At 67.0% G+C, this 60,948-nt stretch overlaps 3 protein-coding genes across 3 annotated transcripts in view; 2 read left to right on the top strand and 1 right to left on the bottom strand.

The window, feature by feature from the left end:
* Nucleotides 1–676: 676 nt before the first annotated feature.
* Nucleotides 677–7,214, top strand: ATG9B (autophagy related 9B). The gene is made up of 14 exons (XM_056134838.1): nt 677–1,220; nt 1,293–1,336; nt 1,624–1,688; nt 1,828–1,980; nt 2,318–2,459; nt 3,515–4,269; nt 4,361–4,514; nt 5,611–5,790; nt 5,933–6,169; nt 6,246–6,379; nt 6,511–6,607; nt 6,696–6,813; nt 6,895–7,019; nt 7,124–7,214. The coding sequence occupies exons 1-13, from the start codon at nt 677–679 to the stop codon at nt 7,005–7,007; spliced, it is 2,736 nt and encodes a 911-aa protein (XP_055990813.1). The 3' UTR covers nt 7,008–7,019; nt 7,124–7,214.
* Nucleotides 7,215–7,805: 591 nt separating this feature from the next.
* Nucleotides 7,806–27,157, bottom strand: NOS3 (nitric oxide synthase 3). Its single transcript, XM_056134784.1, has 26 exons — nt 26,985–27,157; nt 26,063–26,165; nt 24,992–25,137; nt 24,396–24,558; nt 23,922–24,013; nt 23,511–23,652; nt 22,982–23,121; nt 22,463–22,637; nt 22,005–22,106; nt 21,575–21,769; nt 21,410–21,483; nt 20,189–20,333; nt 19,910–20,014; nt 16,926–16,993; nt 16,679–16,795; nt 16,410–16,584; nt 15,174–15,306; nt 15,011–15,089; nt 14,734–14,921; nt 12,843–13,015; nt 12,501–12,711; nt 12,312–12,399; nt 10,970–11,091; nt 9,986–10,134; nt 9,644–9,838; nt 7,806–8,372 (listed from the first exon to the last, which is right to left on the bottom strand). The coding sequence occupies exons 1-26, from the start codon at nt 27,155–27,157 to the stop codon at nt 8,214–8,216; spliced, it is 3,612 nt and encodes a 1,203-aa protein (XP_055990759.1). The 3' UTR covers nt 7,806–8,213.
* Nucleotides 27,158–40,414: 13,257 nt separating this feature from the next.
* Nucleotides 40,415–60,948, top strand: part of KCNH2 (potassium voltage-gated channel subfamily H member 2) — a gene marked incomplete at its 3' end in the record, with an annotated part of 20,944 nt that continues 410 nt past the window's right edge. The window contains 9 exon segments of the mRNA XM_056134783.1: nt 40,415–40,800; nt 43,372–43,602; nt 55,041–55,202; nt 55,350–55,414; nt 55,416–55,622; nt 55,624–55,704; nt 55,706–55,739; nt 56,529–56,740; nt 60,804–60,948. The exon segment at nt 60,804–60,948 is cut by the window's right edge and continues 410 nt beyond it. Coding sequence (XP_055990758.1) covers nt 40,725–40,800; nt 43,372–43,602; nt 55,041–55,202; nt 55,350–55,414; nt 55,416–55,622; nt 55,624–55,704; nt 55,706–55,739; nt 56,529–56,740; nt 60,804–60,948 — 1,213 coding nt within the window.

Genomic DNA, 60,948 nt, shown 5'->3' with positions numbered 1-60,948 from the left:
TCACACCCAGCGATGCACAGGGGTTACTCCTGGCTCTGCACTCAGGAGTTACTCCTGGCGGTGCTCAGGGAACCATATGGGATGCTGGGAATTGAACCCCGGTCGGCTGCATGCAAGGCCAACGCCCTACTCGCTGTGCTATCGCTCCAGCCCCAAATCACTCTTTACACCCCTCCTTTCCTCTCTTTCCCTCCTAAGTTCTACCCCCCACCCCTGCTGCCATGGCCAAAGGGACCCGCTTCCCTTCCAACTCCCAACAAACGTGCCAGCAGTTTCTTTCCTACTGGTCTTCCCATTCGGGGCCCTCAAACGCCTCCCTGGGGCCCCGGGAGAGGCGTGGGTTGGCCATCACAGCCCCATTAGCTGCTGCTCCCCGGGGAGCTGGCCGCCTCTGACCTCAGCGTCCCTGCCTCAGGGGTGCAGGTGTCTCCCCAAGGCTTCCTCCTGCGGGCGGGGGCGGGGCGCTCCCCGGAGGCGGGGCCGGGGCTGTGGCCGCAGGTTGCCCTGGCGGGAGGTGCCAGTGGTTGGGCAGGTGATGGGGCAGGGACGCGGAGGCCTGCGCCACTGAGTCACGGAGCAGTTGTTGTCATTGTCCCTGACGAGAGGCTCCGCGGCACAGACTTCAGGGCCCGCAGCTCCCGTCCTCCGAGCTTTGGGGAGAAACTGCCACGGGCAGATGGTGAGACGCATGGGTTGGGGGGGGAGCCGGGGGCGGCTGGGGCGCTGGGGAGACCCGGGCTCGGTGCCCCTGCTCCCCCTGCCTCTGCCCCCTCTCCCTCCTCCTCCCTGCCGGGGGCCTGGGGGCGGGAGGGTCTCCCTCTTCTCTCTGTCCCCCACTCCCCCCATGAGAAACACCTCTTCCTCCCAGCCCGCCCAGGCCCCAGGGCCTCCCTGCCCGGCCGGGCAGGCCCAGGGGGGCCCTCAGCCGCGCCCCAGTGTCCCCCCCTCTCCAGCCACGCCCCCCGGGCAGGGGAGACTGGTGATGTCCCCCATCTCTGCCGCCCCCTCCTGGGGCTCCCACTCTGCCCCTCCCCTGGCCTCGGTGACGCCCCCTCCCTCACGCCGGTGCCCCCAGGACCCCCCTGGGCTGCGGATAGGTCCACTGATCCCTGAGCAGGACTATGAGCGGCTGGGGGACTGTGACCCCGAGGGGTTCCAAGAGTCCCCCATCCACGGGGAGGAGCAGCAGCCTCTGCTTCATGTGCCCGAGGGGCTCCGAGGTGAGTGTGTGTGCGTGGCGGGGGGTCCCAGGGCCTCTCCCAGGCCACCACCAACACCCCCTCTCTTCCCAGGCTCCTGGCACCACATCCAGAACCTGGACACCTTCTTCACCAAGATATCCTTTGGGTGCGGGGGCGCTTGGGGGTCCCAGGAAGGCCCCTCCTGCCTCAGTCTCTTTCTTTTCCTTTTTTTTTTTTTTTTTTTTTTGCTTTTTGGGTCACACCCGGCAATGCACAGGGGTTACTCCTGGCCCATGCACTCAGGAATCACTCCTGGAGGTGCTCGGGGGACCCTATGGGATGCTGGGGATCGAACCCAGGTTGGCCACGTGCCAGGCCAACGCCCTACCCACTGTGCTATCGCTCCAGCCCCCACTTTGGTCTGTTTCTTGACGGTCTCCACATCTACAGCTACCACCAGAGGGACGGCTTTGCCTGCATCCTGCTGGAGGACCTCTTCCAGCTGGGGTGAGCCCCGCCGGACTCCGTCCCCGGCGCTCTCCTGGGTCCTGAACGGTCGCTCAGGGGTGGGGGATTGGTTGGAAGCGGGGTGCTGGCCCTGAGGCCGGAGCCCGCGATCCACGCCTGACTCCCCCTGCACCCGCAGACAGTTCGTGTTCATCGTCACCTTCACCACCTTCCTCCTGCGCTGCGTGGACTACAATGTCCTCTTTGCCAACCAGCAGCTGGCCAACCGCACGCGGCCCGGCAAGGTGACCATGAGGGATGTCATCCTGCCGTCGGCTCAGTGTGCCCAGCGGTGAGTGGCTGAGTGCAGAGGCAGCCTGGGAGCTGGTGTTTCGGGCCCCAGGGGAGAAGAAGCCCTGGAACACACATTCAGCCAGCCGCTGCCGCTGCCACCGCATGAGCTCACACAGCTTCTGGAACATTCCACTGCAGACTCCTGGCAATAGAAGGCCGAGCGTGGCAGCGGGTCCGAGAGAATGTCCAGGGGGCAGGGCGTGTGCCGGGCACACAGCTGGCCTGGAAGTTTTCCCGGCAGCCGCCAGGAGTGGGTCTGAGTGCAGGGCTGCCCCCGGCTCGGCTCCCCAGAGCTGGGCCCCCACTCTCCCACTGTGCCCCCCGCCCCCCCGCAGGATTCACGCCAGCCCGCTGCTGGTCCTCCTCCTCATCCTGGCCGCCGCCTTCTGGCTGGTGCAGCTGCTCCGCTCCGTCTCCAACCTCTTCAGCTTCTGGGACATCCGGGTGTTCTACAGGGAGGCCCTGAACATCCCCCCGGTGAGCCTGTGCGGCCGTGTGGGGACCCCACCGAGCCTCCCTGGGGTCCCCTCCTAAGGCCTGTGTTGGAGCGGGGTGATGTCTCGGACCCGGGGATGAAACCCAGAGCAACGGGCATGTGGGATCCGGGTTGATCGAGGAAGAATGGGCGCAGGGAGGCACTGCGACCCCCCGCCCCCGTACAGACAGGGGGTAGGGAGGAAGAAGGAGGGCTCAGAGGGGCCCCGAACCCTCACACAGTGCCCGCAGGGCTCTCGTGCTTTCCAGCTATTATAAGTATTTCTGCCTCTTCCTTGTTTTGCCGCGGTTGAGGTTTGGTGGGGGGGGGGGGGACAGTGGGACATGGGCTTGTCGCATTCAGGTCCCGTTGGGGGGCCCATCCCCTCTCTGGCCTCACCCCCTTTCTGTCCGCCGCTCCACCCCCCCCCCCAAACTCGGGGCAGCCGCTTTCCTTCCTCCCCTCAGGACTCCCCGAGCCTTCTGCCTGGCGGAGGGGACTTCTAGAGAGCACTGTTGAGCGGGCACTGCCCCTCACCAGGCTGCCCCCTCCTCTCCTATTCCTTCGGGGGAAGTGAGGGGCCCTGGCTGGGACTCGGGACTGCCTGGAAAGGGGGCATCTGGAGGCGGGGTGGTGGGGGAAGATGAGGTTTGCAGGTGAACCCCAGCCCAGGTGGGATCCAGGCTCACCTGGGGATGCCCGCCGCCCCATGCCCAAACCCACAGCAGAGAACTGTGGCGTGGTGGCGAGGTTCCTAGCCTGGGGGACTGCGCACCGCAGGACTCAAAGGTTTCCCTGAGCAGCCGCTCTGCTTGCCGGGGGCGGGGGAAGACCTGCCCTTAGGAGCTGAGGCCGGGCACCCACTGGCAGGGGGTGTGGCGGGCAGCACCTGACTCAGAGCATCAGAAGAGGAAGGAGGGAAGTAGGAAGCAGCCCGGACACGCGCCGGGGAGGGGAGACCGAGGCGGCACGGGCTAGGCGCCCCCGGGCGGCGGCTCGGCTCACCCGGTGGGTGCGCGCGCGCGCACGGGGCACTCACGGGGGTCCCCTCTCCTAGGAGGAGCTGAGCGCGGTGCCCTGGGCCGAGGTGCAGTCCCGCCTGCTGGCGCTGCAGAGGAGCGGCGGGCTGTGCGTGCAGCCGCGGCCGCTGACCGAGCTGGACGTCCACCACCGCATCCTGCGCTACACCAACTACCAGGTGGCGCTGGCCAACAAGGGCCTGCTGCCCGCGCGCTGCGCGCTGCCCTGGGGCGGCGGCGTGGCCTTCCTGAGCCGGGGCCTGGCGCTCAACGTGGACCTGCTGCTCTTCCGCGGGCCCTTCTCGCTCTTCCGCGGCGGCTGGGAGCTGCCCGACGCCTACAAGCGCAGCGACCAGCGGGCCGCGCTGGCCGCGCGCTGGCGGCGCCGCGTGCTGCTGCTGGCCGGCGTGAACCTGGCGCTGAGCCCGCTGGTGCTGGCCTGGCAGGTGCTGCGCGCCTTCTACAGCCACGCCGAGCTGCTGCGGCGCCAGCCCGGGGCGCTGGGCGCGCGTCGCTGGTCCCGCCTGGCGCGCCTGCAGCTGCGCCACTTCAACGAGCTGCCCCACGAGCTGCGCGCGCGCCTGGCCCGCGCCTACCGGCCGGCCAACGCCTTCCTGCGCGCCGCCGCGCCGCCCGCGCCCCTGCGCGCGCTGCTGGCCCGCCAGCTCGTCTTCTTCGCGGGCGCGCTCCTCGCCGCGCTGCTCGTGCTCACCGTCTACGACGAGGACGTGCTGGCCGTCGAGCACGTGCTCACGGCCATGACCGCGCTGGGCGTCACGGTCACCGTGGCCAGGTGCGGCGGCGGCGGCGGCGGTCGGGCGCGCCCCGCCGGCCCCTCTCTCCCCGCCGCCGCCGCCGCGCCTCACCGCCGTCCCGCCCCGCAGGTCCTTCGTCCCCGACGAGCAGTGCCAGGGCCGGTCCCCCGGGCTGCTGCTGCAGGCGGCCCTGGCGCACATGCACTACCTGCCCGAGGCGCCGGGCCCGGCCGGCCGCGACAGCGCCTACCGCCAGATGGCGCGCCTGCTGCAGTACCGCGCGGTAGGCCCGGCGCCCGGGACGCCCCCTCCCCAGGCCAGTGCGCCCCCGGCGCCCGTCCCGAGCCCCTCCCCAGGCCAGTGCGTCCCCAGCGCCCGTCCTGCCCCGTCTCAGGCCAGTGCGCCCCCGGCGCCCGTCCCGCCCCCGTCCCCGGCCAGTGCGCCCGCAACGCCCGTCCCGATCCCCTCGCCCACCAGTGCGTCCCCAGTGCCCGTCCTGCCCCGTCTCAGGCCAGTGCGCCCCTGGCGCCCGTCCCGCCCCCGTCCCCGGCCAGTGCGCCCGCAACGCCCGTCCCGATCCCCTCGCCCACCAGTGCGTCCCCAGTGCCCGTCCTGCCCCGTCTCAGGCCAGTGCGCCCCTGGCGCCCGTCCCGCCCCCGTCCCCGGCCAGTGCGCCCCGCAACGCCCGTCCCGATCCCCTCGCCCACCAGTGCGTCCCCAGCGTCCGTCCCGCCCCGTCCCAGGCCAGTGCGCCCGCGGTGCCCGTCTCGCCCCCCCCCCCCCCCCGGCCAGTGCGCCCCCGGCGCCCTTCCCGAGCCCCTTCCCGGCCAGTGCGCTCAGCAGTGCCCGTCCCGATCCCCTCGCCCACCAGTGAGTCCCCAGCGTCCGTCCCGCCCCCGTCCCCGACCAGTGCGCCCCGCAACGCCCGTCCGGATCCCCTCGCCCACCAGTGCGTCCCCAGCGCCCGTCCCGCCCCCTCTCCAGGCCAGTGCGCCCCCGGCGCCCGTCCCGAGCCCCTCCCCGGCCAGTGAGCCCCGCAGTGCCCGTCCCGATCCCCTCGCCCACCAGTGCGTCCCCAGCGCCCGTCCCGCCCTCTCTCCAGGCCAGTGCGCCCCCGGCGCCCGTCCCGAGCCCCTCCCCGGCCAGTGAGCCCCGCAGTGCCCGTCCCGATCCCCTCGCCCACCAGTGCGTCCCCAACGCTCGTCCCGCCCCGTCCCCGGCCAGTGCGCCCCCCGCGCCAGTCCCGCCCCCGTCCCCGGCCGGTGCACTCAGCAGCGCCCGTCCAGCCCCCCTACCTGGCCAGTGCGCCCCCAACGCCCGTCCCGCCCCGTCCCCGGCCAGCGCGCCCGCAGCACCGTCCCGCTCCCCTGTCCCCGCAGGTGGCGCTCCTGGAGGAGCTCCTGTCGCCGCTGCTCACCCCCTTGTTCCTGCTGTTCTGGCTGCGCCCGCGCGCCCTGGAAATCATCGACTTTTTCCACCACTTCACTGTGGACGTGGCGGGGGTCGGGGACATCTGCTCTTTCGCCCTCATGGACGTCAAGCGCCACGGCCACCCTCAGGTCAGAGTTTGCCGGCCTGGCTCCCCGGGGACCGCCCTGCCCTGGTCCCAGGACGCGGCGCCCGTTCGGTCCCTCCCTGAGGACGCGGCACTGGCTGCCCCGAGGAGGCTGCGCGGGCCTGACGCGCCGTTTCTTCCCCCAGTGGCTGTCTGCCGGCCAGACCGAGGCCTCGCTGGCCCAGCGGGCCGAGGACGGCAAGACGGAGCTGTCCTTGATGAGGTTCTCCCTGGCGCACCCCCAGTGGCGCCCCCCGGGGCACAGCTCCAAGTTCCTGGGGCACCTCCGGGGCCGTGTTCAGCAAGATGCCGCCGCCTGGGGGGCCACCTCCCTTCGAAGCCCGCCCACCCCCGGGGTGCTCAGCGACTCTTCCTCACCTCTGGTGAGTCCCAACCTTATGGGACCAGCCTCCTCCCGCCTCTCACGGTTCGATTCTGACCCACCCTCTCGACCCCCAGCCTGAGACCTTCCTGGCCAATCTCCTGGTCCACCCCCTCCTGCCCCCGAGGGACCTGAGCCCCACAACCCCTTGTCCTGCGGGAGCCACGGCCAGCCTCCTAGCCTCTATTTCCCGCATTTCGCAGGATCCGAGGTGAGGTGACGGGGGAGGGGGGACACGCAGGGGTCCTGGGGGGGGGGGCGGTGCCTGAGTTTGGAGTCTGGCCCCCGTCCGGGGCTGCGGGGAACAGCATATCTTTTCGGTGCCTGCCCTGTCTATTCCAGCTGTGTGTCCCCTGGCGGCTCAGGGGGCCAGAAGCTGGCCCAGCTCCCCGAACTGGCGTCGGCAGAGATGAGCCTGCACGCCATCTACCTGCACCAGGTGAGGGGGTGTGGGCGGGCTGCCCGGCCAACAGCAAGGGACAGAGGCGGCTGCGGGGGGGGCCCTCATCAGTCCCTCCCTCCGGCAGCTACACCAGCAGCAGCAGCAGGAGCTGTGGGGGGAGGCTTCGTCCCCCGCCCGGCCCTGGGCCAGCCCCACGCACACGCTCTCGCCCGATGAGGAGAAGCCGTCCTGGTCCAGCGACGGTGAGACTGTCTAGGGGGCATGGGCACCGGTGGGGGTTGAGTGTGTGGTGGCTGCAAGGCACTGGCCGGCTCTGTCTCCAGGCTCCAGCCCCGCGTCCAGCCCCCGGCAGCAATGGAGGGCCCAGAGAGCGCAGACCCTGTTCCCCGGGCCCGCAGACGCCCGGACTCCGGGCCCAGCCCCCAGCGCGGAGTGACACGGTCTCACGGTAGAGTTTTTCTGGCAAGGAGGAGGAAATGGGCTGGTGCCACGGGAATGGTGGTGGGAACTGGGGTAACGGGGACCGTCATCTCTGGTATCTGCTTCCCCCAGGCCTCCTGACTTGTCCAAACACAGACCAGACGAGGCCCCTCCCTGGGACCCTCCCGTGGAGTCTGCACCCAATGATGCTTTTATTGGGCAGGACTTGGGGGTGTGTGTGCTAGTGATGGACACAGCCCCAGAGTGCAAAGAAAGGGGAGGAAATGCCAAAGGCATCTGGAAATGAGTTTTAGCAGTGACCCCCACATGGCAGGGCCGAGGAAACCGGTGCTCCCACTCCTCAGCTAGCTGGCCTGGACCTGTTGCTCAGAAGGAAGTGGGGACAAGAATTGTCCGGGAGGGGGCAGGGCCCAGGCCAGAGTGAACGGGGCCTTCTGCTGCCAGGGCCTGGTGGCCTGGTGGTGGCCCGATGCATGGACATTCTGGTGCATTTGCAGCTCAGCGCTGGTCTGACTGAGGAAGCGGGTGGCTCCTCATCCCATCTGAACCCAGCAGCAAAAGGCCGCTCAGGGCTGTGCTCACAGTCATACGACCTTGGACTCCAGAACTTCCCGCTTTGGGGCACTGCTCTGGGAAACCCCGTCCCTAACCCCGTCCTAGCAGTCACGGGAGCAGGACAGGACTCCTGGGGTGCCTGGAACCCACTTCTGGAGAGTGGTGTGGGGATCTCCGTGTCGAGGAACCCCACCCGCGGCACCTGCTTCAATCACAAGACGAAGCTGTCATTGGTCTTTTTAATGGACTGGGCTGGGGCAGGCATCTCTCGCTCTAAAAACACGGGGACTAGTCTCTAACGGTAACTCTGCAATAATAAATATTCAGATGATTGAAAGGTTATGTTTCAAAAGAAGATCCTCTTGAGAGAGGTGAAAGGAATCTAAATTCGCCGAAGAACAGGCAAGAGGACAGTGAGCCTGGAACCCCACGGCTGGAGGGGCCTTCCCACGCGTCAGACCCCTGCACGGAGCCGGCCTACGTGGAAGGAAACATTGCTCCTTCCAGGGGAACCAGGAGCCTCTCTTTAGACCGGACAGCTGCTGACAGGCACCTCTGGAGAGGAGGGCGAGGTGGTCAGGCCAGGAGAGGGCAGCGCCTGGAGGGAACGACAGCCCCTCTCCGGGGTCCGGGTGGAAAAGGATCCTCAGGAGCCTGCAGTGTCTAGACCCGGGGGGTCAAAAGCCCAGGGCACTGCTCCCCGGCGTCGCTCCTGCAGGGAGAAGCTCTGGGTGCGAATGCGGCTTGTCACCTCCTGGGTGCGTAGGGTGAGCCCGAAAATGTCCTCGTGATAGCGTTGCTGATCCTATGGACACCGAGAGGCAGGGCTCATAAGGGTCTCCAAACCAGAGCCGGTCCCACCCCAGGCATGGCTCAGTTTAACATCTCCGCCTCAGTCCCGGTCCCCAGGGCTTTGTGCCCTATGGGGCTCCGCCCTGGAAAACCCCGCCCCTAGGCCCCCAGCCCTATGGGACACGGCCCTGGGAACGCCCACATCCTTGACAACCCCGCCCCCAGTCTCCCAGCCCTATAGGGCTTCGCCCTGTGAAACCACGCCCCTTCAAAACCCCGCCCCCAGGCTCCCAGCCCTATAGGACTTCGCCTTGGAAAACCATGCCCCTTAAAAACCCCGCCCCTAGGCCCCCAGCCCTATAGGGCTTCACCCTGGGAAACCACTCCCCTTCAAAACCCCGCCCCTAGGCTCCCAGCCCTATAGGGCTTCCCCTGGGAAACCACGCCCCTTGAAAAACCCCACCCATAGGCTCCCAGTCCTATAGGGCTTCGCCCTGGCAAGCCACGCCCCTTGAAAACCCCGCCCCTAGGCTCCCAGCCCTATAGGACTTCGCCTTGGGAAACCACGCCCCTTAAAAACCCCGCCCCTAGGCTCCCAGCCCTATAGGACTTCGCCTTGGGAAACCACTCCCCTTCAAAACCCCGCCCCTAGGCTCCCAGCCCTATAGGGCTTCCCCTGGGAAACCACGCCCCTTGAAAACCCCACCCATAGGCTCCCAGTCCTATAGGGCTTCGCCCTGGCAAGCCACGCCCCTTGAAAACCCCGCCCCTAGGCTCCCAGCCCTATAGGACTTCGCCCTGGGAAACCACGCCCCTTGAAAACCTTGCCCCCAGGCTCCCAGTCCTATAGGACTTCGCCTTGGGAAACCACTCCCCTTAAAAACCCCGCCCCTAGGCCCCCAGCCCTATAGGGCTTCACCCTGGGAAGCCACGCCCCTTGAAACCCCGCCCCCAGGCTCCCAGTCCTATAGGGCTTCGCCCTGGGAAACCACGCCCCTTCAAAAACCCTGCCCCCAGGCTCCCAGCCCTATAGGGTTCCCTGGGAAGCCACGCCCCTTAAAAACCCCGCCCCCAGTCCTATAGGGCTTCCCCTGGGAAACCACGCCCCCTATGAGCCCCACCCTCTCGGGGGTCCCTCTGGAAACCCCGCCCCTCGGGCTCCGCCCCTGGCAAGTCCTGCCCCATTGGGCTCTGCTGCCCCGGGAAACCCCGCCTCTAGGACCACGCCCACAAGCCCAGCCCCGCCCACCCTGCCAGGCAGCCTCTGGCGCTGCCCCTCCATACCCGCAGCACGCCAATGAGGTCGCCGGCCTCGTCCAGCTCCATGTTGCCCTCGGTGGCCAGGATGCGCTGCACCGTCTGCAGGACACTGGTTGCCATGGTGACGTCCCCGCAGACGAACATGTGGCCTCCCTCTAGGCACAGCACGCGGTGCACCTCCTCGGCCAGCTCCGTTCTGAGGATGTCCTGCACATACGTCTGGGGGAGACGGGGTGAGGGCAGCTATGAAGAGGCGCCGGTACTGGCCGGTCTGGCCAGGGGCTCCCGGAAGGACGGGGGCAGAGCCTGGAAAGGGGCGAGCTTCTTGCCGGGCCTGGGGTGCGCGCCCCTCGGAGGTCCCCGCACCTTAGGGCTGTTGGGTTCCCGGGAGAAGGCCGTGAGGACGCGGCCGAACACCCCGCGCCGCTGGGCATCCTGCACCTCGTCGCGGTAGAGATGGTCGAGCTGGGAGCATCGGCAGCCGAACACCAAGGTCATCGGGAAGGGCTGCAACCCTGCGGTGAGCAGACGGCTTGGGGGAGCCCTCCTCCCCCCACCGAGGCACAGTTCTGACGGTGCCTGGCGCTGCCACCCTGGCCCCAGCTCACAGCAGAGTCTTGGGGTAGAAACAATCCTGGAGGCTCTGTGGCCCTTAGGAGAGCGCAGGTGCCTTCAGAGAGGAGTTGGTCACACCCAGATATGCTGAGCAGCCAAAGGGTGGAATAAATAGTCCCTGTGCCAGAATGTGAACCCCAGGCCCTTTATACCGGCACCACAGCTAAGGAACCATAACCACACACATCTTCCCACACTTCCGACCTTCCTGTTGGCCACAGCCACCCTGGGCAACGGGTGCCCAAAGCAAACACCCTGTAGCGTCTTGGACGCACCTAGGTAAGTCCTGACGCAGTCCAGAGTCCTATAAAGGCATTTCTGCCTCTGAATTCAGCTCCATGCCTTCCAGATACCCGGTTCCCTGTGACTCTCAGCCAACCTGATGGTGACTTTGGACCCACATGCAGCCCGCGGGAAGCCACACCACCCAGGCACCGGGGCTCACCCCAACCCACTTCCCTTTCCTGGTTCCGGCCTCCTGACCTCCATTCCTTGGTACCAAACTTTTATTTATTTATTTTTGCTGTTTTGGGTCACACCCGGCAATGCACAGGGGGTTACTCCTGGCTCTGCACTCAGGAATTACTCCTGGCAGTGCTTGGGGGACCGTATGGGATGCCGGGGATCGAACCCGGGTCGGCTGTGTGCAAGGCCAACGACTATTTCTCCAGCCCCTGTACCAAACTTTTGTGATGCTGCTTCCTGCCAACCTGTCCCTCTGGATTCCCAGCCTACCTTTGCTGTCAATGTCATGAAGCCGCTCTTGCCAAAACCCCCGGAAGGGGGCGATGCCAGTGCCCGGGCCCACCAGGATGCAGGGCAAATTGGGGTCAGGGGGTAGCCGGAAGGAGGGAGCCCTAGTGGAGAGAGTGGCCGTCAGGCCCCGTCTGCGGGCCCCGCTCCCCTTTCTGAGCACCTGTGCGCAGGGCGGAGGGGGAAGTTCTGCTTCCAGGGACTGTGTCGGCCTTGCTGGTGCCCACGAGTGTCATGTATGCTCAGGGCCATGAGGGCGTGCACAAGGGCACTCTGCGGCAGGAAACCCCTGGGCCTGTGATTCCTGGATGCCAGGTCAAAGGATAACTGCTTCCCCGCACGGCTCTTTCTTGACGTCCTCAGCAGGTGGATGGGAGCAGGGGGCGACTCCCTGGGCACTCGTTCCGGACTGCCCTGGCTGGTTCAGGACTCCATCCCGGCCATGCTCCGGCCCTGCCCTGCTTGTAGGCAGAGCCTGGCAGTGCACGAGGGTAATGCAGTGCCAGGAATCTGACACAAAGTATGTCCCGTCTCTGGCCCCTAGTTCTGATCTGAACCGAAGAATGTGACCCTGTCTCAGTTTTGGTGATTCAGAAGCTATGGGATGGGCAGTTCTGCCTTTGAACTTATTACAGGGCCTTCTGGCTCATATTCAGTGGATGGGACACATTTTGTGGGTCACTTAGCAGGGACGGGGCTCCGTCATGGTGCTCTCTGCTCTCAGTGTCACCAGCCCTGGGGGTTCCCAGCTGCTGGACGGGGCCAGACTCAGGCCTTCGGGGTGGTGCCCTGTGATCCTTCCCTTTCAGGGTCTGGGGGCACCAGCTCCAGCTTCCTGGCCGCAATGGGGGAGGCGGCTATCCTTGGACAGGACACTGGTCCTGGGGGGCCAGGCTGTCCCCAAACATGTGGAGGCAGCCAGGCCTGTCTCCTTGCAAGCCTGTCCCCAGCCAGGACCCACATCCAGAGGAGTATGAGGCCTTTCCAAGCGTGGCTGAAATTTAAAGAGGGGCTCTGTGGGATCCCCGATCTTTTGTTTGTTGTGGGGTTGGGGGGTCACACCTGGCGGGGTTCAGGGCATACGCATGATGCTGAGCTCAGGGATCGCTCCTGGCCGACTCAGGATGCCGGGGACCGAACCCAGGTCGTCTGCACGCAAGACCAGCACCTTCCCCGCCCGTACTGTCGCTCCAGCCCCAAACCCTGTCGCCCTTCACCTCCCTCGGTCCCCTCCCCGGCGTCCCCCTCCCATTGCGCCACCTGTTTCTGGCACTTTCTGCAGGGCTGGGGGGAAGACAGACACTGTCTTGCGGGGTTGACTCACCCCCTGATGAAGCAGGGGACGCTGTCTCCGGCCCTGAGCTGGCTCAGCCACGTGGAGCAGACTCCGTAGTGCAGGGGACCCAGGCCGTCTGGGGGCGGGACGGGAGGGCCGTGAGGGGCCGCCCGGGGCCCACCCCGGGGCCCACCCCGAGGCCCACCCCGAGGCCCCAGGCCCGGCGCGGGGGCTCACCCTGCGTGCGGTAGGCCAGCACGGCCACCGTGAGGTGGATCTCGCCGGGGTGAGCACTGGGCGCGGAGCTGACCGAGTAGTAGCGCGGCTGCAGCAGGGGCAGCTGCGTGAGGAGCAGGGGCGCGGGCAGCGCCACGGACGGGAACTGCTCCAGCACCTCCAGCAGCGACGGGCAGCGGAACCACTTCCACTCCTCGTAGCGCCGGGGGTCCTGGAGGGGCGGGCGGGGGAGGGGCTGAGACTCTCGCCCCGCCCCCAGCCCTATCCCGCCCCGCGCCCCGCCCCGCCCCTCGCCCCGCCCCGCGCCCCGCCCCGCCCCGCCCCGCCCCGGCCTGCGCCCACCTGGCTGAGGGTCTCCAGCTCCTGCTGCTCCCCGGGCTCCTCGGCCAACGTGCTGAGCAGCTGCAGCAGCCGCGGGCTGGGCGGGGTGGTGATGTCCAGGAAGAAGGTGAGGGCCTGGCGCAGCGTGCAGGGGGGCAGGCGGGGGTCCCGCACCCAGCCTGGGGGAGGGCCACCTGCGGGTGGGTGGGGAGGAGGGCAGCGCTGAGGAAGGGGCCAAGCCGGAACCGCGTCGACCGGGCTGACTGGGGGCGGGGGGAGGGGTCTGACCGCTAGGGCGCCTGTGGGAGCCCCTGCGTGGTGGGTGGGGGTCCCTCCTGGCTGCATCCGGCTGTTCTCCCCGGCTCCCCCCCCCCACCCTAGGCATCGCCTCTGCCGCTGGCAGAAGTGAGCCGGACAGCGAGGGGGGCTCTGGGCAGTTGGGAAGGAGGGGACCAGCTTTGGGGGGCGGTGGGGGCCGCTTCTAGGGCTCTGTGGACGCTCCCGCTGCCGGGCGGCGGATGGCTGTGATGGGGGGCGGGGGGCGCAGCATCTCAGGGACCCCTCCAGGGCGGGCGAGGGGTGCAGGGTTCAGGGTCAACCCAAGGCGGGGTGGGGGGTCGCAGGGTCTCAGGGTCACCCCAGGGCGGGGTAGGGGGGCGCAGGGTCTCAGGGGTCCTGCCAAAGCCAGGCGCGGGGGGGGCAGGGTTCAGGGACCTTTCAGGGCCAGGCGAGGGCCGCAGGGTGTCAGGGTCACCCCAGGGCCAGACTGGGGGCACAGGGTCTTAGGGTCACCCCAGGGCGGGGCAGGGAGGCAGGGTCTCAGGGGTCCTACCAGGACCAGGAGGGGGTGGGCGCAGGGTTCAGACCCCTCCCAGGGCGGGGCGGGGGCGGGGGTCGCAGGGTCTCAGGGCCCGCAGGACTGGGCGGGGTAGGGTGGGTGCAGGGTCTCAGGGCCCCCCAGGGTGGGGCGGGGGGTCGCAGGGTCTCAGGGGCCCCCCAGGACTGGGCGGGGGGTGGTCACATGGTCTCAGGGCCCCCCAAGACTGGGCGGGGTGGGGTGGGCGCAGGGTCTCAGGGCCCCCCAGGGTGGGGCGGGGGGGTCGCAGGGTCTCAGGGCCCCCCAGGACTGGGCGGGGGGTGGTCGCAGGGTCTCAGGGCCCCCCAAGACTGGGCGGGGTGGGGTGGGCGCAGGGTCTCAGGGCCCCCCAGGGTGGGGCGGGGGGTCGCAGGGTCTCAGGGCCCCCCAGGACTGGGCGGGGGGGTGGTCGCAGGGTCTCAGGGCCCCCCAAGACTGGGCGGGGTGGGGTGGGCGCAGGGTTCAGGGCCCCCCAGGACTGGGCGGGGGGTGGTCGCAGGGTCTCAGGGCCCCCCAGGACTGGGCGGGGGGTGGTCGCAGGGTCTCAGGGCCCCCCAAGACTGGGCGGGGTGGGGTGGGCGCAGGGTCTCAGGGCCCCCCAGGACTGGGCGGGGGGTGGTCGCAGGGTCTCAGGGCCCCCCAGGACTGGGCGGGGGGGTGGTCGCAGGGTCTCAGGGCCCCCCCAAGACTGGGCGGGGCGGGGTGGGCGCAGGGTCTCAGGGCCCCCCAAGACTGGGCGGGGTGGGCGCAGGGTTCAGGGCCCCCCAGGACTGGGCGGGGGGTGGTCGCAGGGTCTCAGGGCCCCCCAGGACTGGGCGGGGGGTGGTCGCAGGGTCTCAGGGCCCCCCAAGACTGGGCGGGGTGGGGTGGGCGCAGGGTCTCAGGGCCCCCCAGGGTGGGGCGGGGGGTCGCAGGGTCTCAGGGCCCCCAGGACTGGGCGGGGGGTGGTCGCAGGGTCTCAGGGCCCCCCAAGACTGGGCGGGGCGGGGTGGGCGCAGGGTTCAGGGCCCCCGGGCCGGGTGGGGGGCGCAGCGTCGGGGGTCCCGCGGCCCTCACCCGGGCTGCCCTTCTCCAGCTGCTCCACGGCCACGGGCTCCCCGGGCGGCGGCGGGTCCTCCACGCGGCTCAGCAGCGCCTCCACCAGGCCGGGCCGGTTGGGCGGGCAGATGCCCACGTGGTCCCCGGGCTGGTACTGGAGCCCCTCCTGGCCGGCCGTGTCCAGGCGCACCAGGATGGTGGCGCGGCTGCGGGCGGGGAGAGGAGGTGTCCCAGGGGGCCGAGGCGGCGGGCAGGGGAGGGCGGCGGGGGTCCGCGGGGGTCCGCGGGCGCTCACGTGGACTTGCTGCTCTGCAGGTTCTCCACCGCCAGCACGGTCGCCTGGAACATCTTCCGCCTGTGCACGTGGACCAGACCTGGGGGCACAGCGAGGGGGACTGAGCCTCGCCAGGTGGGGGGGGGGTGGGCAGCGCACCCGGGCAGGGCGGGCGGGGCCGCACCTGGCAGCAGCTGGAGGCCCTGGGCCTGGGCGCTCAGCCGGTACCTCTGGCGTTTCCAGCTGCGCTTGGGGCTGAAGATGTCGCGGGCGGCCGCCTTGGCGTCCTCTCCCACGCAGAAGGTCTCGCAGGAGGCCTGGGGGGGCAGCCTGAGCAGCTGAGGGGCCTCCTAGAGCCCCCCACCCACCGCCCACTGCATTCCAGCCGCCCCTTCCCCCCACAGTAGCCAGCCCCGCAGGTGAGGGGCAGGGTTGGGGGGGCCGCTGCCCAGGCTGCTGTTCTTTGCATGTGGGGTCACGGCCCCAGCGTGTTCGTTTTGGGGTACAGTGCTGAGCCGGGCTCCTGCCGTGGGCTCTGGGTTCAAACCCCTGCGGGAGGGGGTGGGGGGGCCTGGGCCTGAGCTCTGTGGAGCCGAGGGGGCGGAAAGGTCCTGGGTTCCCCAGACAAGAACAAGTTCTTCTGACTCCTCTGTCGCCTGCGTCCGGGCCTGGGGTGACCTGGGGGCTGCATGTCCTGTTTGTTTCTGATCAGCCCCCAGCTCGAACAGGGATCCGTGTTCCACCCCCTGCCCTCTCCGACTGTATCTCCAGCCGCTAATCTTCCCCTGTGTGCAGAATGTTCTAGCTCTTCCTTCCGCCTTGCCCCCTCCCTTCCTCCTGCCCGCAGCCTCCCTGCTCCTCCCCCCCCACCCCCCCACCCCCGCAGACCCTCAGCTTGGGTCAGTTTCCACCACCCCTGGATTGGAGCCCCTTCCACCCCCCCCCCCCCCATTGGCGGCCTCCCAGCCCAGGACACCTCTCCTGCCCGCGTCAGACCCCAACTCCAGCCAGGAACCCCTGGGGTATCGGTATGGGGAGGAGCCTCTGAGGAAAGCCAGGCTTCCTCAGTCTCAGCCGATCACACCCTCCCTGCATCCTGACCCAGGACCCAGACCCGGGACCCTCCAGACCAGGATGTTTCCTCCTGTACCCCAACCCAAGACCCCCCAGACCCATGATGTTCCCATCCTGCACCTGGACCCAGGACCCCCCAGACCCGGGACATTCCCTTCCTGAACCCCCGACCCAGGACCCCAGACCTGGAAGAACCCCCAGTCGCACCTCGAGATGCCCCCTTCCTGGCCGCAACCCTTCCCATCTCTGTCCTCCCCCTCAGCCCTGCAGTCCGGGGCCCGTCCCCGCCCAGGCTCGGCCTGTAGGGTGCCCCCGCTCCCCGCCCCAAGACAGATGAGGGCCTCACCTGGAAGGCGGCCTGCGCCCAGCCGCGGAAGGCCTCCTCCTGGCCACACAGCTCGTCCCCCTGGCCCAGCTGCAGCAGCCGCTCTCCGCCCAGCTCCTCCAGCCGCGTGTCCACCGCGCGGGCAAAGGCGCAGAAGTGGGGGTACGCTCGGGAGCCCAGCCCGAACACACAGAACCTGGGGTGCGGCACCACCGGTCACTGGAGTCCGTCCCCGCCCCGCCCCCACCCCCGGGGGGGCCCGGGCTGCCTCCCCTGGCTGGGGCCCAGACCTGAGGGTGCCCAGCGCCCCAGCGCTGTCCGTGTTACTCGATTCCTTCCGCTTCCGACGCCACGTGGACACCAGCTGGTCGGAGCAGGAGATGCTGTTGAAGCGGGTTTTGTAGCTCCTGGGGAGAGTGGACAGAGGCCGTGACCCGGGAGGCCCACTTCTCCGGCCTGGCGCTGCAGTGTCCTGGGGTTCCGAGGGGGACCCTTCGCCCTCGTCCCTGGTAGTCCGAAGGCCCGTGTCCCACTCACTTGTGCTGCTCCGGCCTTGGGGAACTGTTGTAGGGCCCCGACATCTCCATGAGGGCAGCGGCAAAACTCTGGGGGCAGAATTGGAACCAGTGAGTTTGGGTCCACCCCTGGCCATGGTGGCATTGTCTGTAACTTGACATTTTAGGGTTGTTGTTTTTTTCCTTTTTGGGTCACACCCGGCAATGCACAGGGGTCACTCCTGGCTCATGCACTTAGGAATTACTCGTGGCGGTGCTCGGGGGACCCTATGGGATGCTGGGGATCGAACCCAGGTCGGCCACGTGCAAGGCAAACGCCCTACCTGCTGTGCTATCACTCCAGCCCTGTTTTTTTTTTCTTTTTTGGAGGGGGTGCACACCCAAAGGTGCTCAGAGGTTACTCCTAGCCACGGCCAGGGGACCGTATGGGGTGCCGGGGATCGAACCCGGGCCAGCTGCATGCAGGACCAACGCCCTCCCTGCTGTGCTCTGGCCCCGTCCGCATTTCAGTCTGGGGGTCTGAAAGCGCTGCTGGTCTTTCCCCCCAGGCCTCTTTCCTGTTTCACAGCGGTCACAGGGCGCTGGGACTTCATGTCCGGGCATCCGTGGGTGCCACTGGTGGGGACCATAGTGGCAGGAAGCTCTCTAAGGTGCTGGCTGCTGGTGACATCAGCAGCTGCCCCCAGGGCTGAGCCCTTGGCCTGGTATACCCTGAGCTCTGCTGGGCCCTGGGTGGGCCTCGGATGCAACCCTGGATTCCCGCCTCCCCCACGGTCCAGGACCGCACAGACCCGCTCCTGGCTCTTGAAGGGGAACGGCCGGGTCAGAGCCCAGCACCCCCTGGGGAGGCTCAGTCTGAGTCGTTCTTGCGCCCGTCCAGGGCAGCAGGTGGAAACCAGCCTCCGTCCTCTGCACCGCCCCCGTCACTGGCACCGAAAGCTTCTAGATGCTGCCTCCACACAGCCCACCCCCCAACCCCAGAAACACCCCTGCACTCAGGCCTCCCACCGCTGCCCGGCAGGTGAGGGGTCCCCTATACCCCTCCTGATTGGCACACCAGGGAGGGCACTGCATCCCCTCCTGGGTGCCCTTCAGGGCTAAGTTCTCATCTGACATCTTAATATTAGATTTTTTTTTTTTTGCTATTTGGACCACACCCAGCGATGCACATGGGTTACTCCTGGCTCTGTACTCAGCAATTACTTCTGCTGGTTCTTGGGGGACCGTATGGGATGCTGAGAATTGAACCCGGATCGGTAGCGTGCAAGGCAAACGCTCTCCCCGCTGTGCTCCAGCCCCAATATTAGTTTTCAAGGTTCCTCCAAGACAGGAGTGGCCCAACAGCCATTTGGACCTTTTTCAGCAGTGTGTGTGTGTGTGTGTGTGTGTGTGTGTATGTGTGTGGAGGGGGGGGTAGGTTGTCATGAATAACAATGCAAGAAAGAACTTTTTTTTTTGTGGAGGTGGGGCACACCCCATGGTGCTCAGGGCTTAACTCCTGGCTCTGTGCTCAAGGATGACTCCTGGCTGGGGTTGGGAGCATTTGGGGTGCCAGGACTTGAACGCAAGCGTCCTGCCCACTCTATTCTCTCTCCTCGGGGAACGTTCTTGTGTTCCCATGCCCTGCTTGCCCGGCCGAGTCTGGGGCTCACTCAGGTTTACACGGACTTGCCACACATAGACTCCGAGGGCCATCCCTTGGGCTGTGTGACTGTATTTTTTAGTTTTCTTTTGCTTTGTTTTGTTTTGTTTTTGAGTTAAACATTCTTTTACCCAATGACCCGACAATTTTAGCCCTAGGTATTATTTATCTAAGAGAAATGAAAACATAAGCCCACAAAGGCCCGTCCCAGAGTGTTCACAGCAGCCTTATTCATCACAGCTCAAAACTGGAAACAGCCCAAGTGCCCGTCAGCCGGAGATGGGGGTGCAGATCGCGTGTTCACACAATGAACGCGCCCCACGCCGCTGAGTCACACACTTAGGGCGGGCCGATGCCCGGTGCACTGCTTTCTAGAACCTTCTACAGTCGCTGGGACTCAGGGAGGTTGGGTTTGGCTAGGGGACAGAGGGTTTGGTAGGGGTATGAAAATCTCCACCTTGACCAAACGCGGGCAGCATGGGGGCAGAGCCCTTTGTCCTAAAGGTGACAACTCTGAGGGTTTCTGGTTCCCTCCAGACAGCAGCGAGCAATGGGCAGTGGTGGCCAGTGAGCCAGCAGCCAGCACTGACCTCAGAGTCTTGGTCTCTGGGCAGTGAGAAAATACACAGCGCCCAGAGGCGTTTCCTGTCAAGAGCTGAAACCCGCGCTGGGCCGCTGGAGACTAGAGAAATTGGGGGGCGGCAGACGCAGGACCGAGGGGAAGGTGGCCAGCCTCAGCTTGATCCCCAGCACCCTACAGGGTCCCCTGAGCCCAACCAGGAGTGACCACTGAGCACGGAGCCAGAAGTAAGCCCTGAGCACAGCTGGGCGTGGCCCCAATGCCAAGCCAAACCCAAACCATGAATAAAGAATTTCCCAGGGACGCGCCAAGGCTCTGTTTTGTTTTCAGGGACGTTCCGCCATCTCCGTGGTCAGTGCTCTTAGGAAGACACGGCGGAGCAGAAATCGGTCCCTATCTGTCGTGGTGGCTGCCCCCGGGAGCAGCATCCCCTCCCCACCCATCCGGAGGTGTGTCCACCAAGTGCAAAGCACGTGCATGAACACTGGTGGGAGAGGACACCGCCGAGCTTGGGGTGTGAGTCAGCCACATGGGGGGCTGGAGTCCCCCCACCCCATTTGGGAATCCCCAATTTCCATCCTTGGAAAAACATTCTCATCTTGGAGAGACAGTCCAGCGGGGAGGGCGTCGGCCTTGCACGTGGCCAAGCTGGGTCTGAGCTCCGGCATCCCACGTGAGCACAAAGCCAGGAGTAACCCCTGAGCATCACCAGGGGTGGCTCAAACACCAAACACAGCACCCCAATCTGTCTCCCCTCCTCCTGGGCCCCTCCCTGCAGCCTCACCTCTCCGTTCTCCGGGGGGTCCCCGTTCCCGAATGTGCTGGTCACCACCAGCACCAGCGTCTCGTGCTCCAGGGACACCACATCGTACTCGTCCATGCACAGCACCTGTGAGGACGACGGTGTCACACGCAGACGGGGGTCCCCGCCCTCCCCCGTGGGCACGCCGCAGACCCCCAGTTCCCCACCTCCCGGGGGCTGTGACTCGGGCCCTCGGTTCTCCGGGACAGCAGGAAGGCGCGGCAGCCCCCCTGCACCCCTGCCGCTCTGACCCAGCCCTACCCGGGGGTCGAAGGCCTTCCGGAAGAGTCTCCCAAGCTGCTGTGCGTAGCTCTGCGCGCGGCCCGTCTCCGAGCCGTACAGGATGGTCGCCTTCACGCGCTTGGCCATCACGGTGCCCATGAGGGACGCGGAGATCTTGACTGCGCTGTGGGTGCCACGGAGTGGGTGAGTGAGGCCCGCACAGCCCGGCCACCCCGGCTATGCCCCGCGCATCGGGTCCGGGGCTGGGAGGGCTGAAGGGCTGAAGGGTGGAGGGGGAGAAGGGCTGAGGGGGTGAGGGTCGAGGGAGTGAGCGGCTGAAGGGGGGAAGGGCTGAGGGGGTAAAAGGCTGACAGAAGGGCTGAGGGGAGAAGAGTTGAGAAGGTGAGGGCTGAGGGGGTGGAGGGCTGAGGGGTGAAGGGCCGAAGGGCTGGGGGGTGAAGGGCTGAGGGTGAAGGGCTGAGTGGTGAAGGGCTGAGGGGGGTAAAGGGCTGAGGGTGAAGGGCTGAGGGTGAAGGGCTGAGTGGTGAAGGGCTGAGTGGTGAAGGGCTGAGGGGTGAAGGGGTGAGGGGCTGAGGGGTGAAGGGCTGAGGGGTGAAGGGCTGAGGGTGAAGGGCTAAGGGGTGAAGGGCTGAAGGGCTGAGGGGTGAAGGGCTGAGGGTGAAGGGCTGAGGGTGAAGGGCTGAGGGGTGAAGGGCTGAGGGGTGAAGGGCTGAGGGTGAAGGGCTGAGGGGTGAAGGGCTGCAGGGCTGAGGGGTGAAGGGCTGAGGGGGTGAAGGGCTGAGGGTGAGGGGGGGTGAAGTGCTGAGGGGGAGAAGAGCTGAGAGGGAGAGAGGCTGAGGGGGATCTAGGGCTGAGGAGTGAAGGGCTGAGGGAAAAGGGTTGAGGAGAAAAAGGCTGAGGGGGAGCTAGGGCTGAGGCGGTGAAAGACAGAAGGGCTGAGAGGTGAAGGGCTGAGGGGGCAGAGGGCTGAGGGGTGAAGGGGTGAGCGGGTGAAAGGCTCAGGGAGTGAAGGGCTGAGGGGTGAAGGGCTTAGGGGTGAAGGGCTGAGGGGGTGGAGGGTGGACGGAAGACTGAGCAGCTGAGAATGGCTCCATGGGGCTTGGAGGGGTGAGCGGGGCTGTGAAGGGCTAAGGGTGAGTGAAGGGGTGGGTGGGAGCGTGACGGGTGCAGAAGGGTCGGGGGCGTGTGAAGGGGTGGGCGGCAGGGCGGGGGTGGCTGGGGAGGGCACCGGGCACCTACTTGGCCACCTCCTTGAAGGTCTTCTTCCTGGCGATGCCGGCCCCCTTGGCCGCGCTGCCCTTCCAGGGGTCCGGCTGCGGGGAGCAGTGAGGCGGGGGGTGAGGGGGCACCCAAGGTGGGCAGCCCGGGGCAGCTGGGGGCTGGGGGTGGGAGGCGCGGGGGCACCTGGTAGCGGAAGGTCGGGGACAGCACGTAGTTGACCATCTCCTGGTGGAAGACGGGCGTGAGGCTGCCCGAGATGGGGGGCACGATCCAGGCCCAGTCGGCCGGGCAGCCCCCGCGCGCCTTCTGCTCGTTCTCCAGGTGCTTCATGAAGGACGCCGTGGCCGCGTGGTGGTCCACGATGGTGACCTTGGCCAGCTGCGGAGGCGCCCACTCAGCCAACGGAGCCCGGGTCCTCCCAACACGGGCTCCCCCTGGCGCCCTCCGTGTCCACAGCTGTGGCGTCACCCTGACACCCTCCACGTCCCCTTCAGAATCTTCCCCGACACCTACTGTGTCCCCCAACCTGCAGTTACTCCAGGCTCGGTGTGACGCCCCCCAGAACCACCAGCTGCACCCCCAGACCCCTGGCTCGGGCCCGTGGGTCAGGCACCTGGTAGCTGTGTAGCACGGCGACGTTGATCTCCACGGCCGCCTTGTCCTTCCACAGGGATGAGGTCGTCCGGGTGTCCAGGTCCATGCACACGGCCACGTCCTAGACACAGTCACGGCACCGGGAGGTGAGGGAGAGGACAGAGACGGTCTCAGCCCAGGGGTCGGGGGCCCGCAATGCGCAGGGAGCAGCGCAGCACAGGACTGGGCCTCAGTTTCTCCTCTGAGATGGGTTCAGCATTTGCGGGGGGGGGGGGGGTCAAAGTCTGCCTTGAGAATCCAAGGAGAGAGAGGGGCGCCCGCACCCTTTGCCCCCCACCCCGAAACTCAACCGCAGACTCACACGGGGCCATGCCCAGGCCCGCCCACACTCCCGGGGATTGCTCCCGTGTTCCAGAACGTTCCCCGCGGCGCGGGCGTGGGAGAAGCCTGAGCTGTGTGGGGGCGCCCCGGGCTCACCTCCAGGATGTTGTAGCGGTGGGGGTCGCACAGGTTCCGCGTGCCGATCTCCGTGCTCATGTACCAGCCGCTGAAGGGGGCCGCGGGGAACTCCAGGCCCCCGATCTCCAGCAGCATGTTGGACACGGCCGGGAGGGCGTACCAGCGCAGGCCCAGCTCGGCGAACCACTCCAGCCTGGGCCGGGAGGGCGCTCAGGGCCGGCTCTGAGACTCCTGGCCCAGTGCTCAGGGGCAACTCTGAGCTCCCACCCTGAAGCTCAGGCCAGCTCTGCCCCCCTCCCTGCTCAAGGGCAGCTCTGTGACTCCCAGCCCAGTGCTCAGGGGCAACTCTGAGCTCCCACCCTGAAGCTCAGGCCAGCTCTGCCCCCTCCCTGCTCAGGGCCAGCTCTGTGACTCCCAGCCTAGTGCTCAGGGCTGGTTCTGTGACCCCGCAGCCCAGTGCTCAAGGCCTGCTCTGCCCTACTCCAGTAGGCCCCTGGCTGCGCCCCACCCCTGCCGTGCCTGCCCTCTGGCACTCACGTGGGGTGTTCCAGAGGCACCTCGAGGACCAGCTCGGGGGGCAGGGTGAAGAGCTCCGGGGGCTCGTCAGGCACCTGAAGCAGCAGCGGCAGCACGTCGAAGCGGCCGTTCCCGGGGCTCCAGCCGTGCTGGACGCAGAGCTGGGGGCAGCGAGCTCTGAGTGCAGGGCTCTCGGACCCCCACAGACCAGGAGCCCCCCGGTATTTTATTCTAGTTTTGGGGCCACGCCTGCCGGTGCCCAGGGGTCAGCCCTAGCAGGGCTCAGGGGACCGGGGGGCTGCCGGGGAACTGGACCTGGCCAGCCCCACGCCCCTGCCCGTGTCCCCGTGCCCGCAGCACCGAACCCGCCGGCCTGTGTCTCTGCCCGGACCCCCATCTTTGGGGTCTTCCTCTCCTCATCCCCGTGGGGGCTCCTCTTCCTGCTCCCCTGAGCCCCTTCTGCAGGTGCGAGGCCAGGCAGGGCCGGGCACCAAACCCGGGTCCCTGACGCCTCTCGGACCCCCCCCACACCATCTGCCTCTGTGCCCACCTCGGTGATCTCCACGTTGGCAGGGTCCCCCCGCACCGACCCGTCCTGCTGCCGGTACCCAGCGTAGCGGATCAGCTGCCCGTTCCAGATCCGGAAGTCCCCGCGGCCGGGGACACGCTGGGGGAAGACGGTGATGGCCGAGCTGCACGGGACACGGGACGGGGGGCGTGGGCACAGGGCCACGGGACGGGGGTCCATGGGATAGGGGCCACAGGGTGGGGGCCACGGGATGGGGACACAGGCATGGGGACATGGGACGGGGGCCCCGGCATGGGTATACGGGATGGGGGTGTGGGCACCGGGACATGGGACGGGGGCCACGGGCATGGGGACACAGGAGGGGGCGTGGGTGTGGGACATGGGACCAGGATGTGGACATGGGCTCAGGGCCACGGGTGGTGCGGCGCCTACCGGAGGTTGCCCTTGTTGGTGGCATACTTGATGTGGTTACAGATGTAGGTGAACATCTCCTGGGCCGAGTTGCAGTCCCGCGCGTCAAACACCTGACCGGGCCGGGGGGCAGGAGAGGCCGCATGAGGGGGCAGGTGGCTGGAGGGGGGTGGGGGTTCCCGCAGGGGCAGGAGACCCGGCCCGCGGCACCTCCCACCTGGAGCCCCGGGGAGGGGGAGCTCGCGGTGGGCTCACAGCTGGACCCCTCGGTTGGGGTCACTGAGCCGTTTGGAAAGTCCTTGGCAAGTTCCAGTGGAGATTTGGTCCCCGGGGGCTCCCGCGTTCCAGGGGGCTCCGTGGGACCAGCGGCCGGGGTGGGGGAGACGCACAGCTGGCCCTTTCCCCAGGCGGGGCAGGACCCCTGGGCCCGGGGCTCGCGGCCCCCATGGAGCCTCAGGAGCCGGACGCCCCTCCCGCCTGATCCGGGGGTCTCACCTGTAGTTTGCCCCACTGGATGCGGCCCACGCAGCGGGGGGCGTTGCGCCAGGCCTGCTTGGTCCCGAACACCAGCTCGCTCTCCCGCAGCTGGTACGTGCCCGTGGCCGCCACTTCGGCCTCCACCTCCTGCAGTCGCAGCGCGTGGGCCTGGGAGCCACCTCTGCGGGGGTGCACAAGGCGGTGGGGGGGGCGAGGCAGCCCCGGGGTGGCCCCCACCCCCCTCTTTGTTTTTTTTCCTTTTTGGGACACACCTGACAATGCTCAGGTTCATGCACTCAGGAACTACTCCTGGCCGTGCTCAGGGGACCCCATGGGATGCTGGGGATCGAACCCGGGTCGGGCCGCATGCAAGGCAAACGCCTTCCCCGCTGTGCTATCGCTCCAGCCCCACCTCTTTGGTTTCTTGTTTGTTTTTTTCCCTTTTTGGGGTCACACCCAGCGATGCTCAGGGGTTCCTCCTGGCTCTGCACTCAGGAGTTACTCCTGGCGGGGCTCGGGGGACCCTGTGGGATGCTGGGAATCGAACTCCGATTGGCCGCGTGCGTGCAAGGCGGACGCCCTCCCCGCTGTGCCGTGGCCCGGCCCCGCCTCACCTCTTGATGGAGCTGTAGTACTGGTCGATGAAGGCCCTGGCCTGGCGCAGCAGCTCGGGGGCGGTGGGCCCAGGGGCGCCCCGGCTGTGCGGCTTCCGCGGGAGCACCAGGGAGCCCAGGCAGCGCGTGGGGGTGCAGGGCCCGTCCTGCAGGGCGGGCAGAGGGCAGGAGCTCGGGCGGGAGCCAGGACGGAGGGCGGGGCTCCGGGGGCTCCGGCCAAGGCTGGGGACGGTCTCCAAAGCCCCCACGTGCCTTGGGTCCCAGGGGCCTCCCACTCCCATTTTCCTTCTTTTCCTTTTAGGGCCACACCTGGTGGTGCTCAGGGCTGACTCCCCATTCTGTGCTCAAGGCTGACTCCTGCCCCTGTGCTCAGGGTTGACTCCCGGCTCTGTGCTCAGGGCTGACTCCTGGCTCTATGCTCGGGGCTCACCCCCGGCTCTGTGCTCAGGGCTCACTCCTGGCTCTGTGCTCAGGACTAACTCCTGGTTCTGTGCTCAGGGCTGGCTCCCGGCTCTGTGCTCAGGGCTGACTCCCGGCTCTGTGCTCGGGGCTCACTCCCGGCTCTGTGCTCAAGGCTGACTCCTGGCTCTGTGCTCAGGGCTGACTCCCGGCTCTGTGCTCAGGGCTCACTCCTGGCTCTGTGCTCGGGGCTCACTCCCGGCCCTGTGCTCAGGGCTCACTCCCAGCTCTGTGTTCGGGGCTGACTCCTGGCTCTGTGCTCGAGGCTCACTCCTGGCTCTGTGCTCAGAGCTCACTCCTGGCTCTGTGCTCAGGACTAACTCCTGGTTCTGTGCTCAGGGCTGGCTCCCGGCTCTGTGCTCAGGGCTCACTCCTGGCTCTGTGCTCAGGGATGACTCCTGACTCTGTGCTCAGGGCTCACTCCCGGCTCTGTGCTCGGGGCCTGCTCCTGGCGGGCTCCAGGAAAGACAAGGGTGCTGGAATCAAGTCTGACCTGGCTGCCTGTGAGACAAGCTCTGTCCCTTCCCCACTGTCCCGTCTCTCTGGCCCCAGTCCCCCCACTTTCGGACACCCCCCAGCCCGCTGGGCCGGGGGCACTGGCCCCTCCCTTACCTGCTGGGCCTGGGCGCTCAGCGTGTCATAGGCGATGCTCCCCACCTCCCAGTTCTTCACTCGGGGGAACCTGGGTCCCTCCAGGGACCGGGAGAGCAGGGGGCTGTGGGGAACCGGGAGGGGTCACTGGGCTGCTTCTTCCTTCAGGGGCGCGGGGGGCTGTCCGCCTGCGTCTGCTTTCTTCCTGTCCCCGTCCCCGGGAGGGGCCGCACCAGGCCTCCGTGCGGGCTGGGGGTCTCGCCGGGCCCCCCGGGTCCCGCCCGCCTGCAGGGCTCCCGGGCTCCGCCGAGGAAGCCCCGATTTCCCTGATTTCCCTCCTGGCTCCGGGCCCTGCTGACCGAGCCGGCGTGAAGGAGCGGGCCTTATCACTTCCTCCAGAGCCCCGGCCCAGCGGGAGGAAGGGAGGGCCGTGGCCGCAGCCTCAACCCCGACAGCCCCCCAGTCTGGCCCCCATCTGGCCTTCCCCGAGACGCCTCCGGGGCCTGGACAGCTGCGGCAGTTTTGGGGGCTGATGGTCACTCGAGAGGGACGCGGGCCAGGGGCCAGGGCTCGGGTCTGGGCTCCCCGACTACGGACGGGGCCAGGGCCCTGTTCTCGCCCGGAGGAGGCAGCCCTCCTGGCCGGCTTCTCCAGTCAAACAATCCTCCAACCCTCCCTGCTGCTGGTTGACGGGCTGTGGGGACCTAGGGGTCACACTACCTAGTATCCCCCCACCCCCCACCCCTGGCTCAGAGCTCATGCGAATGGAGATCAGAGAGGGTGAGCCACTTGCCCCAAGACACACAGCTCTGGGCGACAGCCCTGGCGGCGGGCACCCTGACTCTGACCCCGATTCCGCACGGAGACCCTCAGAGTGGGTGGCCGCAGGCTCCCCCGCCTCCCCACAAGCCTGGCCCTCCTGCACCTGCTCCGGGGGCCTCACCTGTCGGCTGCAGGCGGCGGGGCGGGCGCGGGCGCGGGCGCGGGCGCGGGGGCCCGGCTGGGCTCGGGGGGCGCGGGCGAGGCCGGACCCTGCTTGCTGCAGAGCCCCAGGCCCAGCCCCAGCCCCAGGCCGCAGGGCCCCGGCTCCCGGCCCACGCTGCTGAGGTTGCCCATGGCGCCTGGGGCGGCCGGCCCGCGGCGGGGCCTTTTCCTTAGGAAGGGGAGGGGGCGGTGGGAGGGGGCTCCGGGCGCGCCCCGCCCCGGCCCGCACACAATGGGGCAGGAACCGGGCCGGCGGGAGGGGCCGGGCCGGACGCCGGGTTCCGCTCCGGGGACTGGAGCTGATAAAGTGGGAGCCCAGGTGCCCGGCGGCGCCCTGGGGTGGGCCCTGGGCTGGCGGGGGTCCGGGCGGGGGGCTCAGCGGGCCCTCGGGTGCCGTCGCGGGGTCCGCCAGCGAGGCCTGGTCGGGCGCTCCCTCGTCCCCGAGACCCTGGGGGTCGTGCCCGGCCGCCCTGCACCTGGACCCCTTCCCCGGGGGGTTGGGGTCGCAGGCCCAGAGGGAGGCGGCGACCCTTCGCCCCCCGGGGCCTGGCGCTGGGTACCCCCTCTCCTCCCAGCCCCGATTTCCTGGAACCCCCGCCCCCATGACTCAAGTGGGGGGACACAAAGGGGCAGGAAGCTGCCATCAGGGCCTCCACCCCCACCCTGTCATCCAGTGACGCACGCTTCCCTGGGGGTGACCGGCCAGCACTGCCCACTCGGGAGATGCTGGGGCCTCCCGGAGTCTGGGTCGGGGAAACTACAAGTCCCAGAATGCAAGTGGGGGCAAACCAGGACTCTTCAGGCGCCTCGGGCCCCGACGCCTGCTGGGACTTGTAGTTCCAAACCCTCGAGGGGCTGGAGACGGGCTCGAGGGTCAGTCCTGGGGTCCACAGGGGCCGTCTCATGGGTCCCAGAGAGCAAGGACCGGGAGGGGGGCCCGGGAGAAGGAAGAGGAAGTTGAGAGACGGAGCTGCAGATGGGGAGTGGCGGACAGGCCAGGCCGGCGGCTGGACACGTCGGTTTGTGTTGGCTGGACTCCCTTGACCGGCAGGGGCGGTGCGGCCTGGGGTGGGCCTGGGGGGTGGGGGCGGAGCAGTTGGAAGAACGAGCTGTGCTGTGACCTCTGGGGTCAACATGAAGGAGGGGTGTGCCAGTCTGAGGGAGGAGGAAGGGGCCTGGGCCAGACCTGACCTTGAGCAGCTGGCAGTGTGGGTCGGGGCTCCAGGCCCTGCCCCCCCATCCGCCCCCCACTGGCCATCTGGGAGGGGGATGGGTCTGGTTGACTCAGACTCTGCCCCCTGTGAGGGCTGTGTGTGCTGAGAGGCCCTGTCCAGCGCCAGTGGACCCCAGAGGGGCAAAGCCACTGCAGCCAAGTGGGGCCAGTCTGCTGACCTCTTCCTGAGATCTTCCCCCCAGCTCCAGCTCAGAAGCAGGTTTACCTCACGCTTGCTGCCCCGCACCCTCGGCCAAGGCAACTCGGGACCCCCGGCCTGGCCCGCCTTCCCCCAACACAGCCTCCTCTACACGCGGGCTTCCTCCCAAACAGCCCCGCCTTTCCCGCTCGGCCAGGGCTCCGTGGTCCCTGTCACCTTGGCCTTGGCCCCCTGACTCAACTCCTTCCCCTTCCTCCAGGCCTGGCTGTGCAGCTGGGGGTTGGGGTCCCTCCATGGGCACCGCCCAGATGGCCAATGGCAGAGCACGCAGGGACCGCCAGGGTTACATGCACCCTGGGGTGCTCCGACCGGCCGGGAGCCCCGGACTGTGCGGAAGGGGTCTTCGAGCAGCCTCTGGAGCAGCTGCCGCCTCCTCCTCCTCACCCCTGCCCCTCCCGCCCCCCACTCCCTCCCTCTGTGCTCTGCCTCCTTCCTGGATGCTTCCGGGAGGACCCCACCCCCACCTCCACCTTGGCCCTCAGTGTCCCCGAAAGCCATGCTCTGCACCTGCCACCAGGAGGGCCCTGGGCTGCTTCTCCCTGTGCGCTGGGAGACCCTGTCCTGCCCCTCAGGTCCCCCCACCCACTTGCTCATCTGCGAAGAAGCGCCCACAGCCGCCCAGGGGTGTGGAGCAAACGGAGGGGCCTGGGCAAAGGGAGCAGGCTGACGGCGGGGTGGGGGGGGACAGGGCGGGGGGTCGCAGGCTTGGGGGATGACGGGGGTGACACAGGGCAGGGGCCTCGGGCCTGGGGGGACTCACGGCCTGGGACTCTGCGCTTCTGTTCCTCGACGCTCCTGACAGCTCCCGTTACTCTCTCACTGTTTTTTTGGGGGGGGGTCAATGCCCACCTCCTTCTCTAGGGTCGCCTGCTCAGGCGACTCAGAATTGACCACTCTAAAAGGGTCGTTTCAAGACTTATTTCTCTGGGGCTGGAGAGATAGCACAGCGGGTAGGGTGTTTGCCTTGCATGCAGCCAACCCGGGTTCGATTCCCAGCATCCCATAGGGTCCCCTGAGCACCTCCAGGAGTAACTCCTGAGTGCAGAGCCAGGAGGAACCACTGTGCATCGCCAGGTGTGACCCAAAAAGCAAAAAAAAAAAAAAAAGACTTATTTCTGGGGGAAAACAACTCACTAAGAGCCGAAGACCAGGAAGTGGCTCAAGGACAGGCAACAAGCCTTGCGTGCTCAAGGCCCTGGGTGTGACCCCTGGCACAGGCTGGCGTGGCCCCACAATGGACAGCCAATACCAAGAAACCCCCAAATGCTCAAGACCTGCAAGCTTGCAGTTCTACCAGTTGAGTTTTAATCGATTTACTTTGGGGGTCTTCTAACAGTGCTCAGGGGCCTGGGGACCCTTCTTGGTGAGACTCAGTCAAAAGTGTCGGTAATTCAGGGCTTGGGTCCCAGGATGTGGCACTGCTTGGGCCCGCGTCGCTGCTTGGGGGTCCCAGGCCGCAGCCCCAGTGCTATGGGGCCCGCCCTAATCCTTGCATCATCTCCCGTCCCTAGAATTGGGTGATTTTTGGTTTTCATTGGTTTGGGGCCACCCCTGGCTGCACTCAGGGCTGACTCCTGGCTCTGCACTTGGAGATCACACCAGGCAGTGCTCAGGGGAGACCAAACGGGATGCCGGGGATTAAACCCAGATTGGCTGCGTGCGAGGCCAGTGCCCCACCCGCTGTAGGACCCTAGAATTTACCTTTTTTTGGGGGGTCACACCCGGCAAAGCACAGGGCTTACTCCTGGCGGTGCCCAGGGGACCATATGGGATGCTGGGAATCGAACCCGGGTCGGCAGCGTGCAAGGCAAACGCCCTCCCCGCTGTGCTATCGCTCCAGTCCCTAGAACTGACATTTTCAGTCGTGAGATTTCAGATTGGAAGTGGCCTTAGACATTTGGGATATGAGTGTCTGGCGCTGGGCTTCCTGCCTGTGAAGAGGCCGGCCCTATCGCAGACCCCCAGACTGATGGGAAGGGGCTTGCTAGGACCCTGCGTGGAGGGTGCAGCGCCTACCTCCTGCTCCCTCAGAAGAAAGGTGCTAGATCTTGCTTGTGCCCTCCCAGGCAAGAGACTGGGGGGGGGGGAGGGATGCTGGCGCTGGGGAGGGCCAGTCCTGGCCCGGGGAGTGTGAGGGGGCCCCAGGGGTCCCCAGGCGGGGGTGGTGGCCGAGGGGAGCGGAAGCCCCGACTCCTTCTGGTCCAACCGGGGTTGTTGAGTGTGAGCTGGAAGTGCCCCACCCTCGCCGCTATGAGCAGCTTCCTTCCTGCCTGCTGGCAAGGCCTGGGTGGGGAGCGCAGGGGAAGTGGGGGGGGGCAGAGGGGGCCCCTGGACAGTGGGTGGGGGCGGCTACCTCGGCCAGGGAGGCCGGGGTCCTCCCCGGGGCGGAACTCAGGCTGCCGGGAGGTGTGAGCAGAGCCTCGCTCAGCGTGCAGGTGGCGCGGGGAGGAGTGGGCACGGGAGAGGGGCCCCCCTGGGCTGGCCTCAGGGATGAGAGCACTGCGGGGGTCTCAACGGGCTCCCCTCGGCCCCCCGAGCGGGTCGCTGCCCGAGACCCGCACTTCCGGGGGAAGCCACGCGGGGGCGGCAGAGAGCCGAAGGGAAGCCCGAGCCGAGGCTGGTGCGCACAGGTGGAGATCAGGAGAGAACAGCGGGGGGCACGGGGGGACACCGCGAGGTGTGTGGGGGGATCCCTGTGGGGCTCAGCTGCAGGAGCCTGAAGCTCCAGCATGACTGGGAGCACGTGCTCTCAGGAAACCTGCATTTTCCTAGAGCACAAAGGAGCCCCAGGGAAATTGCCCGGAGCACCAGCAGGACAGAGCCCCGTGGGGGGGGGGTGTTGTGGGGAGTTCAGGGGCTCCCTCTGGCAGATCCCCCACTATTGGAGCAGGCTGCCTCCCGACCCCCAGGCTAATAGGGCAGTTTGGCTTTAGTTTGGTTTTAGAACCATATTAAGCGGTGCTCAGGGATGCTCCTGGCAGGACTCCCAGGACCATACAGGGTGTCGGAGATCGAACCCAGGGCAGCTCATGCAAGGCAAGCGCCCGGCCCGCCGTGCTATTGCCCCGGCCTCGGTAGGAAAGAGAGGCGCCTGAGAACGCGAGGCCCTCTCCTGGGCGTTGCTGGGGGCCTCACCCCGGGCACAGGGCAGTGCCCATCCCCGATCGGGGTTCTGTGCCAGCTGCCTGTGGGAAGCCCGGCCTGACACACCCTGTAAACTCTTCCTCTGGAACCCCAGCCCTGAGCAGATGCTGTGCGAAAGATACAGACTCACGTCTGAGGGTGTGTGCATATGTGGGAGTGAGCGCGAGTGCGTACGTGTGTGTGTGCGTGTGTGTGTGCGTGCGTGTTTGAGAGTCTGAAGGCATGTGCTGTGTGTATGTGCATGAACGCAGAGGGGCGGTGTGCCCGGGGTCTCTCCTCGTCCTGTTTCGTCGTCATCTGCTCCTAAACTCCCCCCTCCCCCTCAGCTCATTTGGTCCAAGCACGATAGGGCACTTGGGGATGTTTCTACGCCTGCAGGGAATGGAATGTCCCTTCATCCCACGGAGCCAAAGCAAGGAGTTTGGAGCTGGAGAGACAGTTCAGCGCGTGAGGTTCTTAGGTCCTTGCCTTTTGGGGGTGCTAGCCTACGTGCGATCCCTCAAACCTCCTCATGGTTTCCTGAGTCCACCAGCCGTCATCCCTGAGCAGAGAACAAGGAGTCCTGAGCACTGTTGGCGTGGCCCCCCCCCCAAAAAAGCAAAACCAACCAAAAAAGGAAGTCAGAAGGGCTGGAGTGATAGCACAGCGGGTAGGGCGTCTGCCTTGCACACAGCCAACATGGTCGACCCGAGTTCAATTCCTCCGCCCCCCTCGGAGAGCTCGGCAAGCTACCGAGAGTATCTCGCCCACACGGCAGAGCCTGGCAAGCCAACCGTGATGTATTCGATATGCCAAACACAGTAACAACAAGTCTCACGATGGAGACGTTACTGGGCCCGCTCGAGAAAATCGATGAACAACGGGAGGACAGTGACAGTAGCCAACCTGTTTCGGTCTCCAGCACCACACATGGTCCCCTGAGCGCCACCAGGAGCAAGCCCTGAGCACAGAGCCAGGAGTCAGCCCTGAGCACCACCGGGTATTGTCCCAAACCAAACCAACCCGAACAAGGAGTTCTCAGGTCAGATTCAGCTCTTCCATGATGCATGGGGTCCTGTCCTGGGCTTGGGGGCCCTGCGTGTCAGGGTGGCCTGCAGGCGTCCCCCTCCCCCGCCTCCCTCGGGCTGGCCCGGCTTCCGGTCTGCTCAGTGCATTGAGACTCTCCCAGGAACTGAGCACTGAGTGTGCCCGGTCAGAAATTCCATAGCAACCATCAGCGGGCAGCAGGAAGTCCTTCCGCTGCTCTCGGGCCCTGGGGACACAGGGGCCAGGACCTCCCCCTACACAGGGCAGGGGAAACACTCAGCATCCTCCTGTGGGTCCGGGGCCTGCCAAACCTGGGGGCCGGTAGGGGCCTTTCTCCCGCCCTCCCGGAGAGAAGAGTCACAGGCTTCCTGACAGCGGCGTCTGACCCAGAGACCAGCTAAGAGACGCTCGGGCACATTGGTTGCTGGGGCTGACCAGGGCCCCCCGGGCCCTCTTCCTGTCACCTGGGTTTGTTCCTGAGCCACTGTCCATTCGCTGGAGGAACTGACCCACCCAGACCCACCCTGCAGCCTCGGAGATGCTGCTCTGCCCCGGGTGTCCACCAGGGGGAGCTATGCAAACCCTTTTCTTCTCAAGGGAGGAGCTCAAAACCTCTTTCCGGATTCCCGGGGTCCTGGGCTGTGTGGTTGGATTAAGCGAAGAGAAGGCTCCGTGCTGGACTACTGGTCTCCAGGGGACAGCGACCTGGTGTCCTGACCACATTCTTAGCTCCACCAAGCCCTTGTCAAACCCCGCTCCCTTTAAAGTCTTCTGGACCTTTCCAGCCTTAAAGGAACTCTCGGGGCTGGAGCGATAGCACAGCGGGTAGGGCATTTGCCTTGCACGCGGCCGACTTGGGTTCGATTCCCAGCATCCCATATGGCTCCCCGAGCACTGCCAGGAGTAATTCTTGAGTACGGAACCAGGAGTAACCCCTGTGCATCGCCAGGTGTGACCCAAAAAGCAAAAAAAAAAAAAAAAGGAACTTTCTCTCTCTATACTTCTTTTGTGTTTATGTTTTGTGTGGAGCCACGCCCAACAGTGCTCAGGGGTTACTCCTGGCTCTGTGCTCTGGGACCACTCCTGGCGGTGCTTTGGGACCATATTCGATGCTGGGGATCAAACTGAGGTTGGCCACGTGCCAGGAAAACACCTGTTGTACCATCTCTTCAGCCCTCCCTACATTGTTTTGTTTGTTGTTTTGTTTTTTGGTCATTCCTGGTGATGCTCAGGGCTCACTCCTGCCTCAGCGCTCAGGGGTCTCTCATGCCAGGGCTCAGGGGACCACATGGGGTGTGGGGTATTGAACCCGAGTTGACTATACACTAGGCAAGTGCCCTGAGCACTGTCCTTTCTCCAGTCCCCACCCCCCCTCCCGACTCACTCCAGGAGATCATGGTCCGTGGCACTTCCTGGCAGGTGGATCCAGGCGATGTGACGTCTCTTCTTGGCTGCCAGGGGCTGGATTTGGCTCCCGCGCTCCTGTCTGTTCATGTGTCAGCATCTTTCCTTGCCAGGAACAGTGATCTACGGCCAGGCCTGCACGGTCGCCTTGCTTCTCTCTAGGATCTCACGCTGTCTGCTGCCCATCCCAGCTGAGTGGTGCCTGTCGCCCGGGTCAGGCTGAGGGGACACCAGGCTGGCCCCGAGCTCTCTCTATCACATTGGTGGATGACTCAAGGGCAGGAAAACCATTACCTTTCAGGTTTGAGCACACCCACTGGGTGTACAGACCCCACCCCTGTACCACCCAAGCAGGGGTGCACTCTAACTTCTGCCTGATGAACTCAGCGGTGCCAACAGGGCAGAAATCCAGAGAGCTGATGTAACCGCCTTGGCGTGCATTTGGTTTTGATATTTTGGTTTTTGGGCCATACCTGGCAGTGCTCAGGGCTTACTCCTGACCCTGTACTCAAGGATCACTCCTGGCAGGGCTCAAGGGACCGTCTGAGGTGCTGGAGATTGAATTTGGTTTGGCCACATTCAAGGCAAATGTCCTACCCATTATACTATCTCTCCCAGCCACCTCTGGGTTTAAAGTCTCTGACTCTTGTATTGACTGTCTCTCATTTACACATACACAAGTGCACACACACACGCACACACATGTACACACATGCACACACACAACACACACACATACAGTTCCTGACATTCTATAGCTCTAGTTGTATGTGGAATACAATCCCTGATCTCATTTGGTTAGGAGAAAAAAATACTGGATTAAGGACCACCAGGCCCAATCTAAACAGTTTTTTTAAGAATGGGGGGGGTCATGGGGCTGGAGCAATAGCACAGCGGGGAGGGCGGTTGCCTTGCGCGCGGCCGACCCGAGTTCGATTCCCAGCATCCCATAGGGTCCCCCGAGCACTGCCAGGAGTAATTCCTGAGTGCATGAGCCAGGAGGAACACCTGAGCATCATCGGGCATGACCCAAAAAAGCAAAAAAAAAAAAAATAGGGGATCCATCTCTGGGGATGCTTGGGACCATGCCGTGCGGGAATCTGAGTCGGGCCCTTGCGCATGCGCAGGTCCTGTACCGCCCCTCCCAGAGACCAGCCTGTCTAGCTGCTCCTGACCCCCGAGGCCCCGGAGGAAGCAGGGGGTTCCGCGTGCAGCCAGCCCCCTCCCGACTGCAGCGACATTCCCCTCTGGCTTTACCACCCCAGACAGCAACAGCCACCCCCCGGGAAGGTGCTGAAGCTCTAGCAGTTTCGCAGCGGTCCGTTTCCTGGTGGAGGGCTGCCGGCGGGTGTGTGTTTGCACACCTGGGCCGAGACCCGCCGTCCCGGATCAGCAGGTGCTGCGTGCTGGAGCTGCCTGACCCTCGTGGCGTTTCCATGGTTTGGGGTGACCGTTCCATCCTCCGTGCCCCAGGGAAGGCGCCCGACTGGGCCTGCGGAACTGCCTGCCCTGGCTGAGGCGGGGCGGGAGGTTTTCAGCACCTCGGACAGAGACAGAGCACGGGGCGGCCGGGAGGGTGCCCCGCCAGCTGTCCGGGCAGGGTGGCACCCCGCGCTGGGCTCTCTCCTCACGCCTGCCAGTCCCCCGGAGACACCCCCCCTAAACCCCGAATCCCTGTGCAGTCAGTGCTGGGGTTCTTCAGCCCTAGCAAGAACCTGCGTCCCCCAGCTGGTGCTCAGAAGTGCTGAAGTGGGAAGGTCCCGAGACAGCACCCAGACCAAAGCGCCAGGGCCCCTCCCCTTCGGTCTTTGGGGGAGAACTTTTTTTTTTTTTGCTTTTTGGGTCACACCCGGCGATGCTCAGGAATTACTCCTGGCTCTGCTCTCAGGAGATGCTCAGGGGACTATATGGGATGCTGGGAATTGAACCCGGGTTGGCTGCGTGCAAGGCAAACGCCCTACCCGCTGTGCTATCGCTCCAGCCCCACACCTCTGGTTTTTAAAATTTTGTTATTTATTTGTTTTGGGGCCACCCCCGGCAGTGCTCAAGACTGGCTCCTCACTCTGCACTTAGAAATCCCTCCTGGGCTTAGGGGACCATGTGGGATGCTGGGGATTGAACCCAGAGCGGCTGTGTGCCAGGCGTGAGCTTCCCCTGCTAGCCCCCTCTCCCCCCCCCCCCCCGGGAGCAGCTCTGCAGTCTGGCTTCAGCCGCGGCTCCCTGTGTCTGAGGAGACGGCCCCCTCCTTAGCTGTTAGTCCTCAGCCCTTCGTTCTCCTCAGTCTCTTCCCTTTGCCATCTCGGCTCAGATACGGATGCACAGGAAGACTCGGCGCCGGATGTCTGGAGGGGGAGGGTCTTGCTTCATGGAGATGTTCACACCCTGGGCCCATTTGCACGTGTGGTTCCAGTGGGCTATTGCCGGCCACATGCACCTGTTATTTCTCTCTCCCCAGGAAGTCCGTGAGCTCTCACCTCTTTGTGGGGGACGGGGTCACACCCAGCGATGTTCAGGGCTTACTCCTGGCTCTGCAGTCAGGAATCACTACGAGTGTGCTCAGGGAACCATATGGGATGCCGGGGATCGAACCAGGGTCGGCCACCAGCAAGGCAAGCGCCCTCCCCACTGTGCTATTGCTCCGGCCCCAGCCCAGAGCCTCCAGAGTCCATACTGATTGTCCATGTGTCTGCACCGTATCGCACTGCAGTTGCTGGCTGCCATCAGCTCCAGGGCCAGTGAGGATGCAGGAGAGTCTGAGTTGGAGGCCGGGCTTGAGGGCTGGTGGGCGGGGAGTGACTACGGGCAGAACTGGGGGCTCACTGACCAGAGGCCGGAGACCCTCTTCTTTGGTCTCATTTTCCAGCCAGGGACAGTGAGATTCTGTGGTGCTCTAGGAGTGACCTTGCCGGGGGCCCTTCCGACTCCTCTGTCCTGGCCCAGTCCACGTCCTCTCTGCCCTGGCCTGCCAGGGGGGTAGATGCCATCTCCTCAAGGGGCCCTAGTACATACTCTTCTGGTCAGTGGCGTCCCCCCTCCCACTCCCCTGTGATAATGGCAGAAGTAGTTATTGGTGACTTGCAAAGCAGATGCCCGATGGTCACACAGACCCTGCCGGCCCTGGAAATGTGGCCACCACCCCCGGGAAGGCAGGCTGCCTGGAAGAAGGGGGGACCCCACTGACTGCTGGTGTGTGGGGGAGAATGCGCTCCTCCTCCCCAGTCCAGAGCTGACTTGTGGGGTCCCAGACGAACCAACCAAAAGGCAGATGAGGGAGCCCGATCCAGGCAGTGGCAACAAGGGCCTGCATCCATGCCAGAGTCAAACCCGCCTTCGTTTTTTTTTTTGCTTTTTGGGTCTCTCCTGGCTCTGTACTCAGGAATTGCCCCTGGCAGTGCTCGGGGACCATATGGGATCTTGGGAATTGAACCCGGGTTGGCTGCGTGCAAGGCAAACACCCTACCCGCTGTACTATCGCTCCAGCCCGGAAACCCGCCTTCTGTATTGGGGAACAATCCAATTCTGCCAGCCAGGACAGGGCGCAACCCCCCAGTGCCCGCCCACTACCTGCCCCCACATGTGGACTTTGCCCCAAACCAGACCTTCAATCTCCGCTCCCTCACTTCCTCCCTGCTTCCGCACTGTCTAGCCGGACCTTCAAGGCTGCATGCACCCCTGAGACCTCAGACACCGCCCTGAAAACCCCCAGCGCTGCTGGCCTCTGCTCAGGGCAGCCTGAGTCTCAGAGACTGTGCCGGGGGTCCCCGCTGGGCCCTGCCGCAGCCCCTGGTCCGGCACACGGGTTGCTGTAGCTAAGTACCGGAACTAGAATGAGGAGGCAGGACCCCTAACCCTGCAGCCAGCACCTGGTCCCTTAGCCCCTGTCTGGGGAAAGGCCCCAGCGAGAGGGCGTGGCGGGCGGGCCGGGGTTCCAGGATAAGCATCCAGGAAGCACGGGGGAGAGAGAGGGCTACTACTTCCGGTTAGGGTGCACCCTCTTCCCTTCTCATTTTCAGAAGTCAGGGCACCCACTTCTGGAGGAAGAACCTGCGGCTACCTGAGCGCCCTCTCTGCAGCCCCAGTTCCTGTGGGAAACAGAGCCAGCGGTGGGGGTGGGGGCCTCCAATGGGTGCCCCGCACCCACCTTGGACTGGGCTCAGGCTGACTCCACTGCCCCCCCCCCCACTGGCTGACCTGACTGTCTGCCTAGACCTGCTGTTCCCTAGGGGACCACTCGCTCTGGGGGGCCCCTGTCTGGGGTCTGGGCTGTTTCCCGCCTGTGTGCTCCTCGGAGGAGGGGGGGCTTCAGCCTCGTCTTTCCTCCAGGATGTCTTGCCTGGTCTCCCCCCCACCCCGACCGAGCCGTAGCTGAGCGGGTGCTTCCTGCAGCCTCCCTCTGACATTTGGGGGAGCCCCGAGGAGCCGGTGCTGCTGTCTCCACACCTCCGCCAGCTGAGTCAGGAGCGGGGTGCTCTTCCTGGGAATGTCCTGTGGGGTGCTGGGGGCTGCCCTGGCAGGGAGGGGAGGGCAGTGTTCTCTCTTTCCCAGATCTGGGGTCGGGGGCGGTGGCAGATGGGGGGACTTCGTCCTCCATCTGTCGGCTCCCCTGGCTTACGGCGGGCAACAGCACCTGCGGTCCCTCACCTTTCGGGGAGTCCCCCCACTCGAGACCCTGGTTCCGCTGGGCACATGGATTTGCTCCTTTTGTTCCCCTGAGAAAGCAGGGCAAAGCCTGGTGCGGGGAGCTGGGGACCCGGGCGTGGACAGCTGGCTGGGCCGGCCACCCTCCTGCAGGCCCCGTGGCAGTCTGTGCCCCTGGCCCACCCCACGGTGGCCGTCCCTCCCCGTCCCAATCAATCCCACCGCTGGGGAAGGGAAGACGCCCACTCAAAGGGGCTCACCTTAAGGGGTGGTGCTGGGGTGGGGAAGAGGCTGGGCCAGCCCAAGGCGAGGTGCCACCCAGAACCCGGATGGGTGCCTGGGCTGGTACCCGTCGTGCCCACCCAGGCCCCGGGCACCTCGGTGCAGGCGGTGGCGCGGGCCGGAGCTGAGTTTGCAGCCAGAGCCGCCGCCGTCGTTTTTAGCATTGGCTGGTGCAGCCACCCCCACTCCCCCACGGCCTCCCTGAGTCACTGCCCACCCACCAGCATGAGGAAGGGGGTGTCCTAGCCCGACGGCAGCCCCCCAGGTTTCGCGTCCCGGTGGCAGGTGAGTCTGGGCCGAGGGTCGGGCTCAGACCGCCCTCTCGGGGCCTTGTTCCCGGCCGACTGCCCGCTCTGCCCAGTTCCCTCCCTCCCTCTCCTCCGCGATGGCTCTCCCTAGTGACAAGCCTCCAAGGACAGAGCAGCTGCAAACCCTCAGAGCCCCCCACACGGCCCCAGCCATCCATCTAGCCGGCCGGGATCCGCAGGGGAGGGGACCCGGCCGGCTGCTCGGCTCCTCCCCAGCGGCCTCAGCTGTCAACACTCGGTCCCCGCCCCGGCCTTGCTGGGGCCCTGCCGGCTGCTCAGGCCCGGGACACTCGCCTCCGCAGACCCTCACTCAGACCCGGGCCGGCGGTGGGCCGGCGGCGGGCAGACGCGGGCCAGCCCTTGAGCATCCCCAGGCCTCTTTGCCTAAATAAGGGAGCTGCAGCTGGAGCCGGCCAGCTGGCCGGGGGAGGGGCCTCGGGCTCGGCCAGGGTTTTCCGAGGGGCTGGACCGCCGCAGCGCCGCGGGGCCCCGAGCCCGCCCATTGGCCGGCGAGGCGGGCGCCCCGCGCCGCAGAGAGGAGGGCCGTGAGGACGGGGATCCCCCGGCTGCAACCTGGCGCTCGCGGGCCTCTCTGATCTCGCTGCCAGGAGGCCGCAACTAGTGTCAGACTGTCACTGCCCGAGCGGGGACACCCGCCCCCCGCCCCCCATAAGCCCAGGGAGGGCCGCGCGCGCGCGCGCGCGGGAGCGCGGGGCGGGGGCGCCCCGGTTCCGGCGCTGCCCGGCTGCCGGGTCTCCTCCATCCTCATCTCTGCGCCGCCCCGGGCCTCCCCTATTGTCTCGCCCGCACGTTCCCGGGGTCCCCCCGCAGGCCTCGCCCGAGACACCCCGGCGGGCCGGGGGTGGGGGCGGGGACGCCCGGGGTTCCAGCCCCGCCAGGGGCGTGCGCGCGTGTGTGTGCGCGCGCGTGTGTGTGCGCGCGCGCCGTGCACGCGCACGGAGCCCCCCGCCCCCCCCGGGCGCCCGGCCGTCGCACCTGTCCTCGGGGCTCCCCTCCCGAGGGGTCCCTGCCCCCTCCGCGGGGCGCGCGGAGCCGCGGCGGGGGGGAGCGCGGGGCGCGGCGCAGCCAATGGGCGGCGCGGGCGCGCGGGGGTGTGTGTGGGGGGTGGGGAGAGGGCGGCGCTGCGGGGCGCGCGGCGGGTGGGGGGGCGGGCGGCGGGGGCCGGAGCCCGAGGGGCGCGCGCCGCGTTAACCCCTGCGCGGCCGGCCGACGGCAGGCGCGGCCCGAGCGGCGGGGTCGGCGGACAGGTGTGCGCGCGGCCCGGCGGCCCGAGCGCCGCGGCTCCAGGCCCGGCCCGCGCCCCGAGCCCGGGAGGCGAGCGGGGACCCCCGCGCCCGCAGCCCAGGGGCGGCGCTGCCCGCGCTCGGCGTGGCCGCCGGCTAGTGCTGGGCCGGGCCGGGCCGGGCTGGGGGGCGGCCCGCCCGGCTCGCCCATGGGCGCAGGATGCCGGTGCGGAGGGGCCACGTCGCGCCGCAGAACACCTTCCTGGACACCATCATCCGCAAGTTTGAGGGCCAGAGTGAGTGGGGGAGGGGGCGCGGGGAGGGGGCTGGGGGGCGGGCCGGCCCCCGGGGTGCGGGTGGGGGGCGTGCCCGGGAGCCTCGGACGCCGCCGCCGGGCGCCCGGCCGTCCGCGGGGGCCGGTCGCCTGGCCCCCGCCCGCCAGGGGGTCGCCGAGGGGTGCGGGGGGGCCAGGCTGGGAGCTGGGACCAGGCTGGGCACCGAGGGGTCCGGCCGGCTGCGGCAGGGGGCGGGAGGCCGAGCTCAGGCCTCCTGGCCGGGCAGAGTCCCGGCTGGGCGGGGGTGCAGGGACCAGGGGGCTTGAGAGCGGACCTCGAGTTCCCTGGGTGCCCCGGGACTGTGGAGCGAGACGGAGCAGCGCTTGCGGGGTCCGCGCCGAAGCTGCCCGGCGGGCGCGTGACCCTCGTGTGTGACCCTGCATGCACTGGGCCCTCCCGCCGCCCCCCAGTATGGAGCCCTGGGGGAAGCAGCCGCGGTAGAGCTCGTTTCCCTGGGCCAGGCGCTGCCCCCCACCAAGTCCCCTTTGTGGGGGCTCCTACCCCCTAATGCCGGCCTGCTAGGGGATACTTCCAGAAGGGTCCAGCAGAGACTCGAGTGAGCACCTGCCCCAGCCTGCAGCCGTGTCTCCCCCGGGGGGGGCTGTCCCTGACGGGGGGGGTGTGACCGCCACAGCCCGGCAGTGGGCAATGCTGACATTCCTTGCCCCTGACCCTGTGGGCTTGGGACAACGTGTGCTTGTCCCTGGGCTGGGCAGGGAGGGGTCAGCGGCACGGGCAGCATTGTCTGCCTCTGAGGAACGAGCTGATCCTGCCTGCCGGAGGAGCTGGCCTGCTGGAGAGGCGGTGCAGACGGCAGGCCGGGACCTTTCTCCCAGTGCTCGCCTGCTCTGGGGGAGTCTGGGCTGGGGTTAGGGCTCCGGGGTCTGGCCCCACCTCTGCCTGTGCTGTGACCTTGAGCATCCATACCTGGCTAGTAGGGGCCCCCCGGCAGAGCGGTGCAGTTCCTTTTGCTGGGGATTCCAGGATCTGAGTAAGGGGTGGGGGTGGGGCTCTGCCTTCGAAGAAACTCCAGCCAGGAAGAGGGGCCAGGTGGCATTTCCTGCCTGGCCGCTCCTCCAGCTGCCTGGCACGCAGGTGGAGATGGAGGCTAGGCCCGGGGGCACTTTTCATGCCACAGGGGACCCCTAAATGCTGGGGATGATGGCTGCCTGGGAATCCAGGTGTGGGGGGAGGGCACATTTGGGAATCTCACCTAAGATGACCTGACTTACAAAAACTAACTTCCTGGGGCAGGCCAGGGTGAGGGGCGGGAGGATGGCAGGAGGGGGCTGGATCCCCAGGGTTCTGTCTCAGCCCTTTGCATTGCAGCCACGGCCTTGCTGGGGTGGGTAAGGGGGGTGCCCCGGAGAGCAGCCTAAGGGGTGTGTTCCTGCAGGCGGTGACAGTTCCCGGGGCTCCCAACAGCCCCTCACGCAGGGCCCAAGTGGCTGGAAGCTTGTGTTGGTGAAAAGCGTTTATCCTGTAAGCATCATCCCTGGCATAGGCTGGCATTCCCGCTGCTCAGCTGTTCCTCTCCTGGGGCAGGCGAGAGGGGTGAGCCGAGTGCGGCGGAAATGGGTCCGCTGGGGCTCCCTGTCCTGCCCGGGCAGCAGGAGGCAGGCCCCCAGGCCTGGGTCATCTTCCTCCAAGGGCGCAGCCTTGCACCGTGCCCCGGGCCCCGGTTCCGATTTCCAAGGCTGGCAGCTGCGGAGTCCTTTGCTCGCTCTTTTTGACCTTGGGCTTCCGCCTGTGGGAACCTCCAGCCCCCCCCCCACACACACACCCCCCAGCAGAAGCTTTTTCCCTTTCTGCCTGAGTCCTTCAAAAGCGGCCTGTCATTTTTACAAAGCTGCGAGATGTGGGCAGGGCCGTGAACTTGTCCGCAGGCTCTTCCTCTGTGCGACAGGACAGTGATGCTGTCCCCTCCGAGGAGGCAGGAGTAGTGACTGCCTACAGCCTCGCCAGGCGGTCGGTCCTGGGCTTCCCCTGAGCAGCCCACTGGCCGCCCCGGCTGGCCTCAGAGCCGGCCTGCAAGGCCGTGGCGCCAAGTGCTGACCTGGTCGGGTCGCGGGTACTGGGGGGAGGGGTTTCCTGGGGATCCCCGGGTAAGGGGTGCTGGGGAGCATCCCCGGGCCAGCGGGGGTGGGGTGGGGTGGGGAAGGCTGGCGCCATCTCTGCCCTCCCAGCTCCCTCTCCAGGCCCCTGTTTATCCCTCCCCGCGGCTGCTGACACGCGTTGCCGACACCCGCCCAGACCGGCCTCGGCCCCGGTCGCCGAGGGGGCGGCTGGCAGCGTGCCCAGGGGAAGCCAGGCAGCCACCCGCGGGCCGGGCGGGGTCGGGGGCGCGCCCCGGGCACCTGTGTCGGGCAGGCACAGCTGCCTCGGCCCTCTCTGGGGACCCTTGTCCCCGCCGGGGGCCTCTGGGGCGGCGGCTCTGCGTGGCCGGAGGACGCGGGGCAGGGCTGGGCGTCCCCGAGCCCGGGGTCCCAGCTCACGCGCCCGCCCCTCCCCGCCCCTCCTCCCCCGCCCCAGGCCGCAAGTTCATTATCGCCAACGCGCGGGTGGAGAACTGCGCCGTCATCTATTGCAACGACGGCTTCTGCGAGCTGTGCGGCTACTCGCGGGCCGAGGTGATGCAGCGGCCCTGCACCTGCGACTTCCTGCACGGGCCGCGCACGCAGCGCCGCGCCGCCGCGCAGATCGCGCAGGCCCTGCTGGGCGCCGAGGAGCGCAAGGTGGAGATCGCCTTCTACCGGAAGGATGGTAGGCGGGGCGCGCGGGTGGGCGGGGCCTCCCGGTGGGCGGGCCTCTCTCGGCGGGCGTGTCTCCCCGGGGTGGGCGGGCCTCCCTGGTGGGCGGGCCTCCCTGGTGGGCGGGCCTCTCTCGGTGGGCATGTCTCCCCGGGGTGGGCGGGCCTCCCTGGTGGGCGGGCCTCTCTCGGTGGGCGTGTCTCCCCGGGGGTGGGCGGGCCTCCCTGGTGGGCGGGCCTCTCTCGGTGGGCGTGTCTCCCCGGGGTGGGCGGGCCTCCCTGGTGGGCGGAGCCTCCGGGATTAGGGGAGGTCTCTGGAGTTGGGCGGGGCCTCTCGGTGGGCGTGGCTGTCTGGGGCGGGCGGGGCCTACCCGGTGGGCGGGGTGTCTGGGGTTAGGCGAGGTCTCCGGAGTTGGGCGGGGCCTCTCGGTGGGCGTGGCTGCTCGGGGTGGGCGGAGCCTCTAGGATGGGCGGGGCCTCTCGGGAGTGGGCAGGGCGGGACTGCTGGGAGGGGCGTGGTCAATAAGGGCTGAGGGTGGGGGTGCGTCCTAGAGGGTGTGACCCTGGCTGGGACCCTGAAGGTGTGTGGGGTGGGACCCTGGCTGGATGTTGGGGCTCTCAACTCTGGTGTCTGCTTTTCGGCGTGGCCTAGGCCCCGCTTGCACGGTGGTCTGGCGCCTCTGGTTCCTTCGTCGCGCTGTGGGGGGCGAGGCCAGAGGGGAGAGATTAGGGGGGCGGCCCTGACAGAGTCCGGTGGGGCAGGGGGCGGGCGCAGACCTGGGGTACAGGCCTGTGGGGCCTCCCTGGCAGTCCCGGACCAGGCGCCCTCTCCCCTGGCCCTCTCTGCACTCCCCCTCTCTGCACCTCCCCTGCCCCTCTCTGCACTGCCCCTCTCTGCACTCTCTGCACTCGGGCGCATCGCCCCGCAGCCTCTGTCGCTGGACCTCGCTGCCCTGCGCCCCGCCCACGCCCCCTGCACCAGGTGTCTGGGCTCAGCCACCACCTCCCAGCCCAGCTGCTCTGGGCTTCCGGAGGGAGCGGGCGCCGCCGATAAACAGAGCCCTGGGCGGGGGCTGCTCTCCGTCCCACCCCCGCTGCAGGCTCTGCAGGGTGGACCAGGCAAGGCCTTGGGCTCTTGGGGGCCTGCAGGTGCCCGCGGGCTGGACAGGCCCTGCTAGCCGTGAGCTGGCGTCAGGGGCAGTGTCTGAGCCCTGGGGAGCAGGCGTGGCCACAGGCCTTGCAGACCGGACGGTGAACAGTCACAGGGGCAGTGGGCAGCAGGGACTCCATGCGCCTGGCCTGTGTGCCCAGGGTGGGCTTCTCCCCCCTGCTCTTCAGCTCGGAGGGGGTTTGCGCTCGGGGGCGGGGTCTGGCTGGGGGCGGGAGCTGTCCCTGCAGGCAGGGCTTCCTGGCTTGGTTCTCTGGTTCTGGTTTCTGGCCGTGCCTGACAGTGCTCAGGCTTACTGCTGGCTCTGCACGTGGGGTCACTCCTGGTGGGGTTCAGGGATGGAACAAGGGCCTGGCACATGCCGGGAAAGTGCGTGAACCCCTGGGCTCGCTGGTCCCTCCTGCTGTTTCTGCTCTGAGCCCCCCCGGGGCCTGTATGGCCATTACTCTGGCTTTGTAGTCGCTGGCTTTGGGCTGCGTCCACGTGCTGGACGTGGGGCGGAATGTCTCGCACACGGCATCTGTGCAACCCCCCGGGCGGCGAGAGTATTTTTATTTGCTTTTTATGGACGTGAAACTGAAACTGTGAGGAAACTCCCCAAGTTGTATCACCGGGGAGCTGCAGCGTGGGGACCCGGGACCCCCGCCAGTCTGTCCCGGCGGACCCTCCCCCCCATCTCCACCTCCAGCGGTCACCTGCCGAACATGCGCCAGGCTGCATGAGGCTTGGGAAGTTGCTGAACCCCTGGGTGCCCGGGGTGGGACCGGGGCGGTCCCGGTTCAGGCCTCAGAGCAGAGCTTGGGTGACACAGGACAGGTGGTCTCTGCAGGGTCCCCCCCCACCCCGACTCTCCCTGAGCAGCAGAGGGCTGGGAGCGTCCGACTCTGTCTTCTGTGTGTCTGCACACGCCCGTCTCTCCTCGCACCCTGGCTGTGTCCACAGGGAGAGGGTGGCACGGCCCCCCCATCCGCGCAGAGGGGCGATCTTGGAATCTGGGTGACCTTCGGGATCACATTGTCCACTCGAGTTACCGGCTGGGGTACAGTTACCAGCGAATCAGTGGCCAGGGCCCTTGGCCTGGGCCCCCCCCCACCCACCCCTCCAACTCGCCCTCTCCAGATTCCTGCTCCAAATGCGGCCGCCGCTGCCTGGAAAATCCTCCTGGGGCCCGTCTCTGCCCCCTCCTGGCATCTCCTGTTTGCTGCTGGCCTTGGCCTCCAGGCCGCGGGGATCTCCCGCCGGGTGGGCCTGGCGCCCTGGGCCCTGGGACTCTCTCGTGTCCTGAGCCACCCGATGCCCAGTGCCCCGTGGCGGGAGGAAGCAGGACCCGGGCCCAGGCCGGCCTGGCGACGTGGGTGCGGAGGAGGCGGCCTCTCGCTGGCAGGCGCCGCGGGGACAGCTGTGCTGTGTCCATGCCTCTAGCCCGGCTCTGTGCATTCTCAGCCAGACAGCCCCATTATTTAGTGGCCGGGCCTGCTGGGAGGTGGGGAGGCCACCGAGGGAGAGACGTAGGGGCCCCCGCGGGAGCAGGCTGCACCCCATGGCTGGGGGGGTCTCCCCCAGGTGCAGCGAGACACACCTGGGCAACCCCCCGGTCCCAGAGTCCCTCTCTCTGCCTGCCCTTCACACGCGTGTCCCTGCCTCCGCCCTCCGTCCCCCGCGTCTTCCTTGCCTCTCTGTGTCTGGGCCTCCCTTCTGGCCTCCCTCTCTCTCTCCCTCCCTCGGCCCCTGGGGCTCCTGTCTGCCCCCTCCCCGCACCCCCCCTTCGCCTGGTCTCCAGGTCCCCGTGTCCCCAGGAAGCCTGTGCGTGGGAGGGGATGGGTGTCTCTAGAGGAGAGTGTGCCGGCTTCTCCACTCCAGCTGCAGGCCCGTTGCCCTGGAAACGGGGTCAGAGGCCCCCACTGAACAGCTGAGCAGGGGCTGGGGGCGGGGTGCAGCCCCGCAGGCCAGCCTGCTCCCCGGAGCCCCTGGGGAGAGCCCCCTCCCTCCGCCAGAGCCTGGGGGCCTCGGGGAGCCGGGACAGGTGGGGGCACCTGCTGCCCCCCAGTGGGGGAGGGGTCCTGCCAGGCGCTGGGGCAACCCAGAGAGTCGCTCAGTGGTGCAGGAGCTGGGGCGGGGGCTTGGGCCTGGGGAGCGGGGGTGCTTCCCCACCCGGTTGCACCCGGCGGCCCTGGAGGGTGGCGGCCTTGGCGACTCGGGGCCTGCAGAGTGTCCCGGCGTGTTGTGTCTGCTGAGCCCAGAGCGGAACTGTGTAAATATTTGCAGAGAGCATGACGGGGGCAGCAGGGATGGGGCTGGCGGGGGGTGGGCGTGAGGGGTGAGGCGGGTGCTCAGGCGGGCTGTGGGGTCTCCCTGAGAGCCCCAAGCCCTGCCCGGGCTATGCTGTTGCCGGTTCTTCAAAGCCCAAAGCCCCTTCGGCCTGCAGACAGGGCACTTCCGGGCAGGGGCTGGTGGTCGCCCCCCGCTGTGGGCATGGTGCCAGGGCCACAGCGGGGATGAGGGACGCCCAGGCAGACGCTGTGTTCTGTGGTGTGTGACCTTGTCACCACAGCGCCCCTTACTCCTGGGTGGAGCCGCCCGCTTGGGGCTCAGGGGGGTGCCCCGGGTGAATGAATGAATGAATGAATGAATGGAGAGTGGGCAGTGCGCCCGGTGGGGGGCCAATACTGGGCATCTGTGCTGCGGAGGCATTTCTGGTGCCAGTATCTCGCTGGGGGGCCGGGGGCTGTGAGAGGGGCAGCTGGGGGATCCCCCAGCCCTACCACATCGGGGGGTCGGGCGGGGCAGCGGGGGTTCACTCAGCCGCCAGACTCTCCTGCCAGCTGGTTCTTGGGGGAGGAAGCCCCTGTTCACTGCCCCAGCTTTGCCCAGCTCTGGGTGCCGGGGTGGACCCCCAACCCGGCTTTCTTCGTATCACTTGCTTGGAGGGACCCCCTCCCAGCCCTGCCCGGTGGGCCCCCTCTGAGCTGTGCCTGGTGGGGTCCCCTCTGAGCCCTGCCCAGTGGGGCCCCTCCAGCCCTGCCCGGTGGGGTCTCTTCTGAGCCCTGCCCGGTGGGGTCCCCTCTGAATCCTGCCTGGTGGGTCCCCTCTGAGCCCTGCCCAGTGGGGCCCCTCCAACCCTGCCTGGTGTCCTGCTGGCCCCCAAAGGGTGCCCGGGGGACTGTCCTGCCCTCTGAGCCACGGTCACTCACACCTGCTCCCAGGCGCGCGGCTGTGGGTGGCACCAGTGTCCGGGCTCACTCTGTCTGCTTCGGGCAGCGTCACTCCCGTGGCCACACGCCCGGGCAGCACCCCTGACCTCACGACGCTGTCCCCGCCGGCTCACAGCCTCTCCTCCTCGGCCGGAACACGGAGGCCACCACATTTGCACAACTGGCTGTTCTTTGAATTTCCTTTTCGTCGCCTTCCAGTTCATTTTCTTTTCACGGAAGTTCCTTACACCCCCTCAGGCAACCATTCAAATCCACTTCCCGGGCGCGCTGCTCACATATGTTCTTGCAAATGTGGTGTTTTGTCTGGGTGCGGAGCCGAGGATTAATTTGTGCAAATGATATGTTCTGGATACGGGGCTCGGCGCACCCCGGGATGTGCCCTCCGCGTCCCACCAGTTGACAGCTGCCAGCGAGCACCCGGCGTGTCCCCAGGTGTGTGCCAGCCTCTGCTGCCTGTCCGCGCTCCCCGGGGAGCCCCCCAGCGCCCCCGCATGGAGGGATCCAGCGTCTCCATAAGGAGCGTCCTCAGCCCTGGCCCCTTCTGGGCTCACTCACGTGAGGCGGCTGTTGGGCACAGGGAATGCTGGGGGTCCCGCATTCATGGGGCATCACGGGCTCTGGAGCCTCCCTGGGTGCCAGGCTGGGCCTGGGTGGCCCTGACCGCAGGCTGGCAGGGTCGGTGCCAGGGGCCTCTTTCATTTGCATTTCTTTGATTTCCGGCGAGTCCCCCGAGGCACTTAGCTGGATGGCTTTGCTCGCTGCCGTTCCGGGGATGGCCTGCTGGCAGCGGCTGCTGTTTTTCGGCGAAGTTGCTCCCTCCTGCGCCATCTAGAAACTCAGAGGCAGCTTGTTAAGCATCCGAACGCTTCCTGAGAGCTGTGTTCTCATCTACCCCTGCTTTAAAAAGAAAAAAAAAATTCAGTGTTTTTGTTTGGGGTCTGCCTCCTGGTGCTGTGCTCGGGGATCACTTGGGGAAGTGCCAGGGTGGGGGGGCCGGCACCCAGGACCCCTTGCCTGTTCTCAGAGGTGGGGCGGGGCTGTCTCTCTGCAACCCCCCCCCCCCCACACACACACTGTCAATCCCAGATACTGCAGACAGATCCTCCTTCCCTTCTGGCATCTGTGAGATCTATCCAGCAACGAGACTCAGTTTTGAGACTAACAAATTCATTGATTTTTTTTTTTTGAAATTTTATTTTTATAGCGCTTGTGCTTTTGAAATCTTGATGAAGAAATCCCTCGGGTTGCCAAGGTCTCCATTTCCTTCGATTAACTTAATCTGCAGCTCGGGCTGGGCCTAGGCCGGCCTCCATCTGCGCTGCCCCGCGCGGATCAAGTTGTATTTTTTTCCGAGCCTCAAGCCAATTTTCCCAACACGTCTAGTAAACAGCGGCTCCTTTCCATGGCTCTGTGGGGCCACCGTTATCCCGGGTCAGTTTCCCAGCCGTTGGCGCCCCTGGCAGGTGTTGGGGTGAAGAACTGGCTGCTCCCTGCTCTGCACCCCAATCTTTGTCCCTTCTCATTCTCCAAACCGCGCGGGAAAGAGCTTTCGTGTCTCTCAACTCTTCATTCTCTTTCCAACAGGCTCAGGCGAAGCGTTCAAGTGCTGCTCTGTGCTCGGGTGTGGCTGGGGATCGAACCCAGCTCCGCCGTGTGCAAGGCAGGCGCCCTGCCCCCCGCCGTGCAGTTGGCCAAGTTCTTGCAAAGACCCCCCCCACCCCCCACTGGATTCTGGGTGACAGAGGGTTGGTCTGGAGCGATGCACCCAGGAGGATTTCCTCCTCTGTCCTCCCCTCTCCCGCCCAGAGAGGAGCTGGCTTCACTCAGCGGGTCATGTTTGTGTCTTTTGTTAAAGTTCGTTTGTGTCGTTGGTTAGTTTAAAGTTTGTTTGCTCTTTGCAACCTCTGCTCTGCTTTGGGGCTCTCAGGGGGCGTCTGTCTGCTGGGCTCTGCGGGGTGGGGTCGGGGGGGGGGTCTGTGCGGGCCACTCACCCCTCTCTCCCACCGGCCCACGGGGTCCCCTGTTGACCCGGTGACCTCACTGCTTCCCTGGGGGGAAGCCGGGGGTCTGTGTTCCATCTGAATCTTCCCTCCACTCTGGGTCTGGGCCGGCCTCCCCTTGTCCTCCGGTTGTGTTGGATGTTCAGTCACTTGGGGTGAGGGCAGGGGCCCGGGGTGGGGGCAGGTTCTCTGGGCTGACAGCTGGCCGCTGGAGCCCTCTCTCTGGGGGTGCTGGGAGCAGGTTCTCAGGGGCGCCGGTGCCCTTGGCTGCCCCCGGGGAGGCCGTGTGGGGCCCCAGGGAGTTAGCTGTGTCTCAGCTGAGGTCGAGAACAGTGGGGAACCTGCGCCCAGGTTTCCTGCAGTGCCCGCTGCCCGCGGTGTGCCCACTCCTGCCACATAGGGGGCTTTGAAATGGGCGTGACTACGCCCCCAGCCCCTCCTGTGATGCGGCAGCAGGCCCTCCCCCCCCACCTCTCCACCCCGGAAGCCCATAGTCAGGGCTCAGTACTCTGGGTGCTGCAGAGTGACTGGTGGGAAGCGTCCATGTGGGCTGGATGGAATATTCTAGAATGTTTGCAGCTGGGGTTCTGCTGGGCGTGGGTGGAAGCTGTGGGGCTGGGGGCTGAGGCCAGCCTGCTGGGGACGGGGTTCTGACGGGGTGTGAGCCGGGAGGCAGGCAGGAGAGCACTTCCCTGGCTGTGGGGTCTCGCACTTAACAGAGCAGGGAGCCGTCTCCCAGGCAGGACTGGGCCAGAGAACTTTCTGGAAAGAGCTGCCGTGAGCCGTGGTGCTGGGCGGGGGGGGCTCCTTGTCCGTGCAGTGGCCCCGAGACCTGGCGGGGGACCCGGCCCCCTGTCGTCCAAACGGCAGGCAGAGCCCAGGCTGTCCCCCTCACGTGGACACTCGGACGCACGCACACACACGCTGACACGTGTGCGCACACATGCACACACGCACCCGCTCGCGCCCACCACCCGGCCTGCCTCCCGCGCTCCGTGCTCCGTGCAGCCCCCCGAGCCGAGCACCGCGGTGGCCCCCGGCCAGGAGCAGCTCCTGCTGCATCTTCCTGTCGCCGCCACCAGGCTAAATATAACCTGACACTGCACAGTCCAGGCCGCTCCGGAGGACAGCGGCGGCCGGGGGGCGGACAGCCCCGCAGCCCCAGCCTCCTGCCCTCGGTGTGACTTTGGGACCCGGGAGGGAGCCAGGCGGCCGCCTCCAGGTCACCTTCCCCACCAACCCCTGCCGGGACGGCCCTGGCTGCTTCTCCCAGGCCATCTGTCACCGCATCTGGCTCTCCAGCGGCTCCCGCTGGCCCCCGGGGAGCCCGGGCTCAGGCGGCCTGTCTGTGCCTGTGGGGGGGCGGGGGACCCCCTCTCCTCCCTGGCTCTGCACTGGGTCCGGCCGACCCTGGCAGTGGGAGGCCGGGGTTCCCTTGCTTGACGTCCAGCGACTCAGCCTCCTGGACCCACGGGGAAACCCCGTCCAACGCTGGCCCTGGCCCGGGGAGCTGCCTGGGGCCCTGGCTTCTTCCTGCGCTGTCCGAGAGAGGAGGCCTGACCCCGAGTGTGACTCATCCAAGCTTGGCCACGTCAGGGGTGCCGAGGGCAGGAGAGGGGCCTTGCCCCATCTCTGTGCATGGGATGCCAGGAGGAGCCTCTGGTGGACAGGGCTGGGCTGGCTGAGCCCCTGCGGCCTGTCCCCGAGCTGGAGCTGAAATCCTGGTGGTGGGGAGGCACCAGGCCTGGTGCCCCCTGCCGGCTGCTATCTTCAGAGTCCGGGGTGTACGTGGGGGACTGGCCGCCTTGTCCCTCAGCCTGTGGGTGATGACTTGGCTGCACCCATCCCCCCATGGCCCAGGGGTCCAGTTTCCGCTTCACAGCTCCCAGGTGAGGCCGGTGGTCCCCCAGCCCGGCAGGTGCTTGCTCCAAGTCATTCTGGAACAGAGAGCCAAGACCCCCGCCCCAGGCCCACTGCCCTTGCCCTGCCTCTCAGGTCACTGCGGAGCCGCCTGGCCATTCTGTGGGCAGCGAGGGGGCTGCCAGGCCGGCCCCCTGCGTCCCGGTGTCCAGTGCCGGGCTGGCTCTGGAGCGCTAGCGCAAGCCGCGCCTGCCGCCGTGTGGCCACAGGCGGAACTGCAGTGCCGGCTCCCTGTGCTCTGGACCCCAGGACGGGCAGGTGCCCGCCGTGGCGGGGCGGGGGTAGGGGGTGGGGTGGGCCTGGGGACGTGGAAGACCCTGAGTACAAGGCCACCTGGTGCCCTGCCCTGTTGTGTGGTGCCAGCGAACCGAGCGCTGGGGCCCCCGGCGCAGAGGGATCTCTCAAGCCGTCTTCTCTGTTGTCCACTCGGGGCCCAGTACCCACCCCTCCCCCTCCCCCCTCCCCCACCAGGCTGCCCGTTGCTCCATGCAGACACCCAGCTTAGCGTTCCCTGTGTCCACCTTTGTCCCGGGGGCCTGCACTGTGCCCGGGTCCAGCCCATGCTGGGTGCTGGGAAATCTGCCGAAGAGGCCAGAGGCTCTGAGCACGGTGGCCCTGGGGTGGGGGTGGGGCGCACTGTCCCCCCTGGACCCCCCCTCACCCCGCCTTCTGCCAGACTCCAGCTCATATTTCTGGAATAACCGGAACTCTGACAGCTAATTTGAAGAAAGACTTCTTTGAATGTGGGCAGGGGGTCAGGGCCAAGGGCCCTCGGTGTGGACGGGTGTGGGGTGCTAGGGGGCTCTGAGCCATGGCCGGGAAGTGTGGTGGTCCTGGGCCAGGGGCTGGGCCTGGCCCCAGGTAGAGAAGCCTGAGCCGGTGGGCAGGACGCTGAGGCCCCGCCCCTGTGGCCAGCACCCCTCCTGGCATCTGCGGGCGAGGAGGGGGGGTCAGGCCTGCACCCTGGGCCTGGGCCGGGGCTGGGGTCTCTGGGGCTCCGGCCCTCGGCCTCTCCTCCGTCCTGCTCAGGCCCTGCCGGCCATCACCATATTAGGAAAGAAACTCCGAGGCCTGTCTGGGTGCCAGACGCTGCAGCTGGGCCCGGCCCTGCAGTCCCAGCCCATAGCTGTGCTCGGCGGTGCCATGGCAGGGCCGGGGTCAGGGGTCAGCCTGCCTCAGTTGGTCTCAGAGGATCTGCCTCCTGCCCAGCGTGTGCCACGTCCGGCCCCAGCCTGACCAGCATGTGTCTGTGGTGTACACAGTGTGTGTGTGTGTGTGTGTGTGTGGTATGTGGTGTGTGTGCATGTAGCGGGTGGTGTGCATGGTATCTCTGTTGTGTCCAGGTCATGTGTGATGTGTGCTGGTGCATGTACTTGGCGTGTGTGGTATATGGTGTGTGTGTGCTGTGTACATGTAGTGGATGGTGTTTTTGTGGTATCTGTTGTGTACATGTTGTGTATGTGTGTGCTGTGTGCAGGTATATGTAGGTGGTGTGTGGTGTGTGTGTGTGTGTGGTATGTGGTGTGTGTGCATGGAGCAGGTGGTGTGCATGGTATCTGTGTGGTGTGCAGGTCTTGTGTGTGATGTGTGCTGGTGTGTGTACTTGGCGTGTGTGGTGTATGGTGTGTGTGTGTGTGTGCTGTGTACATGTAGCGGATGGTGTGTGTGTGGTGGTATTTATTATGTGCAGGTTGTGTATGTGTGTGCTGTGTGCGGGTATATGTAGGTGGTGTGTGGTGTATGTGTGTGGTGTGTGTGTTATACATATGTATACGGTACAGATTGCATGTGTGGTGTGTATGGTGTGAGTGTGATACATAGTGTGTGTTGGGTGTGGCATGCGTGTATGTGCGTGGTGTGTGTATGTGCTGCTGCTGGCCCCCGCTGCCCCCAGCCCTGGCCCCTGGCTGCTCCCTCCTCTCGAATTCTGACGGCCCCCTGGCTGCGGCTGAGCTGGGGCACACCTGGGGGTGTGAGGGCGACCCCGGAGGTGATGGGGTGTGGGAGAGGGGAGGAAGGGCAGAGGGAGGGGGCTGGGGGAGGGAGGGACACCCATTAGGCCCTGCACCCCTCCCCTCCCCTGCTGTCGGGTCATGGACACCCTGGCAGGGTGGGCCCTTCTGGGAGACTCTGACCCGGGAGATCAGGGGGGTCAGAGTCTCGGGCACAGCACGGGGTGGGGGGCTGTTCAGGGAACGTGCCTGGTGCTGCAGGGCCCCGGGGGCCGGGACGGGGTGGGAGGCATCTTCTGGGTGCCGCTAGGAGGACTTCCTGTAGGCGGGGGGCTCTGAGCTGGGCCTGAGGGGGTGGGAGAGCTCACTGGAGCGCCGAAACCAGCAGAGAGGAGGAGGATGAGGGGTGAGGGGGAAAACCCAGGGCGAGGCATTGGCCTGCAACCAGGCGGGCTTGCTGCCCTGGTCCTGTCCCCAGCACTGCCCCCTGCCGGGAGTGATCCCTGAACACAGGGCCAGGGGTCAGACTCGGGCGAGGGGCCAGAAGCTGCGTCTCTGGCACAGGCCAGCCTGGGGGACCCCCACCAAGGGGTCTGGAGTCGTCCTGGGAGGGGACCTGGCAGGCGGCTGGGCACTGGGGCCAGGGAGGCTCGTCCTGAGACCTGCTTGCCCCAGGGCCCGTTCCCATGCTGAGGACTGACCACACACGAGGCTCTCGGGGAGATGAACTGGGCAGTACTGGGACGCGACAGCCGCTGCCTCGTCCCTTGCAGAGAGGGACGTGGTGCGTGGCTGCGCCCCCGGAGTCCCTTGCTGTACGCGGTGTTCCCGGAGCTCAACGGGCCGCAGCTAACGGCCTTTGGTCAGGCGGCACCGCGGCTGCCAGCTCGCTCCCGGGGCGTCTAGCTAGCGGTGCCGGAGCAGTCAGGAGTGACCCCGCCCCCCGTACCCCTGGGCTGCGATCTTGGAAGGAAATAAAAGACACCAAAGCAGACGTGGGCGCAGGGGCCCCAAGGAGAAGAGGCGGAGCCCTGAGCTGGCACAGAGGGGCGGTCCCCCGGGGGAGGCGGGGTGGGGTGCCCGTGGGCAGTGGGGCCAGCGCGGTGGGAGGCACCCTGGCTGGGGATCGGTCCGCAGGCCGCTCAGCACTGCCCACCCCGGCCCCTGTCCCCGGCCACTGAGGCTGTGCGCCCTTGGCAGGAAGCTGCTTCCTGTGTCTGGTGGACGTGGTCCCCGTGAAGAACGAGGATGGCGCCGTCATCATGTTCATCCTCAACTTTGAGGTGGTGATGGAGAAGGAGCTGGTGGGGTCCCCGGCCCGCGACACCAACCACCGCGGGCCCCCCACCAGCTGGCTGGCCCAGGTACGCGCCCCGGACCTGCCTGCGTCCTAAACTCCCGTGGAAGGGGCGCCCGCCCGGGGCGTGGAGGGGTGAGGGGGGACCCGGCGCTGGGTGGGCAGGTGGGCGGGCGGGGTGCACGGCCCCTCGGAGCAGCGGCCTCTCCCCGCAGGCCGCGCCAAGACCTTCCGCCTGAAGCTGCCCGCGCTGCTGGCCCTGACGGCCCGGGAGGCGCCCCGCGCGGCCGGGCGGCGCGGGGGGCGGCGCGGGGGCCGTGGTCGTGGACGTGGACCTGACGCCCGCGGCGCCCAGCAGCGAGTCGCTGGCCCTGGACGAGGTGACGGCCCTGGACAACCACGTGGCCGGCCCGGGCGCGGCGGGGGAGCGCTCGCCGCGCGCGCACGGCCTCAACCCCGAGGCGTCGGGCTCCTGCTGCAGCCTGGGCCCGCACCCGCTCCCGGGAGAGCTGCGCCAGCGTGCGCCGCGCCTCGTCGGCCGACGACATCGAGGCCATGCGCGCCGCGCCCCCGCCCGCGCCCCCCGCGCCACGCCAGCACCGGTGAGCGGGGCCGGTCGGCCGCGCCCCGCGCCCCTCCGCGGGCCCTCTGCCCTCCGCGCCCCTTCTCCTGCGCCCCTTCTCCCGCACCCCTTCTTCTCCCTCATTCCCTCCTTCCCTCCTTCCTCCCTTCCTTCCCTTCCATCCCTTCTTCTTCCTTTCCATCTTCCTTCCTCCCTCCTCCCTCCTTCCTTCCTTCCTTCTTCCTTCCTTCCTTCCTTCCTTCCTTCCTTCCTCTTCCTTCCTTTTTTCCCTTATGGGTCACACCCAGCGATGCTCAGGGCTTACTCCTGGCTCTGCGCTCAGGAATTACTCCTGGAGGTGCTTGGGGAACCATACGGGATGCTGGGAATTGAACCTGGGTCGGCGGCATGCAAGGCAAATGCCCTCCCCTGCACTCTGGCTCTGGCTGCTCTTCCTTCTTTCCCTTTCTTTCCTTTCTTCCCCTTCCCCTTCCCTCTTTCCCTTTTCTACCTTCCTCCCTGCTTCCTTCCTTCTCTCTCTTCTTTCCTCCTCCCTCCCTCCTCCCTCCCTTCTCCTTCCTTCCTCTTCCTTCTTTCTCTTCCTTCCTCCTCCCTCCCTCCTTCCCTCCCTCCCTCCTTCCTTCCTTCCTTCCTTCCTTCCTTCCTCCCTTCCTCCCTCCCTCCCTCCCTTCCTTCCTCTCTTCCCTTCCCTCCTCCCTCCCTCCCTTCCTCTCCCTCTCCCTCCCTCCCTTCCCCTGCACCCGCTCCCTACCCCTCCACCCCGGGGCTCCTCACCCCTTCCTGCGCCCTGACCGTGCCCCCCGCCCAGGGGCCATGCACCCTCTCCGCAGCGGGCTGCTCAACTCCACCTCCGACTCGGACCTCGTGCGCTGCCGCACCATCAGCAAGATCCCCCAGATCACCCTCAACTTCGTGGACCTCAAGGCCGAGCCCTTCCTGGCCTCGCCCGGCAGCGACCGCGAGATCATCGCCCCCAAGATCAAGGAGCGCACCCACAACGTCACGGAGAAGGTCACCCAGGTAGGGGTCCGGCTCCCCGGGGGGGTGGGGTCCTGCAGTAGGGGCCGAGAAGGGCGTGGGGGTCCTGCGTGGGGTGGGGGACAAGGCGCGCTCTGGTTGGTGCTTCGAGGGCTGGGGACAGGCCAAGGGGCTGCGGTGAGGGGCCAACGGGTCCCGGTCGGGGCTGCCGTCTGGGGCCAGGCGATGAGGTGGGTGGAGGGTCCGGACGGTCCTGACCCGTAACGGGGAGGAACATGGCCAACCACGTGCTCTCTGGGCTCTCTTCTGCGTGCAGGGGTGCGAGGGGGCTGCAGTGGTCTGCGGTGATTCCTTCCTCCCTCCCTCCCTCCCTCCTCCTTCCTTCCTAGAGCTAGACTGCTTCCCTCTCCTTCCTTCCTTCCTTCCTCCCTTCCTTCCTTCCTTCCTCTCCTCCCTCCCTCCCTCCCTCCCTCCCTTCCTTCCTTCCTTCCTTCCTTCCTTTCATCTCCTTCCTTCCTCCCTCCTTCCCTCCCTCCCTTCCTCCCTCTCCTCCCTCCCTCCCTCCCTTCCTTCCTCCCTCCCTCCCTCCCTTCCCCTCCTCCCTCCCTCCCTCCTTCCTCTCTCCCTCCCTCCCTCCCTTCCTTCTCCTTCCTTTCATCTCCTTCCTTCCTTCCTTCCTTCCTTCCTTCCTTCCTCCTTCCTTCCTCTCTCCTTCCCTTCCTCCCTCCCTCCCTCCTTCCCTTCCTTCCTTCCTTCCTTCCTTCCTTCCTCCCTCTCTCCTCCCTCCTTCCCTCTCTCCCTCCCTCCTTCCCTCTCCCTCCCTCCTTCCCTCCTCTTCCTCCCTCCCTCCTTCCCTCTCTCCCTCCCTCCTCTCCCTCCCCCTTCCTTCCTCCCTCCCCTCCTTCCCTCTCTCCCTCCCTCCTTCCCTCCTCCCATCCTTCCTGGGGCCAGGCTCAGTGAGCAGAGAGTGGGGGCCGCCTTCCACCACCCTGGCCGGTCCCTGCGGGCTCCCGGGCTGCCCCCGGCCCGTCCCTCTGGCTCGGGCCAGGCCGGGCCCCTGGCCTTGGGTCCGCCTTGGGTCCGCGGCCTCTCCCGGGCGGGCGGCGTTATCAGCGGTGCCCCCGCGCCCCCGCCGCCCGCGGCCCGTGCCCGTCCGCGCTGGGCTCTCCCTCTCTGGGCGTCTGGGCCGGCCGGGACTGGCCTGGCGGGGCGGGGGTGTCGGGGAGGCCATTAATCTGCGGTGACAGGCCGGGCTGGCGGGGGAGGGGCGCGGCGCGGGCGCGGGCTGCAGCGAGCCCGGCGGGCGGCGCGGGGGAGGGGGCGCGGGGGTGGCGGCGGGTGGGGACCCGGCGGAGGAGGGGCCGGCCGTGAGCCGGAGCGGCGCGGGCGGGCAGCGGGCAGAGCTCGGCGCCCTGGCAGCGGGGCCCGCGGCGGGGGGCCATGGGCAGCGGCCCGGGCGCCCTGCCTGGGTGACCCCGGCCCGGGGCGCGGCCCCTCGGACCCCGGCCGCCCGCCGGGGGTCGCTCCGGCCGCCGAGCCGCCGGCTCCCGGGGCGCAGCGGCGCCCGGGGCTGCTGCTGGGGCGCAGGTGAGGCGCTGGCCGGGCCCGCGGGCCCCAGGAGGGCCAGGCTGGGGGGCACCAAGCCCTCCGCGGCCGCCCCAGGGGGGCAGGCGAGCAGGACGGGCGCGCTGCAGGCCCGGGCCCAGAAAGGGCCGAGTGCGGCGGGCCGTGCGCATCTCCAGCCTGGTGGCCCAGGAGGTAGGTGCCCCCGGCGCTTCCCCCCTGCGGGCCGCCTGGCAGCCCTGGGGGGGTGACCCCCCAACGCGCGCCCTTCTCTGGGCCTCGGGCTGTGTGGACGCGTGTCCTGCGCCCCTCTGCGGCGGCTTCCAGGTCTCAAGGCGAAGGGAGGGCAGGGGGCGGGCCAGAGTGGACACCCCAAAGGGTGGCCGAGCACGAGCTGAAGGCAGGGCTGGCGGGGGGCTGGCTGGCGCAGGCACCCTCGCCGCGGGCTGCACCCCGAGTCCCGGCCGGACCCCCAGTGGGTGCGCTGGAGTCTGGGGAGGGGTCGGGGGTCGCAGGGTGGTACCCACAGCCATTTGTGGTGGCTCAGGCTGATGATGTGGTGGGCACCCTCGGGGTCCCGTCTCAGGCTGCTGTGCCCACTCGGCTCAGGGCCATGGCAGGGGTCCCGGAGAGTGAGAGCATTGCCCCTCACTCCAAGCCAGGCACCTCCTCCAGCCTGGGCGGGTGAGGGGTCAGTGAGCCCCAGGGCTGTGTCTCCTGTGAAGCAGCCAGTCGGGGCCGCGGCTCAGCTGGTCGCTGGGTGCCTGGCCTGTGTCTGTCCTGCTGTGTCCAGCCTGGGCGGTGTGCACCTTTGCCTTTTGGGGCGATGCTCTTCTGGCATCCGGGAGGGCATGGCTGCTGTGAGCCCTCCCCCCACCACCCCCCCCCCCCCCCCCCCCCCCCCGGCACAGCTCCCTCGAGTGGCCCTTGTTGGCAGGACCCCAGCCAGCTCTACCTTCGGATCCGTACCCGGCCCGGCTCAGGCTGTCTGGGTCGACCACGGTGAGGGTGGGGGGCCCGGAAGCCACCCTGGCTCCCTGGCCCTGCCCTGACCACTACCCGCCACCCTGAGCCTCCGGAGCCCCCACTGTACACTGGCAGCCGCCCTCAGGGTGCTCTCCAGAGGTCACCTGGGGACTCTGGGCTCCCGAAAGCCTGACTGTTAGGGGGAGCTCGAGGGTTACCCCCAGACCTGAGGTGGGGCCCGGGAGGTATGGGCTCTCCCAGGGGCCGGTGAGCCTTGGGCAGTGCCACGTCAGAGGCGAAGGGAGTGGGGGTGACGCTGGATGTGTCTTGTACTGTGTGCAGGCGAGGGAATCCTGGGCACGGGTCTTCTGTGTATCACTGTGGGAGAGTGAGCTGCACTGGGGAGCTGGAGTCCTGGGCCCTGTGGCCTGAAGGAATGTAGGCCTTGGTCCCTGGACACCCATTTGTGGGACAGGAAGGGCTGCACCCAGCACCCTGCCAGCTTCTGGCCTCACACCGAGCCCCATGGGAGCTGCAGCCTGGGAGCATGTTCAACATTTTCTGGACTGACACTGTGGAGTGTGCATGGTGTGTGTGTATATGGTGTGTGTGTGGTGTGTGCATGGTGTGTGTGCACGGTGTGTGTGTGCATGGTGTGTGCACATGGTATGTGTGTGTATGATGTGTGTATGCATAGTGTGTGTGCATGGCATATGTATGCATGGTGGTGTGCATAGTGTGTGTATGCATGGTGTGTGGGCATGGGTGTGTACACGGCGTGTGCGCGCATGGTGTGTGTGCATGGCGTGTGTATACATAGCGTGTGCGCACAGTGTGTATATGCATGGGGTGTGTGCATGGGGTGTGTGTACATGGTATGTGTGCATCGTGTGTGTGCATGTTGTGTGTGCATGGTGTATGTGTGCATGGTATATGTGCAGGTTTGTGCATGGTGTGTATGCATGGTGTGTACATGGTATGTGTGTACAGTGTGTGTACATGGTATGCATGTGAATGGTGTGTGGGGAGCATGGTGTGTATAGTGTGTATGTGAATGGCACGTGTGTGGGGCATGGTTTGAGTGTGCATTGGGCATGTGTGTAGGCATGGTATATGTGTATGGTGTGTATATGGTGTGTGTATATGGTGTGTGGGGGGCAGGGTATATGTGGTGTATTATGTATATGTGCCATGTATGTTGTGCCATATATGCACATAGTGTGTCAGTGTGTTATGTCTGTATCCAGTTTGGTCTTTTGTATATGCCTCTGTGTGTGTGTGTGTGTGTGGTATGCCAGTTGTGGGCTGTCTGGTGTGTCCTGTGAACGCGTGTGGTTAAGGGTGTGGGCAGTCTGCAGGAGTGGGGGAGCATGGCTGGTGGGGAGCAGCTCCCGGGCAATCCTGCCTGGTGCTGGACCTGGGTGCAGCTGTCAGGTCCCTGCGCTGCGGGAGGCTGGCCAGTGGCTGAGGCTGGGCCTCCACGTGGAAACCGTCTGGCTCCACCCCTCACGCTGTGGGCCTCGTGGCTGGAGGCACGCGGCCCAGAGGCCCCCTCACCCCCTGCCCTCCCGGCCAGGTCCTGTCCCTGGGCGCCGACGTGCTGCCCGAGTACAAGCTGCAGGCCCCCGCGATCCACCGCTGGACCATCCTGCACTACAGCCCGTTCAAGGCCGTGTGGGACTGGCTCATCCTGCTGCTGGTCATCTACACGGCCGTCTTCA

The sequence above is a fragment of the Sorex fumeus genome, unplaced genomic scaffold, assembly GCF_029834395.1.
Source record: "Sorex fumeus unplaced genomic scaffold, SorFum_2.1 ptg000107l, whole genome shotgun sequence".
NCBI lineage: Eukaryota > Metazoa > Chordata > Mammalia > Eulipotyphla > Soricidae > Sorex > Sorex fumeus.
The sequence above is the reverse complement of the archived record's forward strand: the minus strand, read 5'-3'. Positions and strand labels throughout refer to the sequence as shown.

Coding starts and splice junctions, on each gene's coding strand:
- ATG9B (XM_056134838.1), top strand. CDS start 677: ATGGTGAGACGCATGGGTTGGGGGGGGAGCCGGGGGCGGCTGGGGCGC. Junction 1,689..1,827: donor GAGGACCTCTTCCAGCTGGG/GTGAGCCCCGCC, acceptor CTGCACCCGCAG/ACAGTTCGTGTTCATCGTCA. Junction 4,515..5,610: donor GCCTGCTGCAGTACCGCGCG/GTAGGCCCGGCG, acceptor CTGTCCCCGCAG/GTGGCGCTCCTGGAGGAGCT.
- NOS3 (XM_056134784.1), bottom strand. CDS start 27,157: ATGGGCAACCTCAGCAGCGTGGGCCGGGAGCCGGGGCCCTGCGGCCTG. Junction 14,922..15,010: donor CTGCAGAGCAGCAAGTCCAC/GTGAGCGCCCGC, acceptor CCCCGCCCGCAG/CCGCGCCACCATCCTGGTGC. Junction 12,712..12,842: donor AGCTGGAGACCCTCAGCCAG/GTGGGCGCAGGC, acceptor CCGCCCCTCCAG/GACCCCCGGCGCTACGAGGA.